Source organism: Apium graveolens, chromosome 8 (assembly GCF_009905375.1).
Source record: "Apium graveolens cultivar Ventura chromosome 8, ASM990537v1, whole genome shotgun sequence".
Taxonomy (NCBI): domain Eukaryota; kingdom Viridiplantae; phylum Streptophyta; class Magnoliopsida; order Apiales; family Apiaceae; genus Apium; species Apium graveolens.
Window position 1 is genome coordinate 263024989 of NC_133654.1, and position 72089 is coordinate 263097077.

At 31.9% G+C, this 72089-nt stretch overlaps 6 protein-coding genes and 2 long non-coding RNA genes across 11 annotated transcripts in view; 4 read left to right on the forward strand and 4 right to left on the reverse strand.

Annotated features, from left to right (window-relative positions):
- Positions 1-1462: 1462 nt before the first annotated feature.
- On the forward strand, positions 1463-3236 carry LOC141676723 (uncharacterized). Of its 2 annotated transcripts, XR_012557119.1 has the most exons (7): positions 1463-1517; positions 1663-1740; positions 1823-2108; positions 2186-2256; positions 2342-2622; positions 2711-2781; positions 2949-3236. XR_012557119.1 is itself a non-coding variant. In XM_074482427.1 (6 exons), coding segments are annotated over exons 2-6 (702 nt in total). In that variant the 5' UTR covers positions 1463-1517; positions 1663-1677; the 3' UTR covers positions 2712-2902. The 2 variants fall into 2 exon arrangements, 1 of the variants encoding a protein (XP_074338528.1); XM_074482427.1 differs by lacking the exon at positions 2949-3236 and having other exon boundaries at positions 2711-2902.
- A 9291-nt stretch (positions 3237-12527) lies between these two features.
- On the forward strand, positions 12528-15547 carry LOC141680852 (uncharacterized). Its single transcript, XM_074486957.1, has 6 exons — positions 12528-12777; positions 12892-13227; positions 13459-13838; positions 13929-14041; positions 14447-14588; positions 15299-15547. Exons 1-6 carry the CDS (start codon positions 12528-12530, stop codon positions 15545-15547), a joined length of 1470 nt encoding a protein of 489 aa, XP_074343058.1.
- A 3336-nt stretch (positions 15548-18883) lies between these two features.
- LOC141678823 (transcription factor SRM1-like) lies at positions 18884-19868 on the reverse strand. Its single transcript, XM_074485227.1, has 2 exons — positions 19427-19868; positions 18884-19318 (listed from the first exon to the last, which is right to left on the reverse strand). The coding sequence occupies exons 1-2, from the start codon at positions 19828-19830 to the stop codon at positions 19075-19077; spliced, it is 648 nt and encodes a 215-aa protein (XP_074341328.1). The 5' UTR covers positions 19831-19868; the 3' UTR covers positions 18884-19074.
- Positions 19869-29490: 9622 nt separating this feature from the next.
- On the reverse strand, positions 29491-30117 carry LOC141677746 (uncharacterized). Its single transcript, XR_012557510.1, has 3 exons — positions 30062-30117; positions 29692-29733; positions 29491-29507 (listed from the first exon to the last, which is right to left on the reverse strand). It is a non-coding gene; the product is annotated as an uncharacterized LOC141677746 (long non-coding RNA).
- Positions 30118-36086: 5969 nt separating this feature from the next.
- LOC141680853 (uncharacterized) lies at positions 36087-39414 on the reverse strand. The gene is made up of 3 exons (XM_074486958.1): positions 39280-39414; positions 38354-38943; positions 36087-36684 (listed from the first exon to the last, which is right to left on the reverse strand). The coding sequence occupies exons 1-3, from the start codon at positions 39412-39414 to the stop codon at positions 36261-36263; spliced, it is 1149 nt and encodes a 382-aa protein (XP_074343059.1). The 3' UTR covers positions 36087-36260.
- Positions 39415-40494: 1080 nt separating this feature from the next.
- LOC141676709 (uncharacterized) lies at positions 40495-42315 on the forward strand. The gene is made up of 4 exons (XM_074482413.1): positions 40495-40675; positions 40856-41474; positions 41595-41704; positions 42193-42315. The coding sequence occupies exons 1-4, from the start codon at positions 40529-40531 to the stop codon at positions 42217-42219; spliced, it is 903 nt and encodes a 300-aa protein (XP_074338514.1). The 5' UTR covers positions 40495-40528; the 3' UTR covers positions 42220-42315.
- Positions 42316-60402: 18087 nt separating this feature from the next.
- Positions 60403-66915, reverse strand: LOC141677573 (agamous-like MADS-box protein AP1). The gene is made up of 9 exons (XM_074483567.1): positions 66766-66915; positions 66447-66641; positions 61987-62065; positions 61796-61860; positions 61576-61675; positions 61439-61480; positions 61122-61163; positions 60900-61015; positions 60403-60810 (listed from the first exon to the last, which is right to left on the reverse strand). The coding sequence occupies exons 2-9, from the start codon at positions 66629-66631 to the stop codon at positions 60702-60704; spliced, it is 738 nt and encodes a 245-aa protein (XP_074339668.1). The 5' UTR covers positions 66632-66641; positions 66766-66915; the 3' UTR covers positions 60403-60701.
- Positions 66916-71425: 4510 nt separating this feature from the next.
- The window catches only part of LOC141678180 (uncharacterized), a 3075-nt gene continuing 2411 nt past the window's right edge, over positions 71426-72089 (forward strand). For 2 of the 3 annotated variants that reach the window (XR_012557629.1, XR_012557630.1), the window contains exon 1: positions 71426-72075. This is a non-coding gene — a long non-coding RNA (uncharacterized LOC141678180). The remainder of the gene's footprint in view (positions 72076-72089) is intronic. The other variant, XR_012557631.1, reaches the window with a different exon arrangement.

Sequence of the window (72089 nt, forward strand, 5' to 3'; positions counted from 1 at the left end):
GATCACTTTCGTCCCGGGCAAAATATAATGGATATGTAATTGATAAAATATGTTTTTTCAAAATGGTTTTTAAAATTGTTCTCAAATATTGATGTACAAGATACATACTCCTTTCATCCCTCTCATTTATTTACATTTGGATTGGACACGAAAGTTAAGAAAAATGATAAAATAGTGGAGAAAAGTTAAAAAAGTGAGTAAAATAGTATAACCGATTAATATTATATGTATAAAGTGGGTATGGTGGAGAAAAATAGTGGATTTAATTATTTTTTATATTATAAAATTTTAACTATTTTTAGTTTTTTTTTGAAATGTAAACAATTGGAAGGGATATTCCAAAAACAAAAGTGTAAACAAATAAGAATAACATGGGAAGTACTTGAAAATTTTCCTAATAATGTGCATAGATCACACGCGCATTAATATACATTCATCAATTAAAAATTGACAAATATTACAACAGTTTTGATAGCCAATTTTTGGATACGTACAACTACTCTTAATTGATCTGGTTACACGGTACCAAAACAAATAAAATGAGAGTATAGCGTGAAATTCAAATAGTAAGATAGTATAAGATAAATTAGACATTGTGTGGCTCATAATTAATATACATCAAAATAAATAATGGTCGGTGTCATATATTTTGTCCTTTTTTCATTTTTATTTAACGTTTTAATCTTTGAATATAATTCAATCAAATTAAATGAATTTTAACAACATTTTCAAAAAAAATTGTAATTTTAAAGTACTTAAATAACAAATTAATATAAATAAAAAACTACATAAGTTACTCATCTCTTGATATTTAATTTATTCTCATATCTCAAATAAATTATTAAAAAAAAAGTAGATAGCTAAATAAACAATATATAAATTAAGAACACCGACTAAGATTTTGATTTATTATTTACATTATATCGTAATGATCCACTTCAAGTTTATAATCTATTCCAACGTAAAAGGAGTGAATGATGAGTTGGGTTGTACATGAAAAGTAGATGACAGTCATCATATTTTTGAAATGATAGATTACACACAATGTTCATAACTAGGAGGCGAGCCGGTTGAATCAGAATTTTTTAGCATGAAAGATCACAGTTACATAATAAATGTGCGTATGTAATTTAATTAAGAAATTAGTAAATGAAATATGAATTGATAAATTAGAATTTGTTATGGTTAAAATTTGTTTTAGGGGTTTTTGATAATGGGCCTATTAAAATTACTTCTGCTAAGAGAACTAAATGTCTAGGGAACCGTTTTTTTAGTCTTTAGTCTTAGTAGGTAAGAAGTTATACGTGTAAGGGTCCAATTGGGTAAAAAAGTCTGACCTTTGATAATTGTGTTAAAGGCAATTGAAGGCATTAAAATTGTATCTGTAACTTCTTTCTACTTTACTCTTTTAACAAATTTGAATTATGCAACTCCCCTGTATTGTCCAAGTATGTCTTCCTCCCTTTAATTTTGAGAATATGGTAACTGGAAAATCCGCGCAAACCTTGTACAATTTGGTAAGTAAACGACCTAAATACTTATTTTTTTGTTGAAATCGTAATGAGTTTTTGCATGCCTTGAATTTAACCTTCTAATTTGTTATATGTAATTATCCTACTTTGTTCCTAAACCCTTCTCCTTCATTTGATAACTTTCCCTTAGGGTAATTGAGAAGTAATGGATTTGAATCCTAGATTTGAGAGGCGCTTAAGAATCTCTGAGTGCACATCTAATGCAATGGTTAGTTTAATGTAATTTACTTTATGATAATTACTTATGTTTATGTTGTACTTGTTTGAGAATCGACATATTTGTGGTGCAGCGTGTTCCTCATGCATTTTGTGAGAAATATGGTCACCGTATTCCCAGCACCGTTAGGGTTCTTGTGTGCAATGGTTATGAGTTATGGGTTGATTTTGATAAAGTGTCAGAGAAATTCAGGGGCTTGGGTGATTTTTTTCATGAATTTGGGATGAAATCGGGTAACACCTTGGTCTTTCAATATGGAGGTGATTTTGATGTGAAAGTTTGTATACTTGATATATATGGTTCTGAGATTCAATATCCTCCTATGGTCCATAATCTGCAAACTTGTGCTCCATCGAATGGTATATAATTGTCTTAACCCGTATATGCATGTACGGTTAATTTTTGCAGTGATTAATAATTTGTGGAAAAATTTCAGTTTCAATTTTTGAAGGTGGTTGGAGTTTTGTTCGCTATCTTGGTTGGGGCGGTAAAGTTTGTGATTCAGTTGTAAGTTTTAATTTTCATATTAACACTTTTTTGAACAATAATTGTTATATTGTTTTTTATGTTAATTTAGTTTTTGTTTATGTAGTATGTTCCATATGAATTTGATGATCAAGTTGGTGCTCTTATTCCTGAAAGAGTAGATTTTGTTGTTAGTAGCGGGTATAAGTTTATTGGAAAATATTGTTGTAGTCGAAATAGCCTCAGCCATCTCACCGGTTTGAAGAACCTATGCAATATGTTACGTGTCTGTGATTTGAATTGCTTCCATATGTTACTTTTCACCTTTGACGGTCGTGATAAGTTTGCCATAACTGCTAGGGACACATCAAATATTGATAGCCCTCTATCCAGTTCCTTCTCCATCTGGTACGTTATTCCTTGTGTTGATAAACAGTCCCATAATTTTGTTATCTATGGGTAATAGTAAATAATTTTGAAGGTTCTGTATTATTAGATTTGAATGGATGCACCGCCTTTGAGATTGTGATCCAGAAGTTTCACCTCTTACCGCATGAACACGGTGTGGTAAGCAAGCACAAATCATTTAAACTCTTATGTTGTTCTCTACATAGGAATAAGATTAGTTAATTCTTTAGTTGTGAAGAGAAATGTCACGGGTTGGTAAAATCTTTCAACTAAATATGTTTGCGCCTCTAGTTTGTTTAATATTTGTTTTGTATTTCTGTTTGCAGGACATCCTAGTTGAATTCAAGGAGCTTTCCAACCATTGGTTGAAGAAGGATCATATAAGTACATATGTTGGTATTCGTTGTTGGTTGCTTGAAATTCGTCGTCGTCGTGATAAACGTAGATGTACAATTAATGGTGGCTGGCTAATGTTCAGGGAAGATTTGCACCTAGATGTTGGTGATACCTGTACTTTCCAGTGGAGGGATGACAGTATTCGTAATTTCAACGTTGTAGTGCAGAAAAGAGTGGTTGATCTGGATTAACGGTGTTTAAGTCACTCTATTATTAATATTTCCTGTGTAAACTTTGTACTTTAGTTTTTTATCCTAACTTCTATGCGGAACTAAGTAATATGTATTGCATTTGGACCACTACAATTGTCGTAATATATTTTCTTACATGTTTGCAGAAATTAACGTTCTGTTATTTGTACTTAAGTTCAGTTATAATTACATGAAAGATTAATAATTTCTAAATATTGTAACAGGGTATTTATTATCTTAATATTTCAATAGGAAGCCATTTTAAACATTGCGTATTTGAAGGAGTTATGTAAATTGTTTAACGTTTGGATGGTTTTTAGTTTGTATTTGGTAATAAATGATATGGTGGACTATGCATGTTTGCTCTTCTATACTGTTCCTATAGTATTTCCTGAGTGCGATTTGAGTACCTTAACCGTCATTTAATTGATGTATATTTTAATGAGTCCTCCAATAAGCTGATTTGTTACAGTTATTAACACAGAAAATGAGGAATTTAAAGAAAACTTTTGAGCATTATTCATGTAATGCAGGCATATGTTGGTTGAAGTATGTAAAATTTGGTGAGAAACGGTTGACATGGAATGTAATCCGCATTTGCAATAGAATTTGAAATCATATGATTAATGAACATAGAAGATGGAGTATGTCATGACCAAAATTTCGGATTAGAAATGGTAATTTACACCATTCTGTAATATGAAGCCTAGAAAATAAGTCACTTGAGTTCAAAACCAACATCACAGTACTGCTATCTAATGTGAAAACACAATAGATTTAAAATACGTTACAAATAGTTCTTTAGTTATGGTTGGCAGTGCCGTAAGTTGATACCTCAGTTTTTTGTACAAACTGTAACCTCTTCCTTCTTACGTTTATCATTTCAAAACATATTCAAGCTGAGATATTCCTTCGAGGTGATATGGAGATCCACTATCCCGTAACACGATCAAATTAATATGTCTAAAAATATTTGTTCTTGGGAAACATGCAGCTTGATTGGCAGTCATTTACCTGAGTTGCAAAGCAGGTTATGGTTGGCATAGTATCCGTTGTAGCCTCTACTAATTCTTCATAATCCAGGTATAATTCTGATAGTGACGTAATCAAGATTTGATTTTTCAACGTTTTTAGCCTGAATGAGCAACTTAAATGTGTACTCCTTTCCTTGAAGTATTTTGAGCTCATTTGGAAAACCGTTGTCCTAAATATGTGTGTAATTAGGTCACAATTTAAAGTAAATAGAGCTAATTGTAGTTGTTCAAATACTACTTACCTCACTGTCAACATCTTCAACCCTCTTTCGAATCAATATCCTTATTTCTTGGTCTTTGATGATAATTTGTAGACCATCAGTATTGTCCTGCACTATTGTTGAAAGATTGAACCTGCGTTTCCACTTCTAACTTGAGTAATCAATTGTAAATTTGGACCTGATTTAATGAAGATATGTGAGACAGCTCAGTCATTGAATCAACCTTTTCAGAGGTTGCGGCACAATTTTCTGGCAGTTTTTGCAGAAGCACTCATTGTGTAAAACCTCTGTTTCAGAGTAGCTTGAGCTGCATATTTCTGATTTCCAATTGGTTGATTTGTTAACCAATTTTATGGTTCCTTTGCACACAACCTCTTCATGAATGAATTCCGAGGTAACTTTTTTAATTTCGTCAATTGTTAAAATTTTCAATGTTTTCTTATTTCGCGCAAAATGTTGGTTTGAGAAATTAGTATCTTTCATGCTGCCACCTTAGAGATTAGCTAGAGTACATATAACAAAACTTGTTGTATTGAATTTAATAAATGGACACTTACAGTTTTTGCAATCTGGCTACACTGTGGTGATCGTAGTTTAGGTAGAATCTAGTTGGGGAGTAGTTGCAAATATCAAGTTTGTCTATAAAATAAGAGTATGAATAATGAAGTATGAATGGTATGAATGTTATGAACATTCATATTAATTGAACGGTATGAATGTTTACTTTGATTACCATTGTAGCTAGTCATTCTCCCACTTGCGATTATTATTATTATTGGTTCTTCCAAATCCTCAAGCACTGCTTTATCAAATTCTTCAGCAAATGTTGTCCAGAAAGTGACATTGATTTTTTTCCTGCAAAATTATTATTAATTGGGATTACAATTTATCATCTATATAAGCGCAATGTAATTATTTTTGGATGTTTACTTCCCATCAGTTATCTTGAACTTAATTTTGACTTGTTTGTTTGGGATTCTACTTATGGTAGGTAGTGTCTCCAAAATCCCTATTACATCTGTTCCAAAAGGTGAAATTAGTGTAATTAAAAGCAATTTCAGTGAAATGCATATAATAGAGTTTAGTGTAAAAGAATAACCTGTAAAATAAAGAACTTGCTTTGTCGTTGCTTTGAGGTCCCCATAGTCAAACAAATCAAAGCTGTTATTTGGTATGAAGAACAGTTTGTCGTCAACATCTTTAACCTTTGTGTCTGCTGTGAAAACAATTTGTTTATCCATTTGAACTGCTCTGTACTTGTCAGCATTTGTATACTCTTTTAATTGAAAGTTGTTAATGAAGTAAGCATTTCCTTGTACAATAAGTCTTGACATTTTTTCTACCAAAGCCGCTGGCACGAACACTTGCATCCTGCAATTCTGTGTATTGTTTGGAATTTATAAAGGTTGTGAAGGGGAATGTAATAGTGTACAAATCTGGTGGGAGAGTAGAACAATACCTTGTTATCAAGCACAATGTAATTGCAACTTTTGAAAACAACTCCAGCGTTAGTTACTCCTCGCCATTCCCTCACGAAACGTACTTTAATCGTCCAGTCGCTTCTTCCCTTGTGAATGTTTCTTAAACCTTCGAAATTCTTATTGGACATTGTATGTTAATGAGATATTTGTGTACTGCTGAATGAAGTAAGAAACATTTTCTTTATGTACAAAATTGTGTTAGGTTAAGAATTAAATATACTGAGTTTGGTAGGTGGATTGTGTACTTTATTTTTGGTCTTTCTCCCATACAACCCTTATTATTTATAACTGCTTTGCTGGCACCATTCTTGGTATTATGTTTTACAATAGTTTCCCGAATGAGAATTAACAAATTTAATGTATATTACAGAATCTGTTTTTACGCTCTTTAACCATAAACTTTGTTTGAAATTTTGGCATTGTAAGACAACATACCTTCAAATTTATATAGTACATAATATTCGATTTAATAAACGTAGAATATTACAGAAGGAATGAAATTTAGAAAGGAAACAAATACAATACAAATTACATAGTCATCAATTTTAGTCGTAGTAATCATTAATGATTTTCATTAAAAGAAAACCATTGGAACTTGTTAGTGTAGGATGCCATATGCCCAGTACCTGAATTGAGCGAAGAATTAGAATGTGTTATGCATTTTGTTGTACTTTGAGGCTATATTTTGGTAAAAGTTACCTGTCGCGAAGGGTATTAACTCGTGCATTGTTATGATTAACATAAACCGGGAAAATGCAGAGTCCGATAGGGCAATGGTATGACGGTTATTGTCTTCTACCATCCGACACCCTATTACAATAATAATGGTAGGCTGGAAGAAATTAACTGCAGCATATTCCAGGGCAACATTACAGGCTAAATCCAAATCATCAGATAACTTAACCCACACGAGAGTCCTACAATTGGAAAATATAGTTGTCAATACTCCACTTGTATAGATGCAGAAACTTAATTGTCAAAAAAGGTACATTAAACATGAGATGTTAAAGTACGAAATTACAGTGTGTCCGATATCTCCAGTTCTAGAAAATGACGCTCCTCGTTCCTATGGTTAGTAAATGAACGCAACGCATGTCGTTGATGAATTATGCCTACTACATCTAGATCAAAAAGTCATGAATGCTATTAAAAGTCATATTGAGGCCTGTCATTTGTCCTTTTTGAAAGGTAGAGTAAATGAAAGAAACAAATATTTAATCATTTAGAAGGATTTAGAGAGCTCGACATACATACCAACGCAATGGGTGTCTTGGTAAAAATCTTAATTGATGGATGACAAAGTAGCGAACTGGAAGAAATGTTATAGTCGGAGGCTATCGACAGGCAACAGTCTGTTAGCAATGGTCATGTTGGTGAAAATAATGTGTGAATCACCTTCAACACATTTGTACCTAGATATGAAATCCGACACTATGAAATTTCTAATTTCATAAGTTTGCCCAACCATGAAAATGTCGTCAAGAACAATAGCTACAGAAGGAGCCATTGAAACGTGCATTCGATTTGTCTGCATTTGTAAACAACATTTATAGCTTAATTGTGGTACATTGTTATGGCTTCATACGAGGGGATTTAGAAAGATAGCCGAACTTACATTTTTATAAATGATAATTAGATTAAGACTTCCTTGACTGTGAATGTTTCGGTCCCTGCTTCGCCATTTGGTGGCTACTTGCACCTTGATCTTCCCCTCAAAAATTTCATTGACCGTTAGTTGATCCAGTGTTTGATTAAAATTGATATCCATTATTTCCAAAGCCATTTAGAAGTTGTAGAAGTTAATGTAACTGCAATACTTGTATAGTAATATATGATAGATTGGTGGGAACAAATAATTGAGGAGAGGAGAATATATTATTTTGGTGTTTCTTTTGATTTTGAATAGTACTTCTGCTATTGTAATGTTGCTTTATTTGTCTTCTTTGTACATTACTTTGGAAGTACAAAGTGAACCATAAAGAGTTAATTGTTATTTATGTTGGTTTTGAATACCTCATCTGACATTAAATGTTTGTCATGTAGTTATTCTGAATATATTCTCCATAAGGCCTGCAATTAAAAATAACAGTACATTGACTGTTTACGGGGGGATGGAGGAATTCAACATATGAGTCAATTGTTAAAGTAAAATTTTAGTCAGTTGAAAAGAAAAACCTGTTGTACCAAAATATGACTTAATTTAGAGTATTACCGATTGCCACGTAATAAATCCATGATATTTTGGGTTTACATCCCGTCTGATGGTATTAACAAAAATAATTGGAAAATAAGTCTTAGGAATTACGACATCGGCTGGGCAGAGTGAACATTTCAATTCTTCTTTTGCTTAGCTTTCCCTCTTCTGGAGATGCTATGTTATCTTAACGCTGCAAATTTGTGATACAATATAAGAAAGTAAAAGTTTTTTGCACTACTTATTTTGATTAAATATTTTTTTTAAATAACCATACAAACCTTCTCCATTTTGATGTTCTTCAATCTTGGTGGTGTTATACCCAAAATTAAATTGGCGCTAGAAGGAGGGGTGCTAATTAAGGTCGCAATCTTGGGAGGAAAAGATGTCTTACAATCATGATGGAAGTTGTTATGATGGAAGTGACAGTAGGTCAGAAGGAGAAGGCAGGGGGCGTTATACTCGCCATGAACCTTACGTTCCCAGAAACATGGCGGATCCACCAAGGGCTCCGGATGTAGGGGGGACACCTCCAGTTCTTATCAGCAACGCTGATATATTGGAGCAATTATATCGCATGGGGGATACTCTTAACAGTTTTAACTCAAGACTGAACACGGTGGAGCGTCGAAGGACAAGGAGAGGTCGTCGTTTCCCCCGTCATGGTCATGCCTTGGGGAAAGCTCCTGTAGTTGAGGGAGATACCCAGGGGAGCGGGGATAACCCGCGAATCACTCCACGACATTTGCAGTATTCTGATGATGTAGAACCTATCGTGGAGCTTGCGGATGAGGACACTGAAGGCAGAGAAAGGCCTCGCCTGGGCAACCAGGTAGTGCCACACCCGCATAGGTCTGGGCGTACGATGAACGAGCGTCGTTGTGCGGAGAACGCTCAAAACAAAGACGAGGAAGGAAGGGATCTTTCAGCCTTGAAAAGGAGGCTTGGCATAAGGTTGGAGGAGGATGATTTGAGGATGTTGCTGGTAGAATGGAAAAAGGAAGGAAACGCCGGAGAAGCGAGGCTCCGTGATACGACGCGTGTGCCCCCCGTATTCCAAAGGGATGACGGGGTGCGGCACCGCGAACACGAGCGTGCCCCTCCGCGAGGAAGGCCCGGGAATTACCACCGGGGATATCAAAGGAATGGATGAGGAAGAATGGGATATCAATACGGAAGAGCCCCTTACAATGGTAGGAGAGGTGGAGCACATTCCGCTGGAGAAGCCCCCGCCGTTATTCCCGTAGCTTCCCACAGCGTTACTGGTAATGGGTCTGGGGCGCGTCCTCATGACCAGGACGGCGGGCGAATTCAAGTAAGAATGCAGAACAATGATGAAATTCGGCAACGCGGTCAAGATGAACCTCGCGTACGGGAAAATATACAGGACCAAAATGGTAACATGCCACCGCTGCAGCCTCAGGGCGAGGGGCGGCGAGATCCTCCGCCACACCCGGAGGGTAATCAAGGGGAATTTCAGCAAGTCGCAGAGCAACCCCAACAGCCTAATGTTCAAACCATTCCTGGGGTAGGGACGTTTAATGTGAACGACCTCAAGAGGTTGCTCAACCATCTTGAGGGAGGAAGAGTAACGGTGACTGCGCAAGCTCCTTCTCCTTTTGCTGCTGTTGTGAGGGAGGCGCAATTGCCCGCGGGATACAGGAACACAACCAATGACTTGCGTTTCCACGGGAACTCTGATCCTGTGGAGTTCTTGGGGCGTTTTAACATTGAAATGGATGTATATCAAGTACCTGATTTGGCTCGATGCCGTCTCCTGGCAGCTACTTTTAGAGAGGGCGCTCAGCAGTGGTTCCAAAAACTTGGTCCGGGTGTGATTTCATCCTGGGAACAGATGAAAACTTTGTTTTTGACATAATTCCAAGCCGCGGTGAAGTATACACCACCTGTTACCACGCTGGCTAATGTGAAACAAAAGGAAGGAGAAAGTTTGACTTCGTATTTCAAGAGGTTTAATGCAGAATCTACTTTGGTGAGGGGTGCAACTGATGAAACATTGAAAATATTGCTTATAGCTGGGCTGCGTGTGGGGACGGATTTCTGGAAGCACCTACAAGGGAAGGACCCAGTGTCGCTAGCTGATGTGCTTGCGCAGGCGGAGTCGTTCGAAGCGATCGAGCAGTCGCTTGCAGAAACAAAAAAGAATGACAATACCCATAAGTCCAAGGGGCGATCCAAGAGAAGGGACAGATCCTTGAGCCCAGATTATCGGCGAAACGCCAGAAGCCCTAATAGGGTAAATACTGTGAGCTCGCGGAGAGAATGAAGCCCACCATCGAACTACGAGAGAAGAGTTAGCAATTATACACCGCTGGCGGCGTCCATTGATCATATCTTTGAGGTAAATAAGGACAGAGGAATCTTCAAGAAGCCCGACCGTTTAACTTCATGGCAGAGCAGAGACAAGAAGAAGTATTGTGACTACCATGAGTCTACTGGCCATGACACCCATGAGTGTCGCCACTTACGGGATGAGATTGAGGAATTGATCAAGGCAGGATACTTAGGAGAATGGATTGACAAGGTGAAACGACGCAGGGGACTTGACGACAAAGGTAAGGATGAAAAACTGACCCCGCGGGCGGAGGATGTTGAAAAAATGGTAGAGGTCAAGTTTCAGAGGGCTGGTAGTATCAGGGCAATTTTTGGAGGACACCCTTTTATTGGTGATAGTAATCGAGCACTGGAGAAAAACGCGAGAGAAGCGCGACATCCACCGCTCACCAACATCCACAGCTTGGAAGATAGACCCCCGAAGGTCTTTAAGGGGGAGTCCGCTGATATTACGTTCAAGGAAAAAGAATCTAGGTGGGTGCATCATCCCCACAACGATGCGCTGGTGATTACCATGCTCATTGGGGCAGTGAACGTACATCGAGTCTTCTTGGATAATGGGAGTTCTACAAACATCTTGTACTACAGCACCTACAAAAAGCTGGGTTTTCCAGATAGTGACATGTATTTCGAAGATGTGCACGTCCATGGCTTTACTGGGGAAGCAGTGAGAGTTATGGGTTCTGTCAGGCTTCCCGTCACACTCGGGGAGGGGGCCTTGTCGGTTACCCAAATGATAGATTTCAAGGTGCTAGATCAGGATTCCGCGCACAATGTGCTGGTCGGCAGACCTTGGTTGCGTGCATTCAGGGTGATAACCTCGATACACCACCTGATGATAAAGTTCCCAACGCCAAACGGGGTTGGCAGTCTGAGAGGGTCACAGTATGAGTCACGCGACTGCTATCATAAGGCTGTCAAGGAATTTCGTAGAAGAAGGTATGAAGGGAAAGGTCTCCCATTTGAGGATGCAGAAGATATTCATGCCAAACCAAGTGGAGAGGTTCATGCCCACTATTTCGTTGAAAGCCCCGAGAAGGAAGAAACCAATGCCTCTGGTAATTCTTTTACAATGCGGGGACATATTTCGAGGATCCGTAGCGTGGGGGAAGTGGTGGTGAACCATATCGAGGCGATCATATAGAAAGAGGTTAACGGGGAAAAGTTGGAAGGAAGAAGTGAGATTTTGCAAGGTCTCAGGAATAACCTCAAGGTGGATGCTCCTCAAAATAAGGACGCGCCATTGAACGAAATTAAGGTTGATGCTCCTCCAAACGAGGACGCGCCCTCAAATGAAAAAGTGGAAGTCGAAGACCCCCGAGACTTCGATTTCGATTTGGATCCCAGGATCCTTATGCCCGCCGAAAAGACGGGACCGGCCGAAGACACAATATCTATTCCGGTAGATAAAAATGATCCGAGCAGGGTTTTGAAAGTGGGATCCCAGTTGGGTGATGAGATAAGAGGAAGCCTTTCCCGCTTTCTAATTGCAAATCTTGATGTCTTCGCTTGGAGTCATTCAGATATGATAGGAATCAACCCGGAGGTAATGTGTCACCGTTTGAATATCCTCCCGAATTGTAAAGGCATACGTCAGAAACGCCGCCCGGTAAGTGGAGAAAGGGCAATAGCGTTAAAAGAAGAAGTGGACCGATTGTTGGAGGTGGGGCTGATCAAAGAGTCTTTCTATCCCGAGTGGCTTGCAAATCCAGTGTTGGTGAAGAAACCGAACGGGAAGTGGAGAACATGTGTGGATTTCACAGATCTCAATAAGGCATCCAAAGGACAGCTTCCCATTGCCAAGAATCGATCAGTTGGTTGACGCAACAGCGGGGCATGCGTTGCTGAGCTTTATGGATGAATACTCCGGTTACAATCAAATTCCGATGTATGGCCCCGATCAAGAACATACATCCTTCATTACTGACAGGGGGTTATACTGTTACATAGGAATGCCGTTTGGATTGATTAATGCTGGCGCGACCTACCAGCGGTTGGTAAACATGATGTTCAAAGATCAAATCGGAAGAACTATGGAAGTCTATGTGGATGATATGCTGGTAAAGTCCAAGGTAGCGGGTGACCACATCAAGCACTTGATGGAAATGTTTGACATTCTGAGGAGGTTTCGTATGAAATTAAACCCACAAAAATGTGTGTTCGGCGTGGAGTCGGGCAAGTTTCTCGGGTTCATTGTCAACTACAGGGGAATTGAGGGCAACCCCGCAAAGATCAAGACATTGATGGATATGAAGTCACCCACCAATGTGAAACAAGTGCAGAGTTTGACGGGGAGAATCGCCGCGTTGAATCGATTTATTTCCAAATCGTCCGATAGATGCATGGAATTTTTCAAGGCGATCAAATTAGCTGGGAAAGACTTTGTATGAACGTCAGAATGTGAAGAGGCTTTCAAAAAAATCAAGGAGCAACTGGGAAACCCTCCCATGTTATCAAAGCCGTTAGACGGGGAGTCTCTAATACTGTACCTTGCAGTGTCTGAATATTCGATCAGTGCAGTTCTGGTTAGAGAAGAAGATGGGCAGCAATCACCAGTGTACTACGTGAGCAAGCGGTTACACGATGCTGAAACTCGCTACACAAGTATGGAGAAACTGGTTTACGCCCTGATTCTTGTGTCAAGGAAATTACGACCGTATTTTCAAGCCCATAGAGTTGAAGTTCGTACAGCGTACCCGCTGCGACAGGTCATGCACAAACCAGAGTCATCAGGCAGAATGCTGAAATGGGCTGTGGAGTTGGGACAGTTTGATTTGGAATATGTGCCTCGAACAGCGATAAAAGGGCAAGCCTTATCCGATTTCTTGTTGGAATTTGATTCTGAAATTGATGATAAAGCTTTGGTAATGCTACATCCACCTCATGCCGAGGAGTCTTTGGAAGAGTTTCCGCATCCTTGGTGGATCTTGCATGTGGATGGGGCGGTTAACAATGGAGGAGCAGGTGCGGGTATAGTACTTGTGTCTCCGGAAGGCCACCACCTGATGAGCGCAATTCATTTCAAGTTTTATGCAACTAATAATGATGCGGAGTACGAGGCGCTGATTAATGGCCTGAAAATCGCATTGGAAATGGGGGTGCGAAACTTAATTGCAAGAAGTGACTCAGAGTTGGTAGTGAATCAGGTGAATGGGGGATTTCAAGCGAGAGGCCCGCGAACAGAATTATACTTGAGATGTACACAGCGCCTGATTGGAATGTTCAAAGAAGTTAGATTGGAATGCGTTCCGTGGGAGAAAAACAGTAATGCGGATGCTCTGGCAAAAATGGGGTCGCAACAAGAGGCTGTATTGTTAGGATCCATCCCTCTTGAAATCCAGGAGGTTCCTAGTATCCCAGAGATAGAAACTATGCAAGTGGATGAGGCTCCCAAGGAAACATGGATGACGCCCATTCTAGCTTACATTCGCAAGGGAACACTCCCTGAGGATAAGTTTATGGCTCGTCGACTCCGTTATCAAGCCGCAAGATATGTGATATATGATGAAGTCCTATACAAGAGAGGGTTCAACCAACCTCTGCTCAGGTGTGTTGAAGAAGAAGAAGGAAATTACATCCTAAGAGAGGTGCATGAAGGAATCTGTGGCAATCACTCGGGGGGTAGCTCGTTGGCAATGAAAGTGTTGCGCCAAGGGTATTATTGGCCCACAATGAGAGAAGATGCTACAAATTTCGTCAAGGCATGTGATCGCTGCCAGCGCTTTGCAAACTACTCATCTATGCCGGCTACACTCTTGACGCCTATGGCAAGCCCATGGTCGTTCGCCATGTGGGGAATTGATCTTATCGGAGAATTGCCGAAAGCTAAAGGGGACGTCAAGTATGCAGTGGTTGCGGTCGATTACTTTACTAAATGGGCGGAAGCTATGCCACTGGCTACTATCACCGCAAAGAAAATCAGGGATTTCATTTTCAACTCAATCATATGCAGGTTTGGAATCCCTTACAAGCTTATTTCCGATAATGGAAAGCATTTTGATAGCAAGGAGTTGCGACAATTATGTGAGGAATTGAAAATCAAGAAGGAGTTTGCAGCGGTTTATCATCCTCAAAGTAATGGACAAACAGAAGCTGTTAACAAGATAATAAAGCATACCCTCAAAACCAAGCTGGAGGAACGTAAAGGGAATTGGCCTGAAGAACTCCCGAAGGTGATGTGGTCATACAACTTCTGCGTCTGGCATTTGGGGTGAACCGTGGCTATACCTGCATTTGTAAATCAAGGGAGATAGCTGTAGCGGGGTGTTATCCTTGCGCAGGGAGATGCACTATCCGTGAAGTCCTACGATTATGGACGAGCCTTGGGCCTTTGCGGTTGGGCCTCATAGTTGGACATTCCTGAAGCTAGCGGAAGATGGATATCGGATGGGCTTCTACTGGGCTTAGGAGTAAGAAGTCTAAATTTATTAGACTTCCTGTTCTACGAGAACTACGTCAGGCTTGATCCCTATATAAAGGGTACGTAGGCACATTGAGAGGGTAAGAAGTTGAGAGCTGAAAAGAGAGCCACCACTTACTTTGATCAATCTCAGCCTAAAACAACCACAATCAACCACACACCGCTTAAGTTCCCGGCAAAGAACCACCGTCACAGATCTTAGTTTCGGCGAGAAACCTCAATCTTTGTTGTTACCAGATTCCTCCGTCAACAGGTGGCTTTTCTGATGTTTCAGGATTGTATTGTAGTGATTCAACTTGACGCCTGGGCCTTGTGAGTAGATACATGGAAAAGTCGACCATACTACACATGAGAGTTGTTAAACGCATATTACGTTATGTCAAGGGGACAGTGAACTATGGTTTGAGATATACAAAAGGAAAGGGCAACTATATATTAACAGGGTTCTCTGACAGTGACTTTGCAGGAAACACAGAAGATCGTAGGAGGACAGGAGGGATGGCATTCTATCTAAATGAAAATCTGATTACGTGGGTATCCCAGAAGCAAAAATGCATAGCTCTCTCCTCCTGTGAGGCTGAATTTATGGCTGCAAATGCAACTGCTTGCCAGGGTGTTTGGCTTCGCAATTAGCTTAGACAAATAACTGATCTTGGTCCAGGGCCTGTGTTAATTTATGTGGACAACAAGTCGAAGATTGATTTATCTAAAAATCCTGTTTTTCATGGTCGTAGTAAGTACATAGACATACGGTTCCACTTTATCAGAGACTGCATTGAACGTGGTGACATCTTGGTGAAACATATAAAAACCAGGGAGCAGAAGGCGGATATGTGCTGACAAAACCAATGTTCATAGTGAAGTTTGAAGAGATGAGAGGCTTAGTGGGAGTTAAAAACTTAATGGAGTAAGTTTGGATCAAGGGAGAGATTGTTGGACTCTCAATTCAAAGTCATGGGTTTTAGTTATGGATCCAACTTATGTTTTCTTAAAGCTGGTATTTAGTCCAGTATTTTTAGTATATTTTGAATAAGTCAGCTAGTGTTTGAGCTGTGTTAGGGAGTATTAGTTGCTTATTTTTAGGATTTCAGTTTCCTAGTTTAGTGCCACGACCTGTTTGTGCATAGTTTCAATATATTGCATGTATGTTACTTTCAGTTTAATAACAACTAGAGTATTAAATTCACAGAACTTAGATTTAAGTATCTCCTTTTAATACAGATAATTTATCTTCTCAGTTTGTACACCTCTATGATAATATCTTCAAATTCACCATTGAATGACTTGATCCACTTCAATTCCTCCATCAAAATATGATGATGAAGTTTGATGGATTCCATGGTTTTCCATGGCATCAGAAGGGCCACCCTTTGAAAAATGCTACAGAACCATAGTCTTCAAATTCTTCCATAGTATCTTCGTATAACTTATTATCCTTGAAAGTCCATCCATCACTGGTATACACATCATTCTCACTAATTTGTTGAGGGACATCACAGAACAATTCCTCCATGTTTTCCCACTTTTTCTTCACAAAGAGATGGGGTGGACTACAGGGACAAATGTGACGTTATATAGGAACCATAGAAGGTTTTTTTCAAACAAAATTAATGAGGAAATCAGTGTGCATAGAATGCTCTTAGGATACTATAAAAAATTATCAGCACCTACTAAGGATAAAATTATACCTGATCCATTCTTAAAAATAAATTTTTTAGTTAAAATTATTGAAAAAAGAGCACCTTATTAGAGATCAAATTTAAAAATATAATATATGGCCCAAAACAAATTAAAAAGTTGCAATTTTATTATTTATGTTATTTAATTGTTTAATTATTTTTGCTCCAAGCATACATTTAAATAGTACTTTAAATCAAATTAGAATAGACACACTACAACCATATAAAAGATTAAAAATTATAGTTTTGAAAATTTTAAATTGTAAAATTATAAAAACAAATTATTACATATTTAAATTCTTATTTCTTTAGTTATAAAATTATGTTATTTTCTAGAAACTATTGAACCTTCTATTTTGCAACAAAATATTTTAAACTTATATATTTATTTATTTATTTCAAATTCTTTCAATAATGTTGCATGAGTATTTTGTTACAAGATATTAAAAGATAGGAGACCTACTCTGCTTGCTGAACAAAATAAGTCATGTAAGTCATGTAAGAATATACAGCAGTGGAATATGTGTGTAAACAGCCAAAATCACCATAATCTACTATGTATATGAGATCAAAGTCCAACATAGTTCTTGATTATATATTATTATAATTCTTGACTATGAATGCTCAAATATTAATGATTATCTTAATAATATGTGAATTATCATGTAATTATGTCATATTTTATGTTATGCATTGTTAATTATCGGTAAAAAAAAATAGTAGATACATATTGAAGAGATATTTTTCTCGAAAATAATAGAATATCCTTATCTAGAATGGCTTTTTGGTGGGTTTATGCCCTTTTACCGGGAACCCTCCGCTTTCGCGAATGACTGTTTAATAAATTCTTCCAATCAGACACTTATGTTTATGTATTACACTACAGACATGTTTCATTTCTGAACGAGAGCAATGAACAAGAAAAATGAAAATTTTGAAATGGTGTAAGTTAATTTGGCCGAATGCGGTTGAATTTAAAATCATATTTTTGGCTATATACGGTTGAATTTAATATTTGGGCGCGTATTTTAAAGTTTTTAAAAAAATTTAAAATTTTGGGGGATTTTCAAATTTCATGTAAAAATTCAAATTTAAATTTCAATCACTTCCGATCGAAATTAGTCGGTCGAAATTTAAACGTTTCAGGTCAAAATTACGTTAAATTCAAGCGACCTACTAAATATCACTCACATATGTACGACCGGTCCCAAAACAGGTTGCATTTAACTAAATTCAACCCCTTGCAGTCGAATTTAGTTTAATGTGACGGTTTTCAACCAGTCGCATTTAGGTGGATGAAAATCATCAATTATGTAAATAATTGAATGTATGTAGAGTCGTAGACTATAAAGTGACATTAACGTGTGAATTTGAAAAATACTTAAAGAGTTATATAAATATGCTGGCTCAGCCTTTTACCCATTTTTAACATCAAATCTGAATTAGACCCAATTTATCATTAGATCTTTAATTATATATATAGTCAAGAACCATTGGATCTGATTTTATAAAATGTATATGTTTGTTAAAGAAATTTTATTTGAATTGTAAAAAAAGTGCGTTTTAATGATTAAAATCAAGTTTAAATATGATTCTACAGTTAATATAATTTTCGATATAAATTTTATATTAGTCCTTTTTTTAAGATAAATTCGGTTGAATATTATTTGTTAAACCAGCACTAGATTTAAAGTTTTATTTGTATATTTGTTGAGTGGACTGTTGAAGTTAAAAAAATTTAAAACGTTAAAAAGAGGCTCTAAACTTAAAGACTAATTTATTTATATAATTAAAAAAGTTATGAATTAACATAATTAAAATATTGAATGCCCCGATTATAAGACAGTACTATAATTAGTGGGAAATATTATAATTTATTTTTTAAAAAAATGACTTGAAATATTATTAGTATCATATCCTTGGTACTAGGTATCACTGAGTACAATTAAAGAATTTACTGAGTCTGTGAAAACGAGAGGCTTTACTAAAAGAACTTGGGTACTCAAATTGGGTACACTGCAAAACAGAAAATTAAATCTCCTAGGTGTACGTAATTGTTTTTATTAATGGTATGTGGATACACAGCTTTGCATTATCATGTGTTTAGTAAGCAATAAAACATAGTCAACAAGTTGTTTTCTAGGTATATCAGATGCTGGTCATGTACCATGCATTCTTCATATCACACAGAGGGAGTTTAATTGACTCATTTTTTTAATCAAAGAAAATTCTAAGAAAAAAAAAGTAGAATAACCAAAAGAAATTTGTTCCGGTAACCAGATGATAATCATCTAAATATTATTATTTTAGCCTCATAATGAGGCACTCATTATTGGTACATATAGCTCTTACAATCCTGAAGAAATAAAACAAAGAAACTAAGACACAAACAACATCAGTATTATTTAAAGTTCAGGCATACATATAAATGAACACCAGTATTATTAGGGAAATGGAGCACATAATCATAAGCTCCTTAATTTATTTCCTGGAGGATTTGGCTAAAGACACCGAGGACCCAAACTTGCATGGGGTACAGGTGCAACACAAACACTGAATGTCGTTAATGGTTGTCCTACTTTTCTCAGCCTCTGTTTTCTCCATGCGCTTGAAGAATTTTTGAGCATGACTTGCAACCTGAGTTGGAGTCCTGGAAGACACAAAAAACTGGGATATGTTCTTCCAGTCTCCTTTTCCGCATACTTCTAACCCCCTCATAAATGCCCTGTCAAATTTACTCAACCCAAAATTTAAATAATTTAGGTTAACAAGATGATTATATGTTTAAAGGAAAACAAATTTAAAGAGTGACCATTAAAGATTGTAATGTTACCAGTGTTCTTCCATTGTCCATGCTATTCCTCTTTTCTTTGGCCTGCTGGTCTGCTGGTTAGCTTGCTGTTTTACTTCCCCCTCAGTCATGATATCCTCTCTGACAATATCTTCAAAATCAACACTGTCCTCTATGATAATATCTTCAAATTCACCGTTGGATGACTTGATCCACTTCAATTCCTCCATCAAAATCTGATGATGAAGTTTGATGGATTCCATGGTTTTCCATGGCATCAGAAGGGCCACCCTTTGAAAAAATGCTACAGAACCATAGTCTTCAAATTCTTCCATAGTATCTTCATATAACTTATTATCCTTGAAAGTCCATCCATCACTCGTATACATATCATTCTCACTAATTTGTGGGACATTAGAGAACAATCCCTCCATGTTTTCCCTCATTTTCTTCACAAAGAGATGGGGTGGACTACAGGGACAAATGTGAGTTATATAGGAACAGTAGAAGGTTTTTTTCAAACAAAATTAATAAGGAAATCCGTGTGCAGTAGATAGAGATATAAATGCTGTTAGAATACTATAAAAAAATTAGCAGCTGCACCGTACTAAGAATAAAAATATATTTAATCCATTTTTAAAAATAAAATATTTAATTAAAATTATTGAAAGAAGAGCACGTTATTACAAATCAAATTTAAAAATAGAATATATTAGCCTATAACCCGTGCGATGCACGGGTTGCTTTTAACATTCGATAATTTTTAATAATATATTTTATAATATAATTTTCAATAGTTGAAAAATAAAATAAAGAATATAAATAAGTTATAACAATATAAGTTTATAATAATTTGAGAATTGACTAAAAATAAATAATATAATATAATATGTTATTCACGGGACTCAAACCCTGAACCTGTACAAATTGTTAAAATCAAATAATAAAAGTTTAAATATACTAAGCTCTTGACGGCGTTCGAACCCTTAATCCATAAGAGCATTTTAAATATTAATATAATAATATTTTATTATTGCATCCAACGGTTCTCATTTTTCTGACTTTAGATCTGACAGTTGTTATTCATAGTACCAAACAACAAGCAACCGACTACCAAATAGAGGGTGTTCTGCTTATAATAATAATAATAAAAGTTTAAATATATATATACTAAGCTCTTGACGGAGTTCGAAACCTAAATTCATGAGAGCATTTTAAATATTAATATAATAGTATTTTATTTTTGCATCCAACGGTTCTCATCTTTCTGACTTTAGATCTTACCGTTGTTATTCGTCGTACCAAACAACGAGCAACCGACTACCAAATAGAGGGTGTTTTGCTTATAATAGTATAGTATAGATGGCCCAAAAAAATTAAAAAGTTGCTATTTTATTATTTATGTTGTTTAATTGTTTAATTATTTTTGTTCCATGCATACATTTAAATGGTACTTTAAATCGAATTAGAGTAGACACACTACAACCAAACAAAAGATTAAAAATTATAGTTATGAAATTTTTAAATTGTAAAACTACAAAATCAAATTATTACACATTTAAATTCTTATTTCTTTACTTATAAAATTATATTATTTTTAAGAAACTATTGAACCTTCTAGTTTTCAACAAAATATTTTAACTTATATATTTAATTATTCATTTCAAATTCTTTCAATAGTCTTACATGAGTATTTTGTTACAACATAATAAAAGATAGTGTTATTGGACGTGAAACCAAACCGCGGCTAGTGGAACCTACTCTGCTTACCCAATAAAATAAGGCATGCCAGCATAAACAACAATGAAAATATGTGTGTAAACTCCAAAATCACCATAATCTACTATGTATATGAGATCAAAGACCAACATTATTCTTGATTATATATTATTATAATTCTTGACTATGAATGCTCAAATATTGATCAGCTTAATAATATGTGATTTATCATATAATTATGTCGTATTTCATGTTTATGCATCATTAATTATGTGTAAAAAAATCGTAGATACGTATTGAAGAGATATTTTGCTCGAAAATAAGAGAATATCCTTATCTAGAATGGCCTTCGTCAGGGTTTTTGCGCTTCCACCCAGGAACCCAGCTTTTTCGAATGACTGTTTAATAAATGCTTACAATCAGACACTTATGTTTGTGGCTGATTTACGGACTAGCCTTCCATAAGTTATTTGAAAGCCTTTAAAGACCATTGGCAATAGTAAATTGAATTATTCCTATTACAATACTTTGAATATTTACAAATTTCAACATTATTCAAATGTTATTAACAAGAAATAAACAGACTTGTTCTTCAACCATTGGCAACGGTAAATTGAATTATAAAAGGTTTTTAATAGTAATGTATTAAAGGGTTTATCAAACTTTGACCCTTAATATTTTTCCGAAAATACACCGGATCTTTCAAACTACAAAAACATTTCTTTTTATCCCTAAAGTTTGGCTTTTGTAAGTATCGTCCCTATTTCCGGTTACTGGAGACGAAATTTTCATATCGATAGTCCGACAAAGTCTTTTTTCACTTATTCTTACTTTCAAAACTTTCTTTTTGAACCCATTATCATTAAACCTACGTAGGGAGAAATGACATGCAAACATGCTTACTGTTGAGCGTGCACTGTGTAGTGAGTTCTGAGATCAATCTTATTTCGAGGCTAGTAGTTCTAACAATGTAGATACGCCATTAAACTCAAATAGAGGTGGGATTTTGGAGGTAGATGAAAGTATGCACTAAAATGTAAGCAGAGAAATAATTAGGCCGCATTCTCTTGTAATTTCCAACCCAATTACACTCTTAAACTCAAATAGAGATCCTAGTGTAGCTCCTATTTCGTGCAATTCTCGACCAGGTTAGAAATTTAAATAGAGTTACTTCTAAGCCTCCTCCTTTTATCATTCACAGACAAATTTTTATCCCTATTTTTACTAATATTTCTCATAGCCTTCTTAACCAAGCTATTCGAAACAACATACGAGAATTCACCTTTTCGTCAAACTATTCCCAACCCTGATATACTCTCTAACTCCAGTAATGACATATGTATGCAACTTACTATTCCCAGCCAATTCCCAAATTCAAATAGCTAAGATAATGGCTAATTTTTGCTGAGAAAAAGATAAACAAATTATAGAGATTGCAGATCACGGATGCACACTAAAAACTTACTCATACATTCAACATAACAACGGTTATAACATAAAGAGTGTGTATTATACACTACAAACATGTTTCCTTTCTAAACGAGAGCAATGAACAAGAAAAATGAATTTGTTTTGCTAAATGTGTTATTGTGTACAAATGGGCATATTTCAAGGGCCAGGTTATAAGAATAAATAAGAAAATAACTTATTTACCCTCAGTTGATATAGCTAAAGATGTTTCTGAACGGAAAAGTATCGGGATGTACAAAAGCCATACTTCAATGATGCGGAGATTCGTTTTGGTATTTTGAAGGTTCCAGGGTATTTTCGGAGAAATATTAAGGGTCAAAGTATGGTAAACCCAATATTAAAATAAGTAATGCACGAAGACACCGTCTAATTATACATTGAAATAACTCATGTTATTACACAATTCCAGTGAGTCATGAATGTGACATTACCTTAGTTCATGTGTTATTTTCTTCTTTAGCCTGTAAATTTGTTCTGCATCAGTGCTTTACAATAAATCCTTCCATTGTAAAAAAACTCAAAATATTAGCCTTAGTAAAATTCAATAAGGTTTTTTAATATAATTAAGATAATGAACAAAACTTAGCCATAGTATACTAGTTGTTAAACCTGTTCTATGTTAGGCATCCAGAGTTTCAACATAAATAGTTTAACTGTAGGGAATGAAAAAATTATAAATATTTATTGTCATTCTGAATTTGATTTCAATACTAGTTAAAAAAATTTAATGAAGATGTGAAATATATCGCACAGTCTAATTATGTGAAATAAAAATTTTCAGTAAAATGTGATATTTATATCCCTATGAAGTTAATAATAGAATCTTTTTCTCGAAAATTTCATGACATTTAAAATGATAAAAATTCTATTGTACTAACAAAATTTGTGGAGGAAATGTTTGACAAACAAATTACATAATAATTATTTTTCAATGTAAAAAGTAATATTTTATTATTCATGTTTTAGAAGAACTCCACTTTCAGAACGTCTAGAGATGCCCTTGCTTACTCGATGTCAAACTTGATTATCAAGTTTTATTTTCTAGTAGGTTCCTTAGATAAATGCATTCTTTCTCCTTTAATAACTTCTTCATAGGTTAGACTAACACAGGAACTAAACGCTAGCATCAAACTACGGCCGTCAAGGGTATTAAGATGTACAATGTAACCTGTCGATACTTTTGTTAAAGAGATCTTTTGAGTTGCAATAAGATCATCTCCAACCTTCTTGAAGATGCTACGAGGCTTTTCATCAATTATGAAAACAACATCGGAGGGTATTGTTATCACAATTTGCGATTAATACAAAAATATAGGTGTGTGAATAACAAAAAGCAATAAAAAGATATGAAGAAGATGTACTCGTGTCCACTCGTATAAATGTATCCTTAAAGCTATTGCGGCCCTTACCGTATGTGTGAGTCGTTAGCCTCCCAGGATAAAATGAGAAGATGGCGATGTTACGCGAACAACACCCTCGTCAAACTAGAACGGAGTAAGAAACTACCACCTGAACAGAGAGAGGGTAGGGTTTGTGTTTGGGAGGTGGTTGTGTGTTGTATATCGAATGAATAAATAAATCTAAGCCTGATACGATATTATATAGGCTTGAGGAAATGTATGCATTACTCCATGTGTAATTAGTTAAAACTCGTTAATTAATCAATTAATTAATAAATCAAATCCGTAATTGAATCAGATTATTATTACATCAAATCAATTATTATTATATGTAGTCAAACTGAATTAAAATTTAAAAGCCCAAGCCCGGTGGAATTTAAATTTAGCAAAACTAGTTCGTGATTATTCTGGCCAATTTTCTGCTACATTCGTGTCCGCACGTCACACATGCGGGTAAGCTCGAAGGCTTCGCAAGCCTCAGATTATCCCTTGAAAACCCAAGATTTGTACCCCCTACGCGCGCACGTAGGTATTGGAGCAATACATAAGTAACACATTTGAACACTATATAAGTGCTTTGATATATAAAGCTATGTATGCTCCTTTGTAAAATTAATGTAGGGCTTTCATTTTTTCATAAATTTTAACTACTAAGAGACTAATTTTGGATGATCATATCTCATCCATCTCTTAGTCATTTTGAGTGATTCAAAGTATCTCGAAAATCTTTCTCGGAGGAGAACGTATTCCAATTGTCACTCGTTGCACGCACGAAACATTCATCCACTCAATTTATGGCTCAAATTGACTTGCCAATATGGGAATACTACCCATATTTTCCAACAATCCCCCACATGGATGAGATTAATGTTTCAGTAGCACAAACCAGATAGACAGACACGAAGTTTGACTTGGTGATAGTTTCTTCGATCAGATATAACATATGATAGGTAGAGAATGGTCCTTGAACCTTTGCTCGAATAAGCATACCGACTTTACTGGTAGATAGTAGACGTTCTTTTCCTTGAACTATTCGACCATTTGTGTAAACGATGATATACTTATCACTATATCTTTTATGACTCATTCAGTTCTCATGAGTATGTCCATTTTTTCCATGGAACATCATCCTGGTTCTGCAGGAATTTCTGAAGAATTGTGATTTGGTCATCATGATTTAGTTGACCCATTGAACCAAGTTTTTGGGATCTCTAGTTAGCATTGGTTGGGTGTCCACCATGACACTGTAAAGCAACAAGCTAAAGCCCATCCCTTTCGATAATTCCTCAATGATTTTTCTTCATAACCCTTTGGTTAGTGGATCTGCGATATTATCCTTTGACTGTATATAGTCAATAGTGATAATTTCGGTTGAGGTCAATTATCTAATGGAACTATGTCGATATCGTATATAACGATACTTTCCATTATGCATCATACTTTGTGCTCTACCAGTAACGGATTGACTATCACAGTGTATCCCTATTGCAGTCATAGACTTTGGCCATCTTGGAATATTCTCTAAAAATTGGCGTAGATATTCAGCCTCTTCGGCGTATTTATCTAGTGCCACAAACTTAGCTTCCATCGTGGAATGAGCTATCACAGTCTGCTTTGAGGATTTTCATGAAATTCCAGCTTCAGCTAGTGTAAACACATAGTCACTCATAGACTTTAGAGCCTACTTGCTAGATATCCAGTTCGCGTCAGTATATCCCTCTAATATTGTTGGATATCTGCCATAGTGCAGTCCATAATCTTGAGTTCCTCTCAAGTACCCTTATGATCGCTTTTCAGTGATCAGTTCCTAGATTACTCGTAAACCTACTCAACTTGTTGATTGAGTAAATTTAGCAAAACTAGTCTGTGATTATTCGTACCAATTTTATGCTACATTTGTGTCCGCACATACAGGCAAGCTCGAAGGCTTCGAAAGCGTCATATTTTCCCTCAAAATCCCAAGATTTGCACCCCTGCGCGCACGTAGGTGTTGGATCAATACATAAGTAACACATTTGAACACTACAGAAGTGTTTTCCTATATATGCAGATTTCACTTCTACAGGGCAACCTAGAACATTTATGTTAGCATAAAGATAAGAGAAAAGGCAGTTTCCAGAATCTAGGAGGAGAGAAATGAAGTTTCTTTGTTCTCTGTAAGGAAAGATTCAGCGTAATTTATATTTCTTGACAACACTTGGCTTAATAATAGTATCTATTATTTAGTTCAGATTTTTTTTAATTTAATACATTGTAAGTGTCACCTATAATTTACTTTCAATATATAGCCATGCAATCCATACAAACTATTGATAACCATTATACATTAAAAATTAAGACTGTAACTGTTCTATAAATTATGATTAATATTTTTATGTCTGCCTAATTTCTAGAGTCGAACTTCTTACAGAAGCTCCTGGATAACCTAGTTTCAGATATCCAAGAAGGGGATTGCAGCAGGACAATTACTTGCCCATCCAGGACCAAGGGCAGATGCTAAACCAATCGTGGAAAGAGTGAATTTGGCCGGGATGATAAAAGACAAGCTATGGAAAGATCAAGCATACATGGTGTGTAATACCAAATTACCAGAGGGTCTTTTTGATGTTGAAGAGGTGGTTCTACAATTGGCATTTCTAGAGGCGAATATGCATCGAATCTGAGACAACAATCTGTAGAATTTGGATTTATTAGTCAAATATTACGAGGTTGTATTTTTATTTAGTGTCAAGTGTCTTCTAAGTAATTAAGTTCTACGTCTCACTATGTTACCCCAATTCCTACACAGTTCACATTTAAATTCACGGTGCCAACACATAAACCTTTAAATTGCATCAGCAATGAACAAAAAATTGACAAGGACATATACCTTTGACTAAACTGACAGCGAAATGACTAAGATCTAAAAATGCATAAAACATAGCAAAAAATTATGCTACAAGCATTAGGAAGAGAATACATATTTACGGCCAGACTCCACTAGACGCGACAGGAACAACTCAAATATCCAAGTAGATGTTCTTAAATTAAACTGGTGGAGCAATTGATGAAAGGAAATCCAGTTGAATAGAAAAAAAGTTAAAACAGAAAACAAATTTAAAAGAATCAACAACTCGTAAGTTCATATATGATTTCATAAATAAAACATTTAAACATCCAGATCATACAAGAGGTACATACTTTAACGAAATAATAAGCTTACCCGGTACCATCATCAGCGACATTCCTTGATATCTTCAATTTCTTAGTAGTTCCAAAGTACAAATCCTCAAGACTACAAGGCAATGTCCTCTCTATAGCTGCCTCTTTTCCCTTTAGCATACCGACAAATTATATATATTTATTGTTAAAAATAGAGTTAATTGCACTTTGCAACCCCCACCTTTCATTTAAGATCAAAACAGTATACCTACTTTGCAAAATACAGTTTGCAACCCTTAACTTTCAATATCAACTACAACATGCATCCTTTGAGGTTATAAAATTGAAATTGAGATATTAATATTAATAACTAAAATTTCAAATTAATTAAAATATTTATTTTAATACATTTTTTACAATAAAAAAATTATAGCTATTTTCTATTAGTAATACTCTAAATTAATCATAATGCTAAATACTTAAAATATATTTATTAAGCAAAATATATGTTTATATATATAATCATAAAGTTTCTAAATATATCTATATTTTAAAATTTTAAAAATTATACTGAGTAATAAAATAATTGATATTAATATTATTTTTATAATTTAAAATTCTAAATTTTAGTTTAATTTAAAAAAAATAAAATTATTATTTAAATATTTTGCTGAATTTCAATTTTACCATCCACAATATAAATATTTTTAACAAAATAGTTAAAGGGATGCATATTGTATTTGATATCTAAAGTTAGGGGTTGCAAACTGTATTTTTGAAAGTAAGTATATAATTTTGTTATTCAATGAAAGATAGGGGTTGCAAAATGCAATTAACTCTTAAAAATATAAGAGGCAAGCTGATGAGCTCAGAGTGATATCATTGTTGTGCCACCCTGGCATAACAAACTTTCCCGCGAACTCATTTTTTACAACAAAATTTTATAGCCCAAACTAGAAAACAAAAGACCTAAACAATATTTAATCAATAACATTAATAGGAAATGATGATCATATTATCAATAATACTTAGACTCATTTTTTACAACTAAATTTTATAACCCAAACTAGAAAATAAAAGACCTAAACAATATTTAAGGTCAATAACATTAATAGGTAATGATATTAATAGGTAATGATGATCATATTATCAATAATACACTACTAAAATTCTCGTACTTGCATCCACTACCAATGTTGTTGGCCAACAACATTCTTTTTTCTTGTGATTTGTAAACACACTAATAAATTTAATAGTTCAAATACTTACTAAGTCTATTTTATTCATAATCTAAGTTTGGAATCCTCACAATAATAATATTAAAATTTAGAATTTTATATTTGTTCCTTCATTATAAACAATATATGTAATGAATTAAATGAACTACAAGAAATCTGGCCATTTACGACGGTTTTTTTGAACTGAAATCGTCGTAATTGAGCCATTTACGACGGAAAAAAATCGTCGTTTTTGGTCGAGTAGTAAGTTCGTTTTTTCGTCACAAGATAAAATTGCGTCGCAAGTTAGGAAGTTGGGGCCCACATACTCAATAAAATAATAAATCTACTTACGACGGAATTTATCGTCGTAAGATACAATAATACGACGAATAATAACGTCGTAAGTTATGTACTTACGACGGAAAAAACGTCGGATATTACTTTACGAAGCCCACTTTTAATGAGATAAAAACATAAATTTACGACGAAAAAATACGTCGTAAATTAGTAACTTACGACGGAATATGTGATGAACAACCGTCGTAAGTTTGTATTTACAGAATAGCCTGATTTTTCAGTTTCTGGTCATTTTTTAAATTCTTTACAATGCCAAATAAAAAGTAATCAAAACTAGTGAAAGAACACATTTTTTTGGGTAAAGGAGAATGAGCCTCGTAAATACATATAAAATACATATAAAAGAGAAAGAATATACAAAGGGAGTCCCTAAATATTTACCTCTTGAAACAAACCTTCAAGAGGAAAACAAATAAGAAAAAAAAATAAAAGAACAAAACCAACTACAAAAGAACCTAATCTCAATCCAAGCCTCAAAGGCTTAGAATAAAAAACAAAAATAGGCCGAAATAAATTAAAATACCACATTTGGCACCACCAAAAGAGCACCAGCTAATTCCCTCCAATCAAAACAAAATCAAAATAAAAACTAAGAAACCCAGGAAGAAAAGTCCACAACCACCTACTCCAATTGTTGCAGAACCATCTCGACACCTTCACAGGGAAACTAGACAAAACGGAAGCAATCGACTTTTGAAGGATCATAAAAAAATAAATAACAGCCAAATCCCAAGTAAACTCGCACAACCAGGCAACAAGAGAACTCCAACAGCAGAAAACTTGGAAAAAATCTGCACCTCACACGACTAAAAGTCCCTGCAACAATGAAAAGTGAAGAGGGGACATAAGTATGATTGTGCCTAAAACTATATTACCAAGTAAAACCCTGTACGAAAGAATGCAGTAGCTATAAGACATAAGTATGAATTAAGGAAGCAACTTAAAAGACATTATAGCGTAAATCATTAGGAGTGGACTCCAATAGCTTAGCAGTAACAACCTCCCCAACAAACGGTCGAAAAATCACCAATCTAAAACTCACCTGTCAACAACCACAAACACTACATCAAAATCCCACACTCTAATACCAAAACAAACTACACCCATCATCCATAACATTTATATGTTACCGTATAGGTAGATGCACCATCACTCACATCACTTAGAAACACAAACCCTCCATTAATGGACTGTATATCATAAACAGGTACAACAAGACCCAAATTAGCAACAACCTGTCAGAAACACATTAAACACTTGTACATGAAACGTAAACACAATGGATCGAACTGAAATTTAAAGATTCAGAATCATCAACATATAATATTTAGGTAAAAGATACTTATCAATGCATTAGATGTTCAAATTACCTCCATTTACAATAAAGTTCATGAGATGGAATACTTTTTGAGTTGTCCAACCATACTCGGGCACTCTGACTTCAATCCTTATCAATTATATCAGCATATACTTCTAGATTGTAGGTGATAAATACTTGAAACTGATTTAATCAAATAATCAGTCATTACCCCCTTGGATAAGCACTATACCTACCAGCCTATGATGTGCGACACGAATTGTTTCAGTTGCATAATGTTGGGCAAAACCAAGCGTAAAAAGGAAAAAAACGTACTAACTAATTAAAATATTACACTAATAATATACAATAAAAATGTGTAATTACATAAACATGAGCATATGGCTAGAGTTGGCTATATTTTAAATACTGCACAAATACAATGTCCAAACAAAAAGTACCAAATATTAACAATTCAACCAAGAAGACATACTTGTAAATTTCCGGACAGGCATTTAATTTAACAATATTTTCATAACAAAATAGCAATCTATATTTAGGATGCCTAATGAAAAAATGCAATACATTAATGTACTAGGAATATAATGGAACCAGTATAACAAAAGAAGACAGTGTTATAAAAAGAACAAAACAAACCTGCCAGAAGATAAAATTAGAAATAATGGTTTGTGCAACAGCCTCATTTGCCCAGGTGTCCCTGTTAAGCTATACAAACATTCAAAAGACCGCAAGTGAATTCCCTAAAGAAAAAAAAGAGAGGGTTCCATGAATATGAGAAAGAGAGAATGATAGAAACTACAAAATATCAGCCAACAATATTAAAGAAAGAGATAATTAAAGAAAAAAAGAGAGGGTTCCATGAACACAGTAAGCAATTGCAATATTAGACTGTTGCACAAACAATCAAACAGTTGGTCTGCGTTGGAAACCAGTGGTTGGTTGATCACTACTCAGAAAAGTTTGGAAACTAATTACAACCGGGTGCTGAGAGCCACGACGACATCGTTGCTGCATCTCATCAACCGTATCAGAATCCCCGAAGAAGAAGACTTTTATTAGAGGGGAAGGTTTAACAGGGATGTTGCGATTTTTAGTTGGATTATGCTAAAGTTGTATTGGTTTGGGGTCTGATGAGTTGAAGCAGAGGTTAAAGAGAGCTGAGGAAGAAGCGGCCAGATGAGGAAAAACCGGCCAATTAGGTTTATGTTTTATTGAACATGGAAGTAAAATTAAAAGGGGGCATATATAGGGGGAAGTGATTTGGATGTAGGAAGTCAACCAAATATTATTATAATAATATTTAAAATAAATATCATTATAAAGATAATGTAACCAAGATTATTTATATATATATATATATATTAGTAATATATATATATATATATTAGTGAAATAACCAAAATTTCATAGTAAGATAATATTATTTGATTAGTCATTTTAACAGTTAAGCATCAATTTGACTGGTACACCTAACTAGTGTTTAATCGTGAATTGGTATTTCGATTATTTTAAAAATATTTTTCAACGATCCAACTGTATGGATGTATATATATATATTAGTGATATAACCAAAATTTCATATCAAAATAATTTTATTTGATTTGTCATTTTAACAGTAAAGCATCAGTTTGACTAGTATAACTAACTAGTGTCTAATCGTGAATTGATGTTTCGATTATTTAAAAATATTTTTCAACGATCCAACCGTATGAATGTCAATAGATATATATAGTAGTGATATAACCAAAATTTTATATCAAAATAAATTTATTTAGTTTGACATTTTAACAGTCAAGCATCAGTTTGAGTAGTACAACTAACTAGTGTTTAATCGTGAATTGGTGTTTCAATCATTTTAAAAAAAATCAACGATCCAACCGTATGGATGTCAATATATGTATATATTAGTGATATAACCTAAATTTCATAGCAAGATAATTTTATTTGATTTGCCATTTTAACTGTCAAACATCAGTTTGACTCCTACACCTAACTAGTGTTTAATCCTGAATTGATATTTCGATTATTTTAAAAATAGTTTTCGACGATCCAACCGTATGGATGTCATTAGATATATATATATATATTAGCGATATAACCAAAATTTAATTCTGATTAAAATAATTTTTTATTTATCTGTGATATCAATTTTTTATATTATTATTAAACTCTTTATTTTAAAAAAAAATTAAGTAAATTTTATGAAATGGTTTTATTTATTAAAGTGAATTTTTTGAAACCTTGCAATTTTTTAGAGAGAAATGATTTATTAAAAAAGTCAAGGACAAATAAATATATATAATCAAATCAATTTTTTTAATCAGGTTAATTATAGTCAAATCATTGTTAAGCATCAGTTCTGAATATGTGGAAATTAGTTACTCAACCCCTAAATTATAATTTTTATAAATAATTAAGATTTAAATATTTAAATTAGTTAACTTTTCCCGTACACACTTTATTTTTTAGAATATTCACATCTGTACAGTTGGATTAATTTTATTTGATTTATCATTTTAACAGTCAAGCATCAGTTTGACTTGTAAGGCTAACTAGTGTTTAATCCTGAATTGATGTTTCGATTATTTTAAAAATATTTTTAAATGATCCAACCGTATGGATTTCAATAAATATATATTAGTGATATTACCAAAATTTCATATCAAAATAATTTTATTTGTTTTGTCATTTTAACAGTCAAAGATCAGTTTGACTAGTACACCTACTAGTGTTTAATCCTGACTTGGTGTTTCGATTATTTTAAAAATTATTTTTCAACAATGCAACTGTATAGATGTCAATAGATATATATATTAGTGATATAACCAAAATTTCATATCAAAATAATTTTATTTGGTTTATCATTTTAACAGTCAAGCATCAGCTTGACTTGTACAACTAACTAGTGTTTAATCCTGAATTGTTGTTTCGATTATTTTAAAAATATTTTTCAACGATCCAACCGTATGGATTTCAATAAATATATATATTAGTGATATAACCAAAATTTCATATCAAAATAATTTTATTGGATTTATCATTTTAACAGTCAAACATCAGTTTGACTTGTACAGCTAACTAGTGTTTAATCCTGAATTGGTGTTTCGATTATTTTAAAAATATTTTTCAACATTCCAACCGTATGGATTTCAATTAATATATATATTAGTGATATAACCAAAATTTCATATCAAAATAATTTTATTTTGTTTGCCATTTTAACAGTCAAATATCAGTTTGACTAGTACAATTAACTAGTGTTTAATCCTGAATTGGTGTTTCGATTATTTTAAAAACAATTTTTCAACAATCCAACCGTATAGATGTCAATAGATATGTATATTAGTGATATAACCAAAATTTCATATCAAAATAATTTTATTTGGTTTGCCATTTTAGTAGTCAAGCATCAGTTTGACTTGTACATCGAACTAGTGTTTAATCCTGAATTGGTGTTTCGATTATTTTTAAAAAACAATTCAACAATCCAACCGTATATATGTCAATAGATATATATATTAGTGATATAACCAAATTTTATATCAAAATAATTTTATTTGATTTGCCATTTTAAAAGTCAAGCATCAGTTCGACTTGTACAACTAACTGGTAATTAGTTCTGAATTTGTGTTTTGATTATTTAAAAAAAAATCAGCGATCCAATCCATACGGATGACAATATCTATATATTAGTGATAATCAATGTTTCATATTAAATTATTTTATCAAAATATTTAATTTTTTTTCTGAAATTCTTGAAATGTCACCCAAACAAATAAATGATGACATTAATATGGTTAGATCATGAAATAATATTTTTTAAAAATTGAAATTATCAAAAGACATGTGCTAATTTATGCCGGAGTCCGTCCTAAATTATTATCTACAAAAAATTGAGAAAAGTCAAATTTACCGCCAAAATTTTGGGGAAAAAGTTAAATTTCCCTCTTTAATAACTTACGACGAATTTTAATTTCCGTCGTAAATTAGATGTTCAAATATTTTTTGTCAAAAATATTTCATCGTAAATTTAGATGAAATATATTTTTTGTTTAATTTCAAATTAAAATTTTAATAAAAATATTTAACTTACGACGAAATGTTCAAACCGTCGCAATTTCGAATGATTTTTATTTTCCCGCCAAAAATTTGGGGAAAAAGTTAAATTTCCCTCTTTGATAACTTACGACGAATTTTAATTTCCGTCGTAAATTTTAATAAAAATAAATAACTTACGACGAAATGTTTAAATCGTCGCAACTTCAAATAATTTTTATTTTTATTTAATCGTATCGTCAATAATTTTATTAATAAAATACTAAACTTACGACGATTTTGGGTTTCGTCATAAATAATTACGACGTTTTACTTTTTTCCGTCGTAAGTTGGGCGCGCATTTTTTTCCGTCGTAAGTTGACCGTCGTAATTGGCCTAATTTGTTGTAGTTTGAAAATTATAAGTGTTAATAGCAACATGATATTATTAAGATTACAATTTCTGTAAGATTCATTTGTATAAATAAAAATGTATATTTAAAAAGCTCGCATCGCAAGGGTTTTAAGGTAGTATACTTTAATTTCAAGGCTTGTGTTTAACGCCAACTGTGTTAACTCGGTCCACCTAAAACTATAGGCATTGAATCTTTTTTTTTAAAAACAATTTATGTTAAAATTCACCGATTTTGGTGTAAATTCTTTTGGTGACGGTAGTTTCAAATTTTCATAAAAATTTTGAATCTATAAATTTCAACCTCTAAAAAGCCACCAACCTAATTTGGTCGATTTTATTCCAGAAGCAACCAAATGCGGTTGATTATATTGAAAATCCACCGGTTTTTTTTGGTGAATTTTACGGATTTTTGTTGTAGTGTTATCTATCCAAGAAGGAAGGATTCAACTATTCAATTTCGATTATATGTGTAGATGTCGTACGTCTTTTTATAATTGAATTATTTTCCTTTTTAAGAAAATAATAGATCACTGTATTATTTTATCATTATTCCTACCGATCCATTTATGAAATTATTTTCATAAATTTGAGGATTAAGGTCAAGCCAATGTAATCATGCAGTTTCTTGATTATCTATAAAATTCTATTTTGTTTATGCATGGATATATAGTGTTTGAAATTTTAGTTTACTAATATGCATATTGATCAAAGTTGGTTACGTATCTGTTCCAACAAAAAAATCATTACTATATAAGACCTTGACTATTGACAAATTGCAGCATTATGCAAGATAATTAAGATAATTAAAAAGAAATGAGCAGACATATATATACTTCATTCACAGCAACGGTAAATTGAAAACTTAGCACGCAGACACGATCTGATTATACATTGAAATAAGTCATGTTAATAAAATTCCAAAGAGTCATGAATTATTAGAATTCCAAGTATAATTTAGAATTTAAAAAAATATTATCTTAAATAAATTTGTTTGGACTAAGTTTTTCTCCATCTTATTGCATTTTTATATATACCTTATTTCAAAGTGTTATTTTTTCTTCTTTAGCCTGTTCTCCTATTCACCAGTGTTTTACAATAAATCATACTAATATTAACAAACTCGTTATTTTAGTTTGTAGATTGAATTTGATAACTTTTGTTTACCATCAATAATAACATAGGGAAGGAAACTTAAACTATATCCCTAGTTTTATTTTGATAGATAGAGTTGCACAGATTTTCTTCATTGCAAGTCTACTTCTGGAAAACTTCTGGCAAGGCAGCTGATAGATAAAGAAAGTATAATTATTGATTATAATTTTGAATTTGATTTGAATAACCTCTAGCACATAGTATTTTAAAGAAATCTTCTCTTAACTGCAGAAATTAGTCAGCATGATTTTTTTTCTCCATCTTATTATGTTAATACTTAATCCATCATATTATCAGATAGCACTGAACTTGTACAACTATCTCTTGATTGCCATTTTTCATGGGAAAGGCATTCTTCATATGGAAATAAAGATACTATGAAATATCTCTGGCGCAGTCTCTGAATTGAATTTTTTCAGTAAAATATGATCTTCCAAAAGGGATAGAAACTTGAGCAGTGGCATGCAACAAGTTCCTAAAGGGCAACAAATGATTAGTACATGCAAATCTCTGTGTCTTGAACAGCAGAATAGCGTCCTGATACATAAAATGTTAAAAACTCTGCTATACAAACAGAATTTGTGCAGGGAACGGCTGAAAAAAACTTACACAATAAATGTTATGAAATGTAATATGTTTCTATTTATGTTTTAGAAGGCCTCCACATCCGGAAGGTCTAAAGCTGCCTCTGCTTCCTCAATGTCAAACTTGATTATCAAGTTGCCTTTTCTAGTAGGTTCCTTAGAGAAAGGCATTCCTTCTCCTTTAATAACTTCTTCATAGGGTGGACTGACACCGGAACCAAACGCTAGCATTAAACTACGGCCGTCAAGGGTATCAAGATGTGCAATGTAACCTGCCGATGCTTCTGTCAAAGAGATCTTTTGAGTGGCAATGAGATCTTGTCCAACCCTCTTGAAGACGCTATGAGGCTTTTCATCAATTATGAAAACAAGATCGGAGGGTATAACACCAGGTTTTTGGTCCCCTTTCTCTGAAAAAGTAATTTTTGTCCCCTTCTTCCAACCGGGCTTGATCTCAATCATAAGGATCTCCTCCTTTCTGGCTGGTCTCCTGCATAATGAAAATCATGAAAGACAAGGCAATTAAATGTGTCCATCACTACTAATATGCAGATTCCAGTTATACAGGGCAACTGAGAACAGTCATTTTAGCATAAAGAGAAAAGAAATGGCAGTTGCCAGAATCTAGGAGGGAGGGGAATAGAGTTGCTTTGTTCTTCGTAAGGAAAGATTCAGTGTAATTTTTTTTTCTTGACAACACTTGATTTAATAATATGATTTATTATTAAGTTCAGAAATCTTCTTTATTTAATACATTTTAAGTGTCTAGGTATGCCTATAATTTACTTTCAATTTATAGGTCATGTAATTCATAGGATAACCACTATACATTTAAAATTAAGACTGTACCTGTTGTATTAATTGTGATTGATATTCTATGTTAGCATCATTGCTACAGTCTAACTTATAATATTAGCTTACTTGAGATTACTGAGGATCATCCAACTCTTGCACTCTCGAATATGATTTTAGTTGAAGAAGAGTACTACCCTTCTCTGCAGAGGCTATCAAACAGAGTTTATGAGGTTGAACTCCTAGCTACATATTCCCAGAAACATGAATGCAAGTGCAAGAAGCTTTCTTGCCAACACCCAATCTGAGTTTCCCCAGACCTAATGGTTCCCCAAAGAATCCAGGCCCGGCAAAAGGAAACAAAAAACCACATGAAAAGGGCGTCTTTATCAAAGGTCAGGGGAGTTATAAGCTAAAGGGCACAAATTAATCCGTAGCTAACTTGAAATCAAAATGGACTTATGTCTCAAAAACCTATTCAGATCATAGATAAAAATGGTCAGCCATCTAATGCTCTGGACAAAATAGTGAAGATGTCTGAGAATGGTTTGCTTATGGCAAAACTTGCCTAGGAGCTCCTGAATAACCTGGACACCTGGTTTCAGTTATCCAAGAAGGGGATTGCAGCAGGAAAATAACTTGACCAATCGTAGAAGGAGTAAACTTGGCCGGGCTGACAAAAGAGCAAGCTATGGAAAGATCAAGCATACATGGTGTATGATACCAAATTGACAGAGGGTTTTTTTATGTTGAAGAGGTGGTCCTACAATTGGCATTGCTAAAGGAGATATGCGTTAAATCAGGGAGAATAGTCTGTAGCTTTTGGATTAATTACTCAAATATTAGGTGGTTGTTTTTTCATTTAGTTTCAAGCGTCTTCTAAGTAATCAAGTTCTATGTCTCACTACGTTACCCCTATACATACACAGTTCACATTTAAATTCACAGTGCCAAGTGTAATGCAGGCAACTCCGCTGAAACATAGCAAGTAAATATGATACAAGTATCAGGAATAAGGTACATATTTACGGCTAGACTCCACTAGACACTGCTATCCCGACAGGAACAACTCAAATATCCAAGTACATGTTCTCAAATTAAACAGGGGGAGCAATTGATGAAAGGAAGTCAAATATAATAACTAAGAAGCTAAAACAGAAAACAAATTTAAAAGAATCAACAACTCGTAAGTTCAATGATGATTCCATAAATAAAAGATTTAAACATAATAATATTAACTGCCGGTAAATTAGCAAACGCTCTAAACAATGCAAGTCAATCAGTGGATGAAGAGATATTTAACACCATAAAAATTAAACATCCAGATCATACAAAAGGTACATACTTTAACGGACTAATAAGCTTACCCGGTACCATCATCAGCGACATTCCTTGATATCTTCATCTTCTTAGTAGTTCCAAAGTACAAATCCTCAAGACTACAAGGCAATGTCCTCTCTATCGCTGCCTCTTTTTGCTTTGGCAGACTCCCAGAGAAATCACCCATGTCGTCCTCCATTCCTCCAAACGACCATGAAGATCCAAAGAACTCTTGGAAGACACCATAAGTACTACGACCACTAGACGAGTATATATTAGGCCTATCAGAACTAGCACCTCGTGGTGGCACCTGACCTTTTGAACCTATACCATAAGGACTCCAACGATTAAACCTGTACATATTAGGCCAATCTAAACCAACACTTTGTGCTGGCACCTGACTTTTTAACCCTATACCATAAGGACTACGACGATTAGACCTGTACATATTAGGCCCATCGGAACCAACACCTCGTGGTGGCACCTGACCTTTTAATCCTATACCATAAGGACTACGATGATTAGACCTGTACTTATCAGAACCATCACCTAGAGATGGTACCTGAGCTATTAACCCTTCCTCATCACCATTAAGTTCAAGGTCATAAACAGCTCTCTTCTGGGGATCACTCAAAACCTGGGAAAAATAACATTATACATACACAATGGTCAAGATTAAATCACTATTCACTAAATAGTAAATAAAACAATTGGGTATGAAAAAGATGTGAACTTGCATATATATATATATATATATATATATATATATATATATATATATCATGAGCACACATATATCATAAGGCATTAATCAATAAGCTTAAAATCAAAGTGGGTTTTGAAAACCCAAGCGCACTAAAAATCAATAATAAATTGAACCGATATGTGCATACCCTCGATTAAATTACACAAGTGTCAAGATTAAAACGATAAGTAAGTAAAAAGATTGGAGTTTGCAATTTTGCATACATACGTCAAAAGCATCAGAAAGAATTTTGAATTTAGAGTCATCAAACTCCATCAAACCAAGCTTAAGATAAGCCTTTTTAAGATCATCATCGTTAGCGCTTCGATCGATTTGAAGAATTTTGTAGTAATCCACACCCATGTTTGAATGAATAGCTTGTGTTGCACGTATATGATCACCCACCGTTGCGAGTATATAATTTTTTGTCATGATATGGGCTTTTAGATATTTCATGGCCCATTGGAAGGTAATTTTTTTATTTTTAAATTACAAATCATTTAAATTTTTAATACTGATTCAAGATAACCACGAATGCTAATCGTGAACTAGGCTCTGTTTGATAGTGCTCTTCAAAACTGTTGTGCTGTGAGAAAAAATGCTGTCAGGAAAATTAGATGACTGTTTGGTAATTATTTTTAATTTATACATATTATAAGATATAATATATAAAAATAATATTTTTGAGAATGTTTGATGGTAAAACTGATAGCTACTTCCTGCAAAAGCTGAAAGCACCTTTTTTCAAAAGCATGGTGACATGTTTTTGCTAATAGCAGCTTTTAGACCAAAAGTGCTTTTCTAGACAACAGCTTTTAGAATTTACCAAACACCTTTTTGACAGTTTTTTACTAAAAACTGTAACTGTCTGCAACAGCAATACCAAACAGAGCCCTAGAATAAAATAGGTATGGGACTATAATTAGATGCTTATAAACTGGATATATGAAGGTTAAAAATCATCACTTAAATACACTTATCGTACATAATAATTTTTTTGTGAGGTTAATATAATAATTTATAGCATTATATAAATACACGAAGATAATATTGACTCCGTCACGCTAAGTCTACGTTGTAGTTTTCTTTGCTGATCTCATTAGTTTCAGGTAATTCTTAATATCTTTTTTTTTCATGAAAAACTGATGAATAGATTGTCTTGATTTTAGTTTTATGTTAATAATATATTGATTGTCTTGATAATTTTCGCAATTCCTGGTTGAATAGCAAATCACTGAGAAACTTTTAACTGGTGATTATATCCAAGTGTAATATTGAGAAACAATAGGTTTTTATAGTTTATATATGTATATGTGTTTTGAAGAATCTTAGTTAGTATCTGTTAGTACTGCTATGGTTATATTGTGTTTTTAGTATGTTTGTGTGATTATTTCATAGGTTTATTCTTTATAGATAAAATCAGAGTCATGATCTGTACAGGTCTATGTTAAATTGAGGAAGTGTGGTGCTCTGCACTATGGGATGCTTTTGTAGTTGTTTTCGAGTCCCGCACGAAGAAGAAAGTGATGAGGTGGCTGTTTTGAATAACGAGACTGAGGGGGATGTTTCGAATAAACAAAATTCTGCGCCTTTCAGCCACTTGACACAATTTTTTAACACCAGGGTGAGTTTGCTAAATCGTTCGATGCAGTTTTTTGTGTTTTGATCAGAGCAGTTTGCCTAATGTCTTTCACTGGAATTGTTTAGTTGTTTGATTGAAACGTTGGATGAGTATTATTGAAATTTTGATTTATTTAATTCTGATAAGTAATCTGGCATTGACATTTGAGTGATTTTTTTACAGTATGGAGTTGTATCCAGTAATTCTGGATCGCAAACTAGCCCTGCATCTTCCCAAGGGGCATATATTGCCACTACAGAAGTTGGCACTAATATGCCTCGGGATACATTATTAGAAAATAGTTCGAGCTCTGGAAATCTTGAATTGCAAGGCTATGTTGCTGTCAGGGGAAGTGGTGCAGGCTTGGGTCGTTTGCAATTGGAGCATGGGCCACCTGTAGGGCACAATGTGCAAGTGAAGGGGCCAGATATCGCAGCTACTGCAGTTGGCACTACTACGCCACAAGGTACATTATTACAAAATAGTTCAAGCTCCAGAAATCGTGAATTGCAGGGGCATGTTGCTGTCCCAGAAAATGGCAAAGGTTTGAGTCCTTTGCAATCGGAGCATGGGCTAACTGAGGGAGACAATGTGCAACTCAATTGCTGTAGTAAAAGCAAAGATAAAGTGAACCTGTGTAGTGAAGGCAAAGATAAAGCAGGCGAATTTTCAAAGAACAATAAGACTACAGCCCGTTGTTCTACATCCTCTGCAAACGTATCAACTGAGAAAGTCAAGACTGAACATAAAGACTACTTTTGTTTAACGAGAGACGAAGTTGAATGCCCTACATGCCTTGAAGGTACTTATATTTTTTCTGTCAACCGAATTGACATATATAGTATGTAAACTATAGTATGATTTTTATTTTAATTCTATATGAAAACATCACTTGCTAAAGCTCTGCTCTAATTGATTACAGAATATACTGATGAAAATCCCAAGATAACTTCGAAATGCAACCACAATTTTCACCTCGGTTGTATCTATGAGTGGATGGAAAGGAGTACTACCTGTCCAATATGCTCAGAGGTAGGATGTCTCATCTTTATATTGCTTCAAATTAAGTCTTTCTATGAAGTCTCTGGCTACCTTTCTGTTTCAGTTGTGCCTGCACATTTGTTAATAAGTTTGGCTGGGAATGGGGTGGGATGGCGTGTAGAGGTTTGTCTGCATGTAGAGAAATGACTAAAAGTTTGATCAATCATTGATATCTCAGAGAGTATTATCCGTGTCAATTGGGACTAAGAAAGTGACATAAAATGCTAAGCTACTCTGTATAACGAACCTCCTTGGTACTTATTTAGGGGATTATTTTAGGAGTATTGTATACATAGAGAAGTAACTTGCAAGGCCTCACAGTTGTATTATGAATGTATCCATATAGTTTCAAGTTTAGGCTACAAAACTCTAGTCCTCCAGTGAAAGCAGATTCTTTGTGTTTGATTTGCTGAACTGACATTTGCTTCATAACCGAATTTTGTGTTATCTTTGACACACCTTTGCATTTCTTTTTTCAGGAAATGGAATTTGCTGAAAACATATAGTACGACATGACACATCTGAGTTTTGGAGGTACGATATGTATAAAAATTCATTACTCGAATGCCAAATATATTGTAAATCGACATATCTAATCTGGTAGGATGATTTGATCAGTTTTAAATACGCAAGTATGGAGAATATGCAGAATAATTTCTCCTCTGATTTCTTTTGTTGGTGAAATTAAGTTCTTCAATAATGTGCAAAATGCTGTTGTAATCCACATTGTCTTCCTTGAGGAATGAAATCGTGTCAAATTCAAATTTAATTTTTGCGCAATTTTTATTTTCAACATTTGCAAGTACAAATTCAAGAGAGGCTATTCGGTGAATTCAGCCAAAACTAAGAGTTAAAAAGTGAGGATATGATGTTTGTGTTTAACCTCTAATAAGCATGGATATATACTTTCCTAATGATCAATTCATTAAAAAATATAATATACTGCATCTAACAACATTACTAAACTTTTGGTCCAAAGGAAATTTTTTTTTTGCCAGGCCAAAGGATGTTACTTGCAGTGATTTGTAAATTTATAAATTTTTGCTCTGTAATAAACTTGGGATATTAATGTGATGCCTTTGACGGTTTTACACGTTTCGAAAAGAGTAATATTCGTCCGCGCGAAATTCCGGTCACATGTTTATGATTTAGTTCGGAAAAATGATTATTCGAAAATTGAAGGGTATAATCTCTGAGTATTCGAAATGAGTACTTGCACCGTTATTTTTGTATTGTTGCTAAAAATATAAAAATTATTTATAATAAGATATATAAGGTCGTAAACGAATGGAGCCAAACTTAACTTTTTTTCTTAACGAAACGAATTGAATTAATCTTTCTTATCGAACGAAAATTGTGTTCTTACTCATTCGTTTAAAAAAGAAAATTTTCTGACAAATAAAATGAACTATTATGACACATTTTAAATAAAAAATATATTTCGACGATTCACCGAAAAAAAGAGGTTATCTCGCAAATTTTGTAGCTATATCATCTAAAACATCTTCGAACTTTGATGTCCACTTTATTTTAAAGTTAACGTGCGATTGTCCTCAAAATAAGTCTATTTCGTCCTTAATGCGACATTGTCGCTCGTAATTATATATATCATTTTAAAATTTTAGGCCCACCCATTTTCGGGTGTTTCGTGCGGTGACTTATCTCACGCTCTTTAGCACCCCTTCTAACAGACAGCTTGGTTCGTTGACATCTTTATATACATAATTTATTTTATTTACTAATTGTTCTAAAATACATGATAATATTTACCTTGTCCTATTTCTAATAATATCTTTGTAGAATTAGTCATGTTGCATGCATAGACCGGTACTTCTGATTAAAATAAATTAAAAATGTGGTTATAAGAGTGATTGTTCAAATATCATGTAGCTTACCGGTACAACTAACGCCAAGTTACGATATATAGTTTAGCTATCATTTTACGATTAACTCTATAAAACTTTAACTGATATAATTTATATAAATATAAATATAGAAAGTTCATCTTAATTGATATTTGGAAAAGAAATTGGATATAATTCTATATCTTTCAATTTTCATATTTCAATGTCACTAACATAAATATAGAAAAAGAGATTTTCATTATATCTTAACTATTTTCGTATCGACCGTATTTATGTATCTGTTTTGATTTGCAACGCTAGTTATCGGCTAAATAATTTTAATATTATCAATCAGTACAAGCCAAAATTATAAAACTCTTTCACAGATTAGTTCATATAGTAACAATTAATTCACTCCCATATCTCATCTATTTTGATATAAAAAATGTCTACATGTTTAAATAATAGACAACATTAAATTCTGATTAGAATTTTTATGGGTTTACATCTTATAGTTACGATCCATTTCAACCTTATTGCAACATAAAACAGAAAATGATGAATTTGTACATGAAAAGTTGATGACAACTATCTTCGTGTATTCATATTTGTATTGTGAGTTTAATGCAAATTTTTGTTATCTGTACAATAAACCCTTTTTTACTCATTAATATTCACGCATAACAAACATAAAATATATACTTTTTTCTATGTTAATATGTAAATTGAAAAGTATGGCACTCTTTTTTATTTAAGAATTTTTTGAAAGTTAGTACACACGAGCCGTGTTTCATTTCCAGGTAATGTTTCCATCACGTTTTGCACTTGCAAGCCCATAATAGTAATGGGCTAATGGTGTACTTTCTTGCAAGCCCAAATCAAAATGAAGAGATGAGATGATTAGATGCAAAAACAAATTATTTCATATCTAATTAATTATTGCAAATAAAAAATCATTGTTTTACATTTTACTAAATTAAAAAAATTTACATACAAAAAAATATATTGTGAAATTTGATCTGATATATATGAATATATAAATTATTTATATATGTAAAAATTAAAACGATGGGTATTTGTAAAATATTGAAAATATGGATTAGATGGTTCTTACAAATTATTTATAATCATTAGAAGATTACAAGTATATATTACAAGTGAGGAGTGAGTAAAGTTCTATGGAGTCCACCTTTAATTGGAGTCATCGGAGTCCATATATGTTCTGCAAGTAAAATATAGCTTAAAATATTGCAAAACATATTATTTTTCGACAAACATCACTATTCTATCAAAAATCTTGTAGATTGCATACATTTTACAAGCAGAACATTGCAAAAATATATATTCTACAAAACATGTTTAGTTTGCAGAACATAAATGTTCATGTTGCAGAACATATTGCAGAACATACATATTGTACCGTAAATATATGAGATTTGCATGATTTTGTTGAAGTTATGCTATTTGTGTAACATGTTTTGCAAAATAACACGTTTTACAATATATTTTATTTGCAGAACGTAGATGGACTCCGAGGACTCCGATAAAAAGGTGGACTCCATAGAACTCAGCCCTACAAGTGAGCACACCAGTATAAATTATTCTAAAAGGGCACACCAGACCAAATTTAGACACTTGATAGGTGCTTTGATAAGCCATAGATCCTTCCAAATACCATTAGCTTAATCTGAACTCCACTCCCCTTTCTGAGATTATAGTAACTGGTAGGCACTCTTGACTGAATATTCTCCTGAATCCTCCAATTTCCAGAAAATGTTATCGTTCTCATTTGACCCTTGTAGAGAAGTTCTAACGATGCATTTCTGATCCCGCGTATTAAATATAACAGTAATAACCTTCATGTCTCACTCCTTTCTGTTCATACAAAATAAGGAACTCACTGTCGCGTTCTTAAAGGCCTGTGAAGTTGAAGTTATGTATGGACTGTCATATGCCATTAACCAAGGTGGTCCCAGAATTTTAATGCTTTCTCCACTTCCTATTCTCCATCGCACACCAATCTAGAAACATCAATTTTGCTTCAACTATACTGCTCCAAATGAAACTGAGGTTGTATCCCAGTGTCGAGTTTATGAAATCAGTACCAGCAAAGTAGCGTGTCTTGTAAAACCTTAAAACTAGACTATTTGGATTAATAATAAATTGCCACTATTGTTTTTCTAGCATCGAAATATTATAGTCTCTGAAATTTTTAAATTCAAGGCCACCAACAGATACATGCTTGGCCGTTTTCCACCAAAATTTGGTTAAATATATTTTAATTTCTCTGGTAATCTCTAGAGAAAGTAGAAATACAATCATTGCCTAAACGGGCAACGACTGAGCTACAAACTTCGCCAATAGCTCTTTTTCCAACCTCGATATACTTCTATCATCCCAACTTTTTATACGATTCCTCACATTTTTCTTCGAAAAATCCAAGATGGCTGTCTTATTTCTACCAATAATATTAGGAAGTCCCAGGTAGCTACTACGTTCATCAGCCTCCTACATTTGTAATATCTTACATATCATTTATCTGTTGTACTCTATTACATTTGCATTAAAAAAATAGAACTTTTGCCTTTGTTCACTTTTTGACCCGAAGCATTCTCAAATGTCAAGCAGCTACAAAACCTTACTTGTCTCCGTTGTGTCCATTTTACAGAAATACATATAAAAAAATAATAGGCTCCCTTCTACAGATTTTTATTCCATACAATCACTGATTAGCCTCGTATTTTCTTAGTAGTGCAGATAGTCCTTCAGCACATATAATAAATAAATAGGGAGACAGGGGATCTCCCTGACGTATGCCTTTACTCGGATATATATGATCCACCTCGTTCTCGCCATGGGTAATAAAGTAAGATGTTGTAGTGACACATTTGAGAACCAGATGAACCCATCATTGAGAGAATCCCATTTTATAAGTTCTTATTCAATACAATCATATGCCTTACTCATGTTCAATTTTAGGGCCATATATCCATCTTTTTCGATTGTCTTTCTTTTTAAGTAGTCCATAATTTCATAGGAAATCATAATATTATCTGAGATCAATCTTCTTGGCATGAATGCACTTAACGTATCTGATACTACACTTCCAACCGTTCTTTCATACGATTAGACAAAACTTTAATAATAATCTTCATCAAGACATTACACAAAGATATAGGTATGAGATCGCAAATTACAGTATGATCCATTTTTTTGAATATTAACATTATGTTCGTAGTATTCAAATCATGCATAAGTTATCCTATTTTGGAGAATTCTTGATTGAGTTTAAACACATCATCATCAACTATCAATGGTTTATATCTCATGATAATTTGTTAAAAAAAATGGTGTAATGAATAATATATAACATAATCATGGTGAATACTCTCAATAATTTATATTTTACGGTTACGAGCTTTCATTTTAACATTATTTTCTTGCAACATGGAGGTCTATATGAAAAAAGATGTCTACATATAAATATATTTGTGGATATTTATAATTTGTTTCTAGAATCTATGGGTTTCACGAAATTTACGCGTTAACAGCGTATAGTCATGTATAGATAATTGTGAATGTATTTGTTACTAGAACAATGATATGGGTTTCAAATATGTAATTATATGAAATGGTTCACTCGAATGTTTTATTATTTTATTTAATTAACAATTTACCATGTCGTCTAAACAACAAGAACTAATTATACCTTATTATAATTATTTTACACATGAAAAGAAAGAATTAACAATCATTACATTTATATTTTGATTTTTGTGATAATAATGGAATGCACAAAATCCATATATAATATGTTCATGTAATTTATATCTATATCAAACACTATTGTTATAAATGCATACATATATATTATTAATATTAAAAAATTGTGATATCGGAGCAAACTAGTCATGAGTTATCATTTTAAAACGAATAGTTATGATCCTTAAATTTCAAGAATCTAGACTATCTTCAGCTTAAAACTAAATACAGTTTTACTTCATTTTCATTGCGGAAAATATTTTCTAGTCTAAATTATCCATTATTTTTTTTGAAAAAAAAAACGACTTTTAGCTATATATTAATATGTAAAAGGTTCAATACAAGATGCTGAAATTTACAAATTTAAAACTTGTTAAGATAAATGCATATTGCATACATTTTTTTAGCAATGAGATTAAAATTACTTGATAATCGGTAAGTTGCCAGGTTTCAAAATTGACCGAAAATGTGATGGTCCAAGCCCAATTTTTTTCATAAGGCTTTTTACCTGCAAGTCCATCCCAAACTAATAGATGGCCGAAGTCCTATGTATATATAGGTTAGACTCTGTTGTAATTCCTTTTTTTTTGCCAAATTTATAGCAGATTTCATTAATAACATGAAAAAATTCAATCGGGACAAACTTCCAATTGATCATACAACCAGGTTGAAAAACAAATAGACGAATTAAATAATTAGTCTTTTTGTTTCCGGATTGCTTAACTGACTGAATAAAAATATTCTGAAAATTAAAAATGAAAATAATGGTTTCTCGAGCGATCCAGCCTGCATCTCCACTGAAAACAGTAGTTTCACAATTGACCCTCACATTAATTTCATGGATAGTACAATGTTCAGAGGACTCGGTTGCAAAAACTGAGAGGTCCCTCGTGTTATGAACAAAAATATTTTGTGAGAGGTGAGCACATGCGATTTTCACTACCGTTCCAAAAGCACCTCAGCTATCTACCTGTCGGACACCAGCTATAAACATGCCGAAAGTGTTGTTGATGCGAGATATTCAGATCTCCCAATACACCGTAAAATCCATTTTCAACACATCGCATAAAGCGAGACACATCGCACAAAGCGAGACAATAAAATACATAAATAACAACTCAATTAAACAAAACAAAAAAAAAACCGAATTTTTGAATAAAATCCGATATTTATTGAAAGAAAGTTAAAAACAAATGGAAAAAATGTTGTATAGATGAAGAGAGAGAATGGAGATAGAGATGAAGATGGATAAAAAGGGTGAAGAAGGAGGTGTGATGAATTAGGGTTAAAGAAAGATGGGGCGGCGACTCTCATTCTTTGTAATCCCATTTTGTTAGCTTGTTTCTGAACATTTTTGAAGAAGTATATTTATAAATATATTTATTTTGATATTTTCTAATAATTAAATTATAATTTTTGAAAATAAACTGAAACCAAATAGGCTATTTGAAATTGCCTTCATAAGTACGTTAATTTTCATGTAAGTCTCTTGCAGACATAATTAAAGATGTCGATTTATCAAGTCACCTATATTTTGATTATTTCCATCCCGGCAAAAAATAATGGATATGTAATTGATAAGAAATGTTCTTCAAAATGATTTTTAAAATTGTTCTTAAATATTGATGTACATGATACATAATTTGGTCCTTCTCATTTATTTACATTTGGGTTGGACACGAAGGTTAACAAAAATGATAAAATAGTGGAGAAAAGTTAAAAAAGTGAGTAAAGTAGTAGAAACGATTAATATTATATGTATATTTATAAAATGGGTATGATGGAGAAAAATAGGGTACTTACTTTTTATATTATAAAAATTTTACTATTTTGAGAAATTTTTTAAATATAAATAATTAGAAGGGACATTCTAAAAAGAAAAATATAAACAAATAATAGTGACAGGGGAGTAATTAAAAATTTTCCTAATAATGAGCGGGGATCACGCGCACATTAATATATGTTCATAAATTAAAAATTGACAAATATTACAGCAGTTTTGATAGGGAAGGAAGACAGAGCCAAACATCATATCTTATAATAATATATATAAAGGAAAATTCCGGGAGCTCCATAATCGTCTGAAAATTATTTATCAATTTTTCTAGAGCTCCTTTATTTTAATTCAATAAAATTAAATTTCCTTATATACACTCAAATTAATAGGGAAGATGATAAATTTTTAGAAGTCAATCATATTTAGAATTTGTTTAATCGGATCAATGGCATTTTAAAATCAGACTGCGGTCTTTCTATCTTTTTGGGTTGCATGCCCAAGGCAATAATATGGAAGGTAATAAATATATAAAGTCAATCCTTATTAGAATATATTTAAACAAATTATACCTTGTTCTCAATTAACTTAAATCATGATTTCTTATTTAAAAGTGAATTTCAAACGTGCTCTAGAATCATTTGATAAATATTTATCAATTTTTCTAAAACTCCTCTATTTTAATTCAATAAAATTAAATTTCCTTATTTACATTCAAATCAGTAGGGGAGATAATAAGTATTTAGAATTCAATCATATTTCGAAGTTGTTTAATCGAATTAATATGTAAGATAATAAATATTTAGAAGTAAATCATATTTAGATTATATTTAAACAAATTCTGCCTTTTTCTAAATTTCCTTATACACATTCACATTAATAAGGAAGATAATAAATATTTAGAAGTCAATCCTATTTAGAATTTTATTTAATTAAATTAATAAGAAAATTAATAAATATTTAGAAGTCAATCATATTTAGAATATATTTAAATAACTTATAATAATTTTTATTAGTATTGTATTTGACGAGAGGACCACTCAAACTAAATTTTATCTAAAATTATAATAATTGTTTTATTAGTATTGTGTTTCACAAGAGCGCGGATCAAAATAATTTTTATTTAAATAATGATAATTTTTATTAGCATTGTGTTTTACAAGAGGGCGACACAAACTAAATCTTATCTGAATTATAATATTTTTTTATTACTATTGTGATTGACGCGAAGTCGGATCAAATTATTTTTTATCTAAATCATAATTAATTTTTATTAGTATTATATTTGACGGGAGAGCGAATCAAACTAATTTTCATCTAAATTATAATATTAGTTAATATTTTATTTTATCTAATTATTCTCCTTTTAAATACAACGGGTGTCGGCCTAACAAAACATCATAATTAGTACGATCAATATTGACTTAATAAAATGCAATATAAATTTGTATCATGAAAAAAATATGTACATAATTTTGTTTTATTATGTATATTATAACGGGTGTCGACTTAACAAAGCGTGACACAAAATAGGTAATGATTATGAATAATTAATTTATTATATTAAATTTTATATTTTTTAAAATAATCTTGATATGAAATATTTTTAAAATAATATTTTAAGGCCGCTGCGCAGCGGCTTTATCGACTAGTTGATAGTATAAAGATAAACAAGACTGTATGGCTCATCCATTAGGAATTTAATATACATCAAAATAAATAATGGTCGATTTCATATATTTTGCCTTTTTAATTTTTATTTAACTTTTTATTTTTGACTATAATTCAATCAAATTAAACAGCATTTTAAAAAAATGTAATTTTAAAATACTTAATTAACAAATTAATATAAATAAGAAACTACATATCCCATTAAAACCGTCCCCCAACAACATTCTAAATTATCAAGACAAGTTAATCATCTTGTGAGATTATGATAGTTAATTTAGTCTCATATCTCAAATAAATTGTTAAAAAAAATAGATAGCTAAATAAATAATATATATAAATTCAGAACACAGACTAAGGTTTCGATTTATTATTTATATTATATCATAACAATCCACAGACTAAGATTATTTGCAACGTAAAAGGAGTGAATATTGATGAGTGGAGTTGTACATGAAAAATAGATGACACCTATCATCATATTTTTGAAATGATAGATTACCCACAATGTTCATAATTGATCAACATTTGAATTGTCATAAATCATATTTGTTGTCGGTATATTTAAAACGGTTAAAAATGTCTTATTTGCTAAGACTCAAATACTCAAAAATGGCTCTCTTGTGTTAGTTATTTTGCTTTTCAACCTAACCAACAAGAATTTTGAGAATTTGAAAAGAATCTTGTCACTTAAAAAGATTTGTTTGTGTAATAAATACACGATTTTTTATCCAAATTTGGTAAAATAGCATGAAAGACTCGGGTCAATAATTTAATTGTTTTTTACAAATTTTGATCAATATTAAGGGCCCGTTTGAAATTTATTAAAAAATATAACTTATAACTTAAAGTTGAAATGTGTCATAAAAGTGATATGATGAGCGTAACTTATAAGTTATTTAGTTGTTTGAATAATTTTATTTATAAGTTACTTATTAGTTTATAATATGTTTGGCAAGTGATATCTTATAAGCTAAAAAATAAAATTAAAAAAAATTAAAAAAATACATAATAATATTTTTAATACTTGAATATAAAAATAAAAATATTAATATTAAAATCCCAACTCTTAAAAGAAAAGAAAATTAATTTTTTTTAACATTTACATAATATGGGTAACAATCTCATCACATTTTTTAGTTTATAGTATTATTTTTTACCTCAGTTATATTCGCACATAATTAATTTATATCATTCGAAAGTAAAAATAAACTACTTTAATATGTAATTTTTTAACTTTTAAAAAGAATAATTTATAATTTACGGTTAAATTTGAGTCAGTTGGACACTAACAGTCAAACAAAACACATAAAGTGGAACAAACGAAATATTATAATTAAAATATGAATAATATAATTAATATTAAATAATAATATTCTAACTACATATAAATAAATAATAGGTATCGAGTTTAATAAGAATAAAAATATGTGACAAATAGGAGTAGCAGTGTAGAATAAACGTGAGAACGTCTAGCCTTATTCTCTCTTTCTCAAAATATAGCTGTTTTCGGGGCTTTCACGGGTTTTCTCCGGTAAAAATCTCCATTATCTTTATTTTTTTTCATTGTTTTATCGTTATCCTTAGATCTTGATTTCTAACGTTTTTTTTAAATAATTCTTAAATCAAAAATCATCATAGTATCCGGATTTTCTATCTTCTTTGTTTTTAAGGGATCCATGTTCTCTTGTTTTTTATTTCGTAATTTCAATTGAGTTATAAGCTCTCCTTAGTATTGAGAGTTTTGGTATTTTCTCCTTTATTTGTGAGAGTATGATTTTTGATTTAACGATAAAAGTTTCGATGGGATTACAATTATGGTCGATAGTTTAAACGGAATTAGTTTCAACTCGATGTGATGAAGCGGGTACATGTATATATATCATCTTCAACAAATGGCGTGATTGTTTGTCCAAAATAGATGGATTGATCAGCTATTATTTCTACTTTATGTTTGTTCGACGCGATTATTTTTATAGATGCCGTATGATTTTTATTTATAAAATTAATTTCTTAGTCAAAAAAAAAAAAGAAATGTGAGAACGTGAGTCTGAAAGTTAGGCTCCCTCACTTTCATATTTCATCATATAAGCAGTTAAAAATAATTAATTTGGCAATCAACCAAATACTCACTGATAAAAGTTGCTATTTGTGGGAATCGAACTCGAGTCTTTACATTCAAATGCATATCTTCTTACCACTACTACAAATTGTTAGATGTGTTTTTAATCATACACACATAATATGTGAGTGTCATAAACAATGACAATTTATTTAACTTTAAACATAATTACTTATTTTGTTTAAAGACCATAATTATTGGAATATTTGTAGAATTAGTTTTAAAGAATTGAATTTAAGATATAAAGTTAAACATAGTATATAATCGGATCATTACCTTATATATTAAATAATTTTTAGTTTAAAAAGTGTGTCTCGTACATTTTTAATATATATATATTTTAATAAAATAAATGAATTGTACATATAATTATTTTTTTAAATGTTGAAAATAGATACACTTATATCTAAAGAATATATATGTATATCACATATTTAGATAGGTTAAAGTCATAAATAATCAGTGTATTTCAGTTTATTTCAAATTCGAAATCAGAACCTCACCCATTATGACTAAATGAATCGGTCGAAAATATAACGTCACTATCTAGATTTAAATTAAATTACGAGTCAGACAAGAAAATCTTACCAATAAGGGAAATTTTGTAATATCTTATGTCAATAAAAATTAACATTTTTGAGGTTTATACCGAATCAAGTCAATTGATAATATGTATAAAAATTACTTTACCCATTTTCAATAAATACTCGAAATTTGACTACATGACCCGGCCGATCGGAAAATACATCGCTACTGTCTAGGTTTAGTAAATTTGAATTATTTTGTAAAATCTCATATTAATAAAAATTAATTTTTTGATGTCTTTCTGCGATCAATTCAATTGATAATATGTTTCAAAATTATCAACTGACCGATTGTACATTATTGTTTTTAGGACTTGACCCAATATTTAAATATATTGGGAATTTGACATCATATGTCACGAGATCCGTTAAAATTGCAACGTCTACTAAATCGATTTATTTTTTAACGTTTTACTTAAAAAAGATTTATGTTCTTGAAATTATTCAACAATGGTGAATTTATAAAAAGTCGACCCTAATGTCCTATTTTTTTCATTATCTTTAGAAAAAAAATTCAAATTACACAACTAAATAGTAAAATATAGATTTTCCATTAACGTGTTATTTGAAAAATGATAAGACATTTGATATTTTTTCATTAAATATAGATTATTTATTGCATAATTTAATTAAAAATATATTTGTATTCACATAATTGTGAAAGAGATCTTAAATAATTTGTTAAATTTGATACGGTTGTTATAAGTAATCTTATCCATGGAGTTTGTTTTTCTTTTTTAGAGTGCTCGAGTCAAAATCCTAACTTATTATTACAATCCAATCTAATGGTTCATGTTTAATGTTGTTATTAATTTAAAAACTAAAATAATAAACTAGAGGATATGAAGTGTATTATGGTGTTGTATAATTAATGTTAAAAAGTTGAACAAGTACGTGTTCTACAAAGTAAAGATGTATGTTCCACAAACTAATCATGTTCTATAGAATTATACGTTCTGCAATGTTCAACTTGTCAAATGTATTAGATTTGCAATACTTCATTAAAAAAGTGATGTTTGTAGCACATGATCCACATTATAATACGTTTTACAATATTTTATGTACTATTTAATTGCAGAACATATGTGGACTCCCGTACTCAACAAATAACAAGGATTTAATAGAATTTAACTCATATATATTTATATAAGAAACATTAAAAATTATAAAATCCAATATTTCGAAAAAAAATTAAGACGAGCAATAAAAATTTTATGAGAATAATATTTAATGCCGGAAAACATCATACAAGTATTTGAAATTACTTTAATATTTTGAACTATTAGAAAAGAGGTTAAAACTATAATGTATTGCAACATTTGATTTAATCCATGTTATGTTATCTAAAGAAAACTAATAATATTAGTCGATAATTTAAAAAGATTAATAAGTTCAACTAATATATTTTTTTCTTTTTCTCCACGAGTTCAACTAATATTAAAAAAAAATTAACAAGTTCAAAAATCTTTAATTTTAGAAAAACAATATATAATGGTATCAAGTTATTATAAAAAATATTAGTATCATATACGAAATTAACTTGAAAATAATTTCAATAATGATATTAGTACAAATTTCTCTTCGAATTTTTGAAAAAAAAAACATGTGAATATGAGTAGTTAGTCTTTGTGATATATGAATTATTTTTAGCATCAAAGATTGATGCTCTGTTGAGTAAAATTAGATATGCAATTATTATCAGTGCGACTATGATTACAATATATAAATAATTACAATTTACTTATTAGATAAATATATTTTTTGAATAATTATAAATGCATGTTATTTGGGTAATTTATTGGCTAATGATTAGACATATACATAACTAAGATATCTAGCATATAAATAAATGAGGCTAGCATAATCTATTCAAAAGTATACCAAACAATAATTTACATAAATACACACGAACATATGACTTTATCTATACTAATTTTAGAAGATTCAATTTTAATGTTGTATTCAGATTTATTGATACACTAGAAAGAGAATAACAAAAGTATTTTATGTAGTGAAAATGAGAATGATCAATTAAATTTTAGTTTTTTTCAATGTGTTGAAAACCAGGTGAATTATGCCAATTTTGAATTGATGAATTATGACATTGACAATAATCTGACATCTTATAAAATTACCTTTATACAATAGATTTAAAACTGGGTCGTGTCCACTTTTGTTAATGAATTAATACATTAGCAATGACATAACATCAACATAGACGTTAAATCTAAAAAAATAACATTTTTCATCAAAAATCAACATATATTAACGGTAGTGTAAATTCTACGTTGTTGAATATACGATGCAGGTCTTGACGGCTTAAGTTGTATATTACTAATCCTTTTAAAATTATGTAAATAGTCATAAATTAGTATTAACTTTATTAATAAAATAGCTTATTACTCATGATTTATTTTATCAAAACTCAAAAAATTTATTCGACTCTGCATTAAACATATATGTTACTTTTTAGTTTATTTTTTATGAACATACTGAAAAAATTCTTTGAACTAACTTTAAATCTTTTTCGTTTAAGCATACAGTGACTACCCTGTTTGTACTCATTCAGTATATATAAATTACACAACACAAATAAGAAAATATATAATTTGACTAATGAGCTATATTAGAAACGTTATATATGTTGTTAATGTCTTACATGAAAATCATACACATTGATAAAAACTCAACATATATTTGATAAATCTTATACATTAGAGAATACTTACCAATAAGAAAATAATCAAGAATATTGTTAATATAATTGTATGGTAGCACAAAAAAATCTAGAAAATGACCCGTGTGATTATTATGCTAGTAAATACCATATAAGCTAACACATTGGTATCCCAAACGGCCACAAAATTTTAGTTTCATTCCATCCTAAAAAGGATAATATCCAATAGTTTCAAATTTAAATTCTAACTTTTACTCGAACTTTTCTTTTCCATCTTTTTTTATGATTTTTTTTATTTAGTCCCCACGGGCTCTTCACAACAATCGGCCTTTTGACTCTAGCTTAAACATACAAACTTTTGTCCATCCTAGTAGAGGAAAAAGCAAAAAAGAAACAATGAAAATATTTTATTTTTTCTTTTTCTTTGTTCAATCTTTCATCTTTCTTTATTTGTGAAAATTATTTTTAAAACATTTCTGTAAAAAAATATTTTTCTAATTTTCTTTTAATTTTTTTATAATACCTTTCAGTACTAAGTTAAAAAAAATCAATTTATTAACTTTATTTTATTAAAAATATTTGGGAAACACAATGTCAAGTTGGTAATATTAAAATGATATATTGATAATTACATATATACAAAGGAATGGTGTTTTTGTCCCTAGTTAATATCATTTTAAATTTATTCACTAGAATAATATATTGTTAATATTATTTTTGGTCAATTTTGACTATATTTTTCCTAAACCCATTGCTTGTAATGGTCGGATTTAGTTAAACCGACATGCTTTCAGTTTCAACTGATCATTTTCTTGACATAATTTTTGGTTGAAACTCACCATTTTCTCGGTCGATTTAAACTCTAGTTCTTGTATTATAATTTAGAGGTTCATTATATCATTTTCTCTACAATTTTAAATATAACTCCATTAAATAATTTATATACCGGTTTGAATTAATTGTCAAATTGTTTTAAACTTTTGATTACTTCCTCCCTCCGTAATGGCATTGTGTTTTTGCCGTAAATTAATATTAAACCAAAAATTTATTTATAATTTTAAGCGTTTTAAAATACAAGCTAAACTCTTTGAAATAATATGATTTTATAACTTTTTCTATTATTTTAGACACGTAATACTTCAACAAAATTTTGACCATTTAATTATGAAATATCAAAATTAACAGATAATTAATTTGGAACTAAATCAGTAATAAAATAAAATAATTGATGTTGTTGTGGGCTTTACTTTACTAATCTTAAGATTTTAGAGCAATTATGTGTTTAACATGATATTAGAACCCTGTCTACCTAGACATTTGGTTCGAGTCTTGCACCCAATTTATCTAGATTTATTATTTCAAATAGTAGTGAAATATATTTGAGGAGAATGTTATTGTACAACAGTAAAAAATTATATTCAGATCTTATTCCATCAACTTTAAGATTTTAGAAAAATATTTGACAAATTTGTTGTCTATGCGACATTTAATTTATAAATTTTTGTGCTATATGTCGGTTCTCGTTTTTTTTTCTTACAAATCATTATTGTTCCCCTTCCATCATTTTATAATTTATTCACGTAATATTATAATCGATTTACGTAAGCTGGTAGGCTGTTTTGATACTTGCCATGTTACACTTGATTTGATTTGTACGCAGGGTTTATGTTTTGAAATCAAATGGTGCTTGTGGAGGCGAGGAGACCCGTATTTGTCGAAAACTTATAAGTTACTCGCAAGTCAGAAATATAAAACATTTATAATTTATAATTTAGTTTGAATTTTATATAATAAAATATTTCAAACTAGTCGTATTTGAATCAAGTAAATTCTACAACGTTGTAACATTCAAATCCTTCTCCATATCAGACTTCTTCCATATTTTGAGTGTCCATGTCAATTATTCTTTCAATTTTATTGCTTACATTTACTGTAATTTTTCCTCTTGATCATTACAAATTTACTTATGGAGTGATAAATTCATAATTACATATATTATTGAGGTAATTAATTTACTCTCATATCGCATGTAATTACATTTGTTAAAGTAAATGACAATAATTAAAAAAAATATAAACTGATTAATATTTCAATTAGTTTAACTCCATCTTATAGCTATGATCCATTTAAACCTTGTTGTAATCTGAAAAGAATGCATGATGTAGTTGTACACTTTTCTAATGATGGTATATTTTAAAAATATGTATAGCAATATGTAAAAATTTCTTTCGAAAGTACATATCAAAGTTAACAATGATTCACGTACATTTTTCAACGCTTATCAAGAAACATCCAACAAAATTACTGCAAATAAATATATATGTTTTTTTAGCTCTTGTTTTTTACCCTGGTAGTGAAATTATATGTTCGAAAAGTTGGCATGTTTAAATTTTGGTGACCAAAAATGTTACACTCCAAGCCCATATTAATCAAGATTCCTTGCAAGCCCATACTAGTAGCAGGCTTTGGTCTAATGGCGGCCCATGTGACACGTAATGACTTTGTACAGCATTTTATCAAGTTACGACTCTCCGTAAAAGTCTAGTGGATTATGCAATGACCGTATGGTTAATTTTATGGGAAATTATGGATGGTAGCTTCCTAAAATTGGTTTTTTCATATCGTATACCAAATATTTTTGATTTTGGGATAATACCATTCTACTATTATGTCATTCTATACCGTACACATATCGTTAATCTCTGTTAGTCAAATGTTATATTTTAGATATCATTTAAAATATCTAATTCTACGATAATACCATTATCAATTCTTCTTAAATATTATTATATACGATAAAAATTATATAAACATACATATTCGATTAAATAATAGTTATTAAAATGAGGGATAACTGCTCGAATAAAATTAGGGACAATCAAATTGAGTGTATTCTGATATAATATTTTCTCTTATTCCGATATGATATTTTCCCTAATTCGATAACCAAATTATAGTTCAATTTAGTTATCGAATAACCGAATACACAGTCCTAATACGTATTCATGACTTTTATTCTCGTTAATCAGTAATCATCTATATCACATTAGTGACCCAATCCATAGTTACAGGGAAATATGAAGTCATTTTTAGTTTATAATTTCTACTTTAAATTAATTTATAATATATACACACATATTATATAGTAATAAAAGCATGCATATTGAAATGAATATTTCGGAATAATAGGATTCAAAAAAGAAAATCTGAAACATATATAAAAAAAATTATCAATGGTGCCCTTCTAGAATTGACTTTTTTGAATAATACAAACTTTATAACATTTGATTAACAGTAGGGGGTACAACATAAAATAACATAACAGTAGAATGGTAACATTCGAAATCTAAAAATATTTTATATACCATTTGAAAAAACCAATTCTAAGAGGGTAGTGAGAATTTCCCTAGTTTTATTTGTAAACATGACCAGATTAGTTGTCATATATACCCGGTTATATTATTATTATTATTATTATTATTATTATTATAATTATTATTATCATACTTTTTGTTTTTAATGTAAAAAAATTAAATAAATAATTATTACTTTTTTAATTTTTAGTATGAAGTTTCACTTGGTATAACTTATTTTTTTATTTAAATGTTTGTTTTAAGTAGGGAATGCACAAGTATTCATGTTGAGTCCCTTTAAGAAGATACTAAGATGTCAGACTCTAAGAAGATACTAAGATGTTATCAGAATAACATTATGGCATTAGCATTAATTGGTCTCAAAAAAGTAACAATAACTGGTCTAAAAAAAATTTTGGCAGCCGAAAAATGAAACTCAAACTACCTAACAATCAGATATAAAATTTAGAAATCATGTCAATGGAAAATTGACAAATAAGCAAGATAAGTAAAATTTAAAAATCATGCCAATGAAAAATTGACAAATAAGGAAGATAACTAAGCTAAGCATAGTGATAATTAATTTAGTCTCATATCTCACATGTTTTGTTTAAATAAATGGGTAGATAAATAATAATAGATAATCTAAACTTATTGATTAAAGTCTTAATTAATTTAAATCTTATAATTAACATTCATTTCAACTTTGTTGTAATACAAAAAGAATGAATGGAGTACTACATGATAAATATATGATAATTATCCTCACATTTCTACTTTTTTTTATTTTGTGAGAATGATGGGTCACGCAAAATTTAAATTTCAATGTCATGTATTCGAATGCATTCATTGTTCACGAGTATTTGGTATTCAACAAAATATGTTGACATTTAGCTCAAACAAAATAGGCCGAATGCACAAGCATGCCTTCGAGAGTCGAACTCGAATCATTGTACTGCATAACTTGTTACTTAACACTTTCAGATCTGTCTGAACATACATAAAGTAGTAACTAATGTAATTAAGTACTCGATCCTTTAATTTCCAGTAATCTGCTCAGCTGTGAAAACCAGAATAGACATTTTATATGTTCTAATGTAAATAAATAAAAGCTTGCTGCATTATGTTAGGTACTCCGTATTCCAAGTTGTATATCAGCATATACACAAAAACCTTAGACTTTTATGAAAGGCGTCATAATTTATCAAGCAGCAAAACAGCCTAGATGGCCTGGATTAAAAATTGGCTGATCAAGACTGAGATCCAGCTCGTTCCTTCGTGTTCCATCAGAAGCTTCTCCATGGTAAGTGCCACTATATCAACCATGTAAGATTTTTACTAAAATTAGTAGTAAGAGTCTTGGTCTAAGTAAGAGTTATCCGAAGCAAAAATCGAAGGGTACCTGTTGTTTAGACCAGGAAATGTCGGTGTTATGAGGAAGGAAATTGTGTTAACAGCTTCAGGGTTTTGCTGCTCCCATTGAGCCTGTTGTGCCACTATCTTCTCTTTCTCTTTGATCTGTTTGCGAGTTTAAGAACCATGAATACAAAGAATAAAACTTGTAGCTTAATTATATAGACATCGTGGTAATTTACTGTAAACGTATCTTTTGAACATAGTATACCTTCTTTGCAAGCATGCTATTTTGATCTTGTATAGTCCTCTCCTGTCACATGAATAAATAGTTTGGGTATACATTGTTATTATCTCAACTAATCATCAGTAAACCGTTAATTAACCGAAACATCAAGGAATGATGCATCATACAACCAGCTAGAATTGTCTTAACTGACAGAAAGTTTTCGTCTATTTTATTCTACATTGAGTACATCATATAGGTTTCTTTCTATATAAACTGTAAACATGTACTTTCATCACCGTATTTCTAGCTATATCAAAATCAAATGTTGCACCCAAACTAAATGCAAATAATAATCAAACCTTTTTCTGTAGCTCGGAAATGGACTCGTACATGAGTTGGTTCTGCAATATCAGAAGCTACTATTACTTACAAAGAGCGAAACAGCTATTTTATAAACACATTTAATAGTTTCACACAAAAATATATTAGGGCATACTTTCTTTGATCGGATGTGTTTTAGAGCAGTGTCTAGTTGTTGCTCCAAATGTTGCAACTCTTTTAGACTCAGTGAATCCAGATCCTCTCCCATATAGTGCCTGCATAATATGTTTCATATAAACCTCAAATTAGCTTCACGAATATAATCATCAGACGTGGCAGTAGTTGTTGGCTCATTTCAAGCGACAGTTCACTTTATTCTACATTATTCAACGTACCGCTGATTTCTCTGTAGGATCTCAATTCTGGACTTAAGTTTACTATATTCAAGACTCCAGTTTACCTGCAGGTACAATAAATCATTAGCCATATATGAAACAAATTATCCTGTTTTAAGAATGACGTCAAATCTTGTTTATCTATTGAAGTACATTTGTGATTGAGAACAATATACGGCACTAGTACATACAGATGAATCTGGATCATTTGCAACAAGCTGTCTCTCAGCATAAGAATACCTCTCGTATCTTTCCAGGATGTTCTCCATGCTGAACAAGAGTGTAAATACAATTAGTTTCTGATAAACATCTTATATATAATATTTCCATAATAATACAAAGCTTTGATTCATTGTTGTAAAAAGCGGGAATCAAAGTTAATCATATGACGTAATTTCAGGGAAATCATATCAATATTTCAAACTGAGAAACTGGAAATTACACCTGTGACTTGTGAATCTTGAAGTTGTTGGACAAACTTAGTATTTTAGACTAAGTTGTGAATCATTTTGACACTCTATATGAGTGAGACACATTATGTGTTAGTGGTGTGTATTTATTGGAACGTATTCTTCTCTTCGAGGAGATTCCAACGCATATTAACACATTCAAAATGAGTAAAAGGTGAATGAGAACTGATGTTCCAAAGTTCTACCTTTTCATATGAAAAGTGGTTTTGTACCACATCGAGAGTAGCACAAACTTATTTCTTAGTTTTTCTTATAAATACCATGTACCACATCAAAAAGAAAAACAAGTCATTTCAAGCCTCTCTTTATAAATAGAGTCTTAGGGCACCAGTTTTATTAAGTCAAGGAAATAAGAGTCATCTCTTTCATTCTTGGTCTCTTTAGTCTTAAATTTTTTCAATATTCCGGTGATAGTTCTCGGGCTCAGTTCAAGTTCGCTGAGAGTATATTCGATCGATTATACTAGTATCTCGTTTTATCCTGGGAAGCAGGTCGCTAAACACGGATGGTGCGGGGCGAAACTGCTTTAAGGAGACAGTTTTCTGGAGTCGAGATTAAATTCAATCTCTGTTTGTTTTCTCAAACCCTTCTCCTAATTTAATTGTTAATTTTTATATGCTTATATGATTTAAGAATTAGCAATGTTCTTATGAATTAGTTATATATTCAATATATATATAATAATGTCTTTATCGTACAAGATTGATAACAGAAGTATCTAATATAGTAGTACTGTAAATACATTTAAATTGCTGTGATTTGCAGTATGCAGGTTGTACAATATTCTGGAGATCAAGCAAGTGTAATGGAAAAGAATGATCAGTTTTGTTTTGTATAACCTTGGATTACAAAAAGTAGGCTTGTTTTTTAGTAAATTGGAGCTAAGCAGGCAGGGTAACATAGTATAATACAATACTAATATTTAGACATTCAGAACAATCCACTGCAAGAACATACATGTTACTTCAGTACTGTTTATATTGTACATTAGATCATTGTTACCGTAAGGTACTAGATCTGCATAAGGCCAGACATTTCTTGGAAAACAAAACTGATCTTGCAAATATGGCAATAATTCCAATAAAAACAAGGGGCGTTTGAATGCACCGTGGGAATGAGAATTAAGAATGGAAATGAAGGGTATGAGAATGGGGATTGATGGGAATGTTAATGAAATGGAAATCCAAGGGTATGGTGGTTTTAATTTAACCATAAAGATGGGAATGTTCCCATTCCCCACAACTAAATTGATAATCCAAACAGTATCACTTGGTTTTAAGTTTCGGATTCCCGTTAACCGAACACATTAATTATCAACCAAATACCCCCAAATATATATCTCAATTAATCATATGTATATTTCATTAGCAATATAGTTCATTCTAAAATAGAGTATTAGCTAACTTATCATACCTTCATGAAGATGTGAGATTAACAAATTGTTTTCGAGATAATGTATGTTCATTTTTGTATGAAACTAACTAAACTTTTATGTATGTGCAAGTACAATAGATACAATGCCGTGAGGAATCTATGAACTAGTACAGCTTGTCACCTAATAGGAGACTGGGCTTCCGCAGACACGCATAAACAGACCAGTGTTCAATTCTTGATGTGTTAACGTTGTACAAAAACAAAACAAAAACTAGGTGAAGATGTAGGAGTACTAGTTTCTCAAGGTTAGTCATCAACTAAGTGTGTAATCACTTGTTCCTTGTCAAATTTTGTAAAAATATTTGGTGTCCAGAATTATGTATAAAATTTTGTACATAATGACATGTGGTGGGTTTAATTGGGATGGGCTCCCTATCGACAAACCAATTAAAATATCTCACATCAATTATCATGTTATTTTGTATAAATTTTTTGTACACAATTGGTAAAGTTAACACTAATTTTGGTAAACCTTTACTTATTTTATAACAATTTGTTGAAGTATATTAGCAGCTGGATTAGCTTACAATCTTGTTAACAGTGCACAATTTCTATGTTGGACAATTAATTTATTGAAATTTCACCATACGGAATGAGAACTGAGAGCTGATGATATTTTGAAAAAACGTATATTTGATCTAATTAAAAAAAACAAATACTATTACACATACGTGTAAGCATTAAAATACATATATATATGATGCTACAAGGAATCTATGCAGTAGAGCAGTAGAGGTTGTGACCTAGTATGAGACTCAGCTGACACAAACACGCCTGACTGAGCCTGTGTTCAATTTTCTATGCGTACTACGTTGTACAAAAACAATAAGCTCCTCGATATCCGAGACTACAATTAAGAACTACCTAACAGATGTTCTCTCTCGGTTACCCTATCAACTAAATGTATAATCACTTGTTACTATCAGCCAATCCGGCGATATCCGCATATATCTTTGCCACAGTTTGCTAAACATATTTGCAAGAGAAATTTATTCATATATTGTTTAAAATTATGGACAAAAAAATAAATTGAGGAAATAATCAATTTCGAAAGTACTATTGTGCTAAGAAACAGCACACTTGGGTTGCATGTAGAGTCATGTGTCGGATACATCCTCTTATCGGACACACGGATTCCTCTGTGATATTAATCTGAAATTTTATCTTGAGAAATTGTAGTCAAAATCTATTTTAGTAAACGACATTTATAAAATTAAGTATCAATCTCTATTAGTTACTACAAGTATTGATTATTGTATTCATTATTTCATAAAGTTAAAGATTCTTATTATATTTTGGTATTTTAGATTAATAAATAATACATTTACTCATTTTTAATATGATTTTTAATTTTGATAGTAGGTTTTATTATGTTTAATATGATATATGAGTAAAGTTCTATGGAGTACAACTTTAATTGGAGTACTCGGAGTCCATCTATGTTCTGCAAATAAAATATCTTCTAAAACGTGTTATCTTGCAAAATATGTTTCACAAATATCATTACTTCAATAAAATCATGCAAATTTCTTATATTTACAAGTACAATATGTATGTTCCGCAACATGAACATTTATGTTCTACAATATGAACATTTATGTTCTGCAAACTAAGCATGTTTTTTAGAACGTTCTACTTGTAAAATCTATGTAATATGCAAGATTTTTAATAAAAAATGTGATATTTGTAAAATATCATTCAAAAAATAATACGTTTTGCAACAATTTAAGATATATTTTACTTGCAGAACATATATAGACTCAAGGACTCCAATGAAACAGGGGACTTCATATAACCTAAACCTATATATATATATATATATTCTCGTGTCCCCTGCACCCGAATCCATTTTTTTGGCCAAAAATCTCCATATTATTATATTTGTCGAATTTCCGTATTCCTCCGCCATGTACTAACACTTTTGTTTCCTAGGTACTGTGTCTTCTGCCTGTAATTTTGTATTAAGTACTATTGTGCGTTCGAACACTGATAAAAGGTACTCCCTCCGTCCCGAAATATTCTTCCCGTTTTGACTTTTCGTACTGTTCATGGTAAGTGATTGACTACTAATTTGCGTCTAATCTATAAGATCAAACATAGTCATGAGTAATGAGTAATTTTGTTGGATTCGTATTTATTAGTACTTTTATACAATAAAGTTTTTATAATTAATACTAATACGAATTTAAAGATATTAACAATCAAAAGTTGTGTATTGGCAAACGTGTCTAACACAAATAGGAAACATTTTTAAAGACCAAGGGAGTACGTGTCTTGAGTATTTTAGTACAAAAATTACTGACTCACAAAAATCTCTCAGCAAAGTCCAAGTAGAAATGCACCAGATCTTTAGAACATAGCCTACTGGCCACAACTAATTAAGTTTAAGAACATACATAGACGAGGTCAAACATTTGTTTAGATTACTAAGATTACCATTAAAATAAATTTACATCAATTTATGTGGGTTTATTTAAGAACTCTTCTTCTGTTAGTAACTACATGTAGATCCATTGTAATGACACAGCTTAATTAGTTTTTCCATCACAATCAAATAACTGTTGTTGATTAACCCAAGTTTTCTACTTTAACAAATCAGAATATACAAGACAAAATCTCTGTATAAAGATGCATATGTACTCATGTATAAGTTCTTGTTATGGAGCTTATGAACTGTTGAAACCATTAGCATATAAGATCAGAGGAGAAAATATATCGAGACGAGACAGAATCGAAAGAGTACGTACGATAAATCGGAAGAATACTCGAAGAGCTTGCCCTTGGTAGAGAAGACAATAAGAGCAACCTCAGCATCACAAAGAACAGAGATCTCATGAGCTTTCTTGACTAGCCCGCCTCTCCTCTTCGAGAATGTCACTTGTCTGTTGATCTTGTTCTCTATTTTCTTCAACTGCACTTTTCCTCTCCCCATTTCTGATCCTCTACCAATTTTCAACAAAATACTCAAATTATCAACAAATTTATGAAATACTAGTAGCGTTCTTGTATCCTAAAGATTAGGATGATATACACAAACAACTAAAAAATTGTAATTCATTTTTTTACCTTTACTGGATGGATAGGAAGAATATGAATAAGGGAAAGTGTGTGGCAATGTAAACAAAAACTCTCTAGATATCTAGAATTTCAGGAAACCAACAGAACAGTACACTCTTGTAGATTTTTAAAAGTTGTACTATGTATTTTTCACTGTTTCAGCAATTATAGCATTAGACTTTTTTCATTTAAGATTAGTGGATACTAAATGATGTATAGTTGGATGCCAACAACCGATAAGGTAGCATGGAGTATATATTCTTAAGTGATTTTTCAAGAAAACGGATGATGTAGAGGAAAAACAGTTTTTAAATTTTCAAAAATATGAAACAAACTTGTCTTAGCAGTACAATATCAAATGATGGGACCCAACTAGGTCAGGAGTAAAACTGTAAAAGAGATTAACGAGGGTTACAGTCTTGGTAGATGGAAAGTACTCCCTCCGTCCCTAAAAACTTTCATATTTGTGTTGAACACATTTGTCAATGCACACTTTTAATTATTAATATCTTTAATTTCGTATTAGTATTAAATACAAAATTTTTATTGTATTAAAATACTCATAAATGTGAATTCAACAAGATCATAATAACTATATTTGATCTTATAAATTAGACGTAAATTAATAATCAATCACTTACAATTAATAGTGTCAGAAATCAAAATAAAAAATATAAGGAAATGTATATCGGGACGGAAAGATTAATAAACACAGGTGTAGCAGTACTATAAGGCTAGAGAAAGTCACAGGTTTGGGGGTTTTTACAACTACGTTGTCTAGTTTTGATTGGTCCAAGTTACTGTACGTTCGTTAGTGTCTGGTGGGTATGACTATGAACCAAACGTCGGTCCTTGCTCAAATGTCCGTACATTTTCTTGTTAAAGATAGTGTGTAATTTTCTAACTTGTCTTTTCTTTTCTATGGACTGGAGTGTTCAGCAGCGCCTTATGGTTATTGTTGTACCTGCACGTTACTGCCAGGGGCAAATTCAATATCAAGTTATGAGTGTATTACACGTGGGGTAGAGCATAGACCAGTTCGGCTAGGTTTTCGGATAAAGCTTATTGGACAAAACCAGAATTGTAATTATATATTTTCGGTTTTAAAATTAAAAATCGTGATCGCCTGTTCAGATTCGATTTAAAAGATGTCGGTTCGATTATATTCGACTCAATTTCAAATGCAAAACCGATAAATTTAAAAATAAAAAATAATATATAAATGAGACAAATTGATACACACTTTTTGAATAATAATTAATACAAAATTGAATTTTAACGCAAATGACAATTTAGTCTACCCACCAAAAAACAAACAGTTTAGTCTTATGCTGCTTTGTTCCCCTCTGTGACCCTGTCACACGTACGGCTACTACCTCATTTATTACAATTTTAAAAAAATTCTTTATTTCAATTTTAAAAAAATTATGCCAACTTTTTTATTACATCAATATTTTTTAACAAATAGAAATTGTTCGATAAAAATTATTGAATTTATTAAATTCTTTCGGGTTCCTCCAAATTTAACTCGGTTAGGTTAAAGAGAGAAAAACTAAACTCTTGGTCACAGGTTCGAATCCCACGGGAGGAGAATTTATGATTATGACTCCTGAACCAGAGCATGTCGCTTAAATACGGTTTACATCAGTTCACGTGGTTTGCAGACTATTACGTGAACCCGTAGGATTTACCTAGTGCTCAACCAAAGGGTAGCGGCTGCGGATTATATACCATAAAAAAAAACTCGGTTAGGTGTGTAATCATGGGTGAAAGATCAAATTCCTAAATTTGTAAAGAAAAGTAAAACGTGGACTTCAACCTGCAAAATATTCCACCCTCACAAATCATATCTTTCCTTTATCTGCAAGGGGCGACCTTGGATGCCAATATGAGTTGCAATGCACTAGCTATATCCGTACAAACAAACAAACAACATGCGTGTGCGCGTTATGCATGCAAAAAGGAGTAAAATGAAGAAAATAACAGAATTAGACAGATAAAACTGGCAATTTAATCATGTTTTTGTCTGGACAGTTACAATATACAGCGTTGGAAATTAGAATACGCGTTGATGTTTTGTTTCTATTATCGTGAAACCTGATTCGTTATAAATTATACTCCTCAGTCCTGACCCACTGTATAATTGGCATTTGGCATCATCCTCTTGTTTTGTTATGTTTTGGAACTATCTTTTTATTGTTTAAATTTTTTTGCACTCCGTACTAATATTATATTAGCTACAACATTTTGAACTTTTTGTCTTCGTTTAGTTTTCTGTGGAAAGTTTAAATGCTACCCAAACACGTGTACGAACTTCGGAAAGAGAATATTAAATAAATGTCAAATAAAATCAATTAATACTTTAACATTACCATTTAGTTATGTTTCTTGAATATTAATGGATTTTATATTATGCAAAAATGATCCGATTTGGAATATTTGTGCCAACTAAATATGCGGGGATCAGCGAGAGAATAATCGCAAATTAATTACGATTAAATGTTTATTATTGCCCTGAATTGATATCTGGTATTTTTTTTTATCTTTATAAGTAATTATAACTAATCAACCTAATTAATTAGTTCTTGAATTGCAACTTTGTTACACTAGTAGTCTAAAAAGATACAAATAAAAAATACTTACTAACGATTTTTTTTGACAGAACTCTGTATTTGTTTAATAAATAGGCATGATAATGTTAGAGTGTTAACGGATAATTAGAAATTATATCATTTTATTTTCGTTGAAAATTTATTTACACCAATAGGTATTTCAATTTTCTTAAACAAATATCCGTGGGAGCGGTCTTTAATTTGGTTAAAGTTATATCCGCACAATAATTTTTTACTGCAGAGATCCGGATATGTGATTGGTCATAAATATTAATTTGAATTTAATGGTCGGTTAAACGTCCACCATTAAAATGAAAACAATTTCAATAGTGGTAAAAGTTAATTATATTAAATTTGAAAACAAATATCAAGCACATGAACATCTGATATCGAATCACTGCAACATAAGTATACATAGGCAACGGTTTTTATCCAGCGTTACACGAAATACATTGTATTATCTACAAAATTTTCAGTTTATTGCAACACAGTGGAGGAAGCATTACAGTACATTGAAGCTACCGTTACTAATAATTGTTAGTGTTGCGCAACATGCAACAGTAGAGGTCAAACCGTTGCATTAGATACTTTTTTATTTAATAAATGCTGACATGGAAAATAAATCCGACGTGGCATGTTTGGGACCCACAATTGCTGACGTGGCACAAGTGGGGCCCACTTGCTAACGTGACACTTCAGGCGTTGCGTTTGCTTTCTGGTGTTACAGTAGGTTATTTAGTGTTGCCTTAGTTATTATACTATTCTTAAAATTTATTTGTTATATTTGTGTTCTAATTTTTTTAAAATAATTTTTAATTGATCCAACCGTACACATGTTGTTTCCTACTAGTTTTAGAGATGTGTAGTTTTTTTTTAAAAAAAATAAATTTTATATCACGTGCTTTTATAATAGTCAAACCACGGTGCACACGGGTACCCATTATGTAATCTTGTTCCGGGTGGTGATTCTATTTTTTTAAAAATTTTGTTCAACGATCCAACCGTATGGATGATGATACCTACTAAATCTAGAGATGTCTAAATGTTTCTTAAATAATTTAGATTTTATTGCGTGTGTTTTATAATAGTCAAATTATGGTCAACACGGGTTCCTATCACCAAGTCTTGTCCCGATTGATGATTCTATTTTTTTAAAATTTTTGTTCAACGATCCAACCGTACGGATAATGATACCTACTAATTTTAGAGATGTCTAATTTTTTTTTAAAAAAATTAGATTTTACATTGTGTGTTTTTATAACAGTCAAATTACGGTCACCACGGGTTCCTATAACCAAGTCTTGTCCCGAGTGGTGATTCTATTTTTTTAAAATTTTTGTTCGACGATCCAACCGTACGGATGATATTACCTACTAATTTTAGATATGTATAATTTTTTTTTTAAAAAAAATTAGATTTTATATCGTGTGTTTTTATAATAGTCAAATTACAGCCAACACGGGTTCCTTTTACAAAGTCTTGTACCGGGTGGTGATTCAATTTTTTTAAAATTATTGTTCGACAATCCAACCGTACGGATGATGTTACCTACTAATTTTAGAGATGTACAATTTTTTTTTAAAAAAAATTAGATTTTATATCGTGTGTTTTTATAATAGTCAAATTACGGTCAAAACGGGTTCATGTTGCCAAGTCTTGTCCCGGGTGGTGATTTTATTTTTTTAAAATTCTTTTTCGACGATCCAATCGTACGGATGATGATACTTACTAATTTTAGATGTATAAATCTTTTTTAAAAAAATTATATTTTATATTGTGCGTTTTTATATTAGTCAAATTACGGTCAACACGGGTTCCTATTACCAAGTCTTGTACCGGGTGGTGATTCTATTTTTTTAAAAATTCTTGTTCGACGATCCAACCATACGAATGATGTTACCTACTAATTTTAGAGATGTACAAATATTTTAAAAAAAATAAGATTTTATATCGTGTGTTTTTAAAATATTTAAAAAAAAAATATTTTATATCATGTGCTTTTATATATAATGTAATAAATTGGCAAAAAGGGGAAAATTTGGGAAAAGTTTGGGGAAAGTTTGGTGAGCAGCAAAAAGCCCGCTCAACCAAATTTCACACCGAGAAAGACTTCAATTTTCATTTTTCAATTCATACACTCTATGTACTCTCTTCCTCTTTCTTATCTCCTTCTATGCCTCCTCTCTTTCTTATCTTGTCTCCCTTTGTGTACTCTCTTATCTCTTCTTTATCACACATAATCTCTACATCCTTAATCAAGGATTATTGATGTGAATGTTTTAGGGGTTTTAGGTATTAGTTTCTATCGCATGGCTGATTTTGGAATTATGGCTTGAATCAGGTTCGATTTTTGGACTTGAATCAGGTTCAATTTTGGGGCTTCGATTTAACTCTAGGCTTAGACTCCCAAACTTATAATTTTTTTATTTTCAAGTTTCGATTTGGTTTTGATTTGGGGCTTTTGCAGGTAAATCTCAAACTTATTGCGATTTAGGGTATATTTTGATTTTGGGGCTTTTGATTTAAGTGAAAATTCTAAGAATGTATAATAGAAGTGGCTTTTGATTTTGGGTAAGTAGTTGACAAGTAATCAGTGAACTGCATAATAGAAGTGGTATTTTGCATGTCTTGCGGAAATAGAGACGACTTTTGACTGGATTGTTATAACTTCTCCTGAAGCCGGTCTAGTCTTTCTTGAAGCTTGAAAGTAAGATTTTTCAG

Excerpts from the sequence above, each read along its gene's own strand:
- LOC141676723 (XM_074482427.1), top strand. The coding sequence starts at position 1,678 with ATGGATTTGAATCCTAGATTTGAGAGGCGCTTAAGAATCTCTGAGTGC. Across the intron at positions 1,741-1,822 it reads AGTGCACATCTAATGCAATG|CGTGTTCCTCATGCATTTTG; the intron begins GTTAGTTTAATG and ends TTTGTGGTGCAG. Across the intron at positions 2,257-2,341 it reads GTAAAGTTTGTGATTCAGTT|TATGTTCCATATGAATTTGA; the intron begins GTAAGTTTTAAT and ends TTGTTTATGTAG.
- LOC141680852 (XM_074486957.1), top strand. The coding sequence starts at position 12,528 with ATGGAAGTCTATGTGGATGATATGCTGGTAAAGTCCAAGGTAGCGGGT. Across the intron at positions 12,778-12,891 it reads CAATGTGAAACAAGTGCAGA|AATGTGAAGAGGCTTTCAAA; the intron begins GTTTGACGGGGA and ends TATGAACGTCAG. Across the intron at positions 14,042-14,446 it reads TTCAACCAACCTCTGCTCAG|GTTTGGAATCCCTTACAAGC; the intron begins GTGTGTTGAAGA and ends AATCATATGCAG.
- LOC141678823 (XM_074485227.1), bottom strand. The coding sequence starts at position 19,830 with ATGAGGGAAAACATGGAGGGATTGTTCTCTAATGTCCCACAAATTAGT. Across the intron at positions 19,319-19,426 it reads TGGACAATGGAAGAACACTG|GGCATTTATGAGGGGGTTAG; the intron begins GTAACATTACAA and ends TAAATTTGACAG.
- LOC141680853 (XM_074486958.1), bottom strand. The coding sequence starts at position 39,414 with ATGGGTGTGGATTACTACAAAATTCTTCAAATCGATCGAAGCGCTAAC. Across the intron at positions 38,944-39,279 it reads TTCTTTCTGATGCTTTTGAC|GTTTTGAGTGATCCCCAGAA; the intron begins GTATGTATGCAA and ends TATTTTTCCCAG. Across the intron at positions 36,685-38,353 it reads GTCGCTGATGATGGTACCGG|GAGACCAGCCAGAAAGGAGG; the intron begins GTAAGCTTATTA and ends TTCATTATGCAG.
- LOC141676709 (XM_074482413.1), top strand. The coding sequence starts at position 40,529 with ATGGGATGCTTTTGTAGTTGTTTTCGAGTCCCGCACGAAGAAGAAAGT. Across the intron at positions 41,475-41,594 it reads ATGCCCTACATGCCTTGAAG|AATATACTGATGAAAATCCC; the intron begins GTACTTATATTT and ends AATTGATTACAG. Across the intron at positions 41,705-42,192 it reads CCTGTCCAATATGCTCAGAG|GAAATGGAATTTGCTGAAAA; the intron begins GTAGGATGTCTC and ends TTCTTTTTTCAG.
- LOC141677573 (XM_074483567.1), bottom strand. The coding sequence starts at position 66,631 with ATGGGGAGAGGAAAAGTGCAGTTGAAGAAAATAGAGAACAAGATCAAC. Across the intron at positions 61,164-61,438 it reads TTTCCGAGCTACAGAAAAAG|GAGAGGACTATACAAGATCA; the intron begins GTTTGATTATTA and ends TTCATGTGACAG. Across the intron at positions 60,811-60,899 it reads TTTCCTGGTCTAAACAACAG|TGGCACTTACCATGGAGAAG; the intron begins GTACCCTTCGAT and ends TGGTTGATATAG.